Source organism: Monodelphis domestica, chromosome 2, assembly GCF_027887165.1.
Source record: "Monodelphis domestica isolate mMonDom1 chromosome 2, mMonDom1.pri, whole genome shotgun sequence".
Classification (NCBI taxonomy): domain Eukaryota; kingdom Metazoa; phylum Chordata; class Mammalia; order Didelphimorphia; family Didelphidae; genus Monodelphis; species Monodelphis domestica.
The window spans coordinates 113,044,240-113,116,328 of NC_077228.1; the positions used below are offsets into that span (position 1 = coordinate 113,044,240).

Genomic DNA, 72,089 nt, shown 5'->3' on the forward strand with positions numbered 1-72,089 from the left:
TGAATTAAATAGGGCCTGTTGTTATTCCCATTTTACATATGAAGAAACAGAGGTTTTGAAGGATTAAATTACCTGAGGCCAGATATGCTAACTCTTTTTTTTTTTAACCCTTAATTTTTGTCTTAATAAAAACTCTAAGACAGAAGAGTGGCAAAGGATAGGTGATTAGGGTTAAATGACTTGCCCAGAGCCACAAAGCTGGGAAGAATTTGAGACCCTGCTGCTAACTTTCAAGACTAATAGACTCTTTATTTGTTTTTAAACCCCTACCTTCTTTCTGAGAATTGGTTCTCTGTATTAGTTCCAAGGCAGAAGAGTGGTAAGGACTAGGCAATGGAAGTTAAGTGATTTGCCCAGAGTCACACAGCTAGGTAGTGTTTCAGATACTGCTGCTATGAGGACTAAGATACTTTTTTAAAAAATTTATTTATTTATTTACTTTTTAAGAGTCAATTAATTAATTAATTAAGAATATTTTTAGATGGTTGCATGATTCATGTTCTTTCCCTCCCCCATCCCAGAACTGACAAGCAATTCCATTGGGTTATACATGTATCATTGTTCAAAATCTATTTCCATGTTTTTAATATTTGCAACAGAGTGATCATTTAAAGTCAACATTCCCAATCATGTACCCATCAAACCACGTGATCAATCATGTGCTTTTCTTCTGCATTTCTGCTCCCATAGTTCTTTCTCTGGATGTGGATAGCATTCTTTCTCATAAGTCCCTCAGAATTGTCCTGGATCATTGCATTGCTGCTAGTAGAGAAGTCCATTACATTCAATTGTGCCACAGTGTATCTGTCTCTGTGTACAATGTTCTCCTGGTTCTTCTCCTTTCACTCTCCATCAATACCTGGAGGTCGTTCCAGTTCACATGGAATTCCTCCAGTTTATTATTCCTTTGAGCACAATAGTATTCCATAACCAACAGATACCACAACTTGTTCCGTCATTCTCCAATCAAGAGACACCCCCTCATTTTCCAATGTTTTGCCCCAACAAAGAGCACAGCTATAAATATTTTTGTACAAACATTTTCCCTAATTATCTCTTTGGGGTACAAACCCAGCAATGGTACGGCTAGGTCAAAGGGCAGACAGTCTTTTAAAGTCCTTTGGGCATAATTCCAAATTGTCCTCCAGAATGATTGGATCAATTCACAACTCCACCAGCAATGCATTAGTGTCCCAATTTTGCCACATCCTCTTCAACGGTTATCACTTTCCTTTGCTGCCATATTGGTCAATCTGCTCTAGTGTGAGGTGGTACCCCAGAGTTACTTTGATTTACATTTCTCTGATTATAAGAAATTCAGAACACTTTTTTCATGTGCTTATTGATAGTTTTGATTTCTTTATCTGAAAACTGCTTATTCATGTCCCTTGACCATTTAACAGTTGGGGAATGGCTTGATTTGTTGTACAATTGATTTAGCTCCTTAAAATTTTGAGAAATTAGCCCTTTGTCATAGTTTTTTTGCTATAAAACGTTTCCTCCAATTTGTTGCTTCCCTTTTAATTTTGGTTGACTGGTTTTGTTTGTACAAACTTTTTTAAATTAAATTCAATCAAAATTATTCATTTTACATTTTGTAATATTCTCTATCTCTTGCTTGGTCTTAAAATCTTGCCTTTCCCACAGACCTGACAGGTAAGCTATTCTATGTTTACTTAATTTATTTATAGTTTCCCTCTTTATATTTAAGTCATTCACCCATTCTGAGTTTATCTTGGTGTAGGGTATGAGATGTTGATCTAGATCTGTGTCAAGGAAGTTTATCCCCTCCCCCTCCTGAGAAGCTTTACTGTCTATCAAACATTCCTGATATACCACAGCTGTGCCAGGGTTACCTCTGTGTATGTTTCGTATGTCAATAAAAGTCAAGGTTGGGGGCTGCTTGGGGGAGAACCTCGGGAGAATTGAGAGGGAGAACCGAGAAGAAACAGAGCAGGCAGGTGAGAGAAGGAATGAGGAAGAGACTGGCAGGCTAGGCACCACATGGTCAGGTTACTTAGAGGAAATGTTGTCTACCCTTTCCAATAAACTTTATGAAATATACATATCTGGGTAGAAATATTATTTCAATTCTTACAGATCTAATCTCTCCCATGCTGTTTTCTAGTTTTCCCAGCAGTTATTGTCAAATAGTTCTTATCCCAAAAGCTGGGATCTTTGGGTTTATCAAACATTATCTTACTGAGGTCATTTACCCCAAGTCTATTCCATTGATCTATCCTTCTATCTCTTAGCCAACACCATATTGTTTTGATGACCACTGCTTTATAGTACAGTTTAAGATCTGGTAAAGCTAGGCCTCCATCCTTCACATTTTTTTCATTATTTCCCTTGATATTCTTTTTTTTTCAGATGAACTTTGTTATCATTTTTTTCAATTCTATAAAAAGGTTTCTTTGTAGTTTGAAAGGTATGACACCGAATAAGTAAATTAATTTGGGAAGGATTGTCATTTTTATTATGTTAGCTCGTCCTACCCATGAGAAATTAATGTTTTTCCAATTGTTTAGATCTAATTTTAATTGTGTGGAAAGTATTTTGTAGTTGTGTTCATATAATTCCTGTTCTTGTCTTGGCAAACAGATTCCTAAATATTTTATATTGTCTAGAGTGGAATTTCTCTTTCTAACTCTTGCCAATGGGATATGTTGGAAATATATAGAAATGCTGATGAGTTCTGTAGGTTTATTTTGTATCTTTGCTAAAGTTGTTGATTATTTCCATTAGCTTTTTGGTTGATTTTCTAGGATTCTTTAAGTAAACCATCATATCATCTGCATAGAGTGATAGATTGGTCTTCTCGTTGCCTACTTTGATCCCTTAAATTTAGTTTTCTTCTCTAATTGCTACAGCTAGTGTTTCTAGTACAGTGTTAAATAATAAAGGTGATAATGGGCCTCCTTGCTTCACTCCTGATCTTATTGGGAAGGCTTTTAACTTATTCCCATTGCAGATAATGCTTGCTTATGGTTTTAAACAAATACTATTTATTATTTTTCTAGGAAAGTCCTTTCTATTCCTATATTTTCTCGTGTTTTCAATATGAATGAATGTTATATTTTGTCGAAGGTTTCTTCTGCAATTATTGAGATAATCATGTGGTTTCTGTTGGTTTGGTCATTCATTGATATGGTCAATTATGTGGAGAGTTTTCCTAATATTAAATCATCCTTGCATTCATGGTATGAATCCTACCTGATCATAGTGGATAATCCTCATGATAACTTGCTGTAGTCTTTTTGCTAGTATTTTATTTAAGAGTTTTGCATCTATGTTCATTAAGGAGATTGGTCAGTACTTTTATTTCTCTGTTCTTGGTCATCCTGGCTATAGAATCAGTACCATATTTGTGTCATAAAAGGATTTTGGTAAAACTCCTTTTTTGCTTATTTTGTCAAAAAGTTTGTATAGTATTGGGGTTAGTTGTTCTTTAAATGTTTGATAGAATTCACTTGTGAGTCCATCTGTCCCTGGGGATTTTTTCTTAGGGAGTTCCTTGATTGCTTATTCAATTTCTTTTTCTGAGATGGGATTATTTAAGTATTCTATTTCATCTTTTGTTAATCTAGGCAGTTTATTTTTTGTAAATATTCACCCATTTCACCTAGATCGTCATATTTATTGCCCTATAAATGGGCAAAATAGCTCTTAATTTCTTCTTCATTAGAGGTGAGGTCACCCTTTTTCATCTTTGATATTGTTAATTTGACTTTCTTCTTTCTTTTTGATTAGATTAACCAGTACTTTTATTTGCTTAATTTACTTTTTATTTGTTTTTTAAACCCCTACTTTCCATCTTACAATCAGTTCTGTGTATTGATTCCAAGACAGAAGAACCACAAAGGCCAGGCAATGGAGGGTTAAGTGACTTGCTCACAGTCATCCAGCTGTGTTGGAGGGCAAATTTGAACCTAGGACCTCCTGTCACTAGATCTGGCTTTCAATCATCCACTGTGCCACCTACCTGCCCCTTAATGTGCTCTGCCCTTCCTCTAAGAAAAAGAATGGAAAGAAAAGAAAGCCCATAATTCATCTTCCTGTGATTGAAATCAAATAACTATCCAGAGGTCAACTTTCCCTCTCATTAGGAGGGCAGATACAATGAAATGTGTATGTGTATGTGTATTTCTGTGTGTGTGTGTGTAACATCTTCTATTTTTTCCCCACATGCTTTTCAGATCTTAATCTCCTATTGGGCTTTACTCCCAGTGCAATATCTCCCCAGGAAAATTTTATTTCGTGAGGGTAGGAAAAAGGGAGAAGAAAAATGCAGCCATATCAATCAATCAACATTTATTAAATGCCTTCTCTGTGCCAGGCACTATGCTAAGCAGCTGGGAATACAAAAAGAAGCAAAACCAGTCCCTGCCCTCAAGGAGCTTACAACCTAATGGACATGAATCAATTGATGGCCATATAAAGGTATTAAAAGAGAAATATAGAACCCTGTAAAGAGTGATAAGGAATAATAATAATAGCCAACCTTTATATAGTACTTGAAAGTTGAAGCTCTATAGATATTATCTCCTTTGATCATCACCATTCTGTGAGGGCGTTGCTTGTTGCTATCTCCATTTTACAGTAGAGAAAACTAAGACAGACAGAGGCTAAGTGACTTGTGCAGGGAGGGAATAAATAAGTATTTATATAGCACCTACCATCTCACATGCACTGTGCTAAGTGCTTTACAAATATTAATTCATTTGGTCCTTATAACAAGCAAGGTAGGTATGGTTATTATTCCCATTTTACAGTTGAGGAAACTGAGAAAAACAGGATAAATGTTTTATATTGCCTTATATTATATATATATATATATATGTGTGTGTGTGTGTGTGTACATATATATATATATATATAATGACACATTTTATAGAAAAATTGAGGCTATTCTCCATGAGCTCTCTTTCTCCCTCCCTTCTTCCTAATCTTCTAACACTCAGTTGCCTTCTGTCATTCTCTTCCTTCACGCCTGTTTGACTTGAAGAAGTGGCCTTACTCCTTACAAGCCTCACCCCTCTGCTTGTTCAAGCAATCCTATTCTATCCTGTCTCCTTCAATAGATCACCCCCTCTCTCACTTATTTACAACCTCTTCCTGTCTACTGGCTCATTTCCTACTGTCTACAGACATGCTACATGCTCATGTCTCTCCTATCCTGAAAAAAACCCTCACTTAGCCCTTCCGTTTCCACTATCATCCCATATTTCTCCTGCCCTTTGTAGCTAAACTCCTCAAAAAGGCCATCTACAGTAAGTGACTCTATTTCCCGCCTCTGACTCTCTTTGACTTCCAACATTATTAGTAACTCTCCAAAGTTACCAAAGGTCTCTCAGTGACCCAGATCCAATGGCCCTTTCTCTATCCCCATTCTCCTTGATCACTCCCTCCTCCTTCATACTCTCTTCTTCCCAGATTTTCAGGATACCACTCTATCCTGGTCCTCTTCTTCCCTATCTCCTTTGCTCCTCTGTTTCCTCTGATGGAGTCTCATCCAGATCAAGCCCTTAACCATAGATGTCCCTCAGGGTTCTGTCCTGGGTCCTCTGTTCTTACCCCCTCCCCACTTAAAAAAATAACCCTTACCTTCCAACCCAGAAATCAATATTGTCTATTGGTTCCAAGACAGAAAGTGGCAAGAGCCAGAAGATGGGGGTCAAATGATTTGCCCACGTAAGAAGTATCTGAGGCCAGATTTGAATGCAGGATCTCCATCTTTAGAACTGGCTCTCAATCCACTGAGCCACCTAGCCACCTGACTCAACCCCCTCTGAATTCTAGTGCCTTTCCTGTTGACTATTTCCTGCAGACCCTGTATATAGTTTGCTTTGTCTACATTTGTTTTGATATTGTCCCTTTCATTAGATTATAAACTCCCTGAGGGCAGGACTTCTTTCTGTATCCTCTGTGCTTACCATGATTCTGGGCTCATAAACAAGTACTTGATAGATATTGATTGATTGATTGGCATCAAGAACTCCCATTGAGGAAAATCTCTACCAAAGCAGATAGGAAACTATTCTGTTACTTCTAGTATTACAGAGCTATCTGGTGACATTAAAATGGCAAATATCTTAGTGAAGTTCACACAGGCATTATAGGACTTGAACTTGGGTCCTCCTGATCGTTAGACCAAATCTCTATCCACATTATGTTATCCTGCCCCCCCCATCAGAAGTACGTATACACCTGTATATTTCATATACACCTATACATAAATATTCATATACATCCAGAAGTCCTGCTAGCTCCTTATGTCTTAGTTGTTGCTTTTCAGCAATTTTTCAGTCATGTCTGACTCTTTGTGACCCCACTTAAGGTTTTCTTTACAGAAACACTGGAATGGTTTGCCATTTCCTTCTCCAGCTCATTTTACAGATGAGGAAACTGAGGCAAACAGGATGAAGCGACTTGCCTAGGGTCACAGCTAGTAAGTGTCTAAGGCCACATTTGAAATCAGGAAGAGGAGTCTCCCCACCTTCAGGCCTAGCTATGCTGGATCACCCAGCTGCCTGTTCTGTTTGGCTTAAGTCATCCTTCACTCTGCTCCTACTTCCCACCTGATTTTTGACTGATCTACTTGCCTGTCCCCAAACCCCTCCTCCAATCCAACACTGTCCATTCTAAAACCAAAATCAGATCAATATAGTCATTGTTACTAGAAAGGGTGTGTGTCAGCTCTTCCCCCCTTCCCTGTAATTTCCCAAACCCCAAAATGCCCATCCCTGGCCTCTACTCCCTTCTATGTCATCCCCCCCCCCATTAGGAATGTAAATTTATGCTGTATGCCCAGTGCTTAGCAAAATACTTGGCGCACTAGTAAATGCTTAGTAGTAATAACTACTATTTCATTAATAGGATGAGATAATATTATAAATCATTTTACAAACCTTAAAGCACAAATAAATGCTAGATGTTCTTTTTGTGCATTCATACAAATGTATTTGAATTTTTTTGGATATTGTTGAGATATTTCAGTCATATGTGACTTTGTGACCCTTTTTGGAGTTTTCATGGCAAAGAAACTGGAATGGTTTGTCATTTTCTTCTCCAGCTTATTTTACAGATGAGGACAGGTTGAAGTGACTAGCCCAGGGTCACACTGCTTGTAAGTGTTTGAGGCTGGATTTGCATTCAGGAAAATAAGACTTCCTGATTCCAAGCCAAGTGCTCTATTCACTGTGTCACCTAGTTATCCTCATGTATATGCATATACATACCCAAATATGTATATGTGTATGTATATATATATATGCAGCTATTTAAATGGAGCTGGGGGTACTCCCTGCTCTGCTGCGCATCAGAACCTCTTCCATGCCTTCTCTGTGGCAGAGCCCTGAGACTTGAGCCAGGAAATTTTGAGCTCAAATCCTGAATCAGATACTTCCTAGTTGTGTGACCTTGGGCAAGTTATTTAGCCACTGCCTGCCTCAGTTTCCTCCATTGTAAAAATAGGGATAATAATAGCACCTACCTCACAAGATCAGTTTGGAGAAAACGTGGATTAAGAATTCTATCCAATTCTTAATCATGCTTTCTCCAAACCCTTTATTAAGAATGCACCCAATATGCTAGAAATCTTTTTATTCTGGCTTCTTAATATCTCTTGGGGTGCCCATGAAGCACTCAAGCTGTTCACCTTTCGCCTCTCATTCCACCTCCTTTTTTGGTCCTCCATGTCCCCGATGATGCCTGCTTTGCAACCCTACGCATGTAAGTCGTCACTGGTAACGCACTTCAGCCTGCTGATGCCCACCGTGCGTCTTTTCAGTGCCCTCTGAGTTACTTGTGATTTCAATTCCTCTGAGATCAGACATTCCATGATTCATAGCACCCCCACACACATGCACGTACACACAATCTGACCCATGAGTAGGTGTTACTATTAATCATCGCTGGCTGATTACCCTGATTGCCTCATTTGTTAGCCTGCTGTGGCTGTCATATTTTCACTAACTACATTTTGTTTGTCCTCATTCTGGTACAACCTTCATCTGGAATGTCAGACAGCTTTGGGGAACACAGGAGCTGTCCGAATGCGTGGGACTTTTCTTTCACATCATTATTTTCTGGCATGTGAAGAGGGCTAACCTATCCTTTGCAAATAGCAGGTAATCAATAAATCATAAATGAAGGAATCAACTCTTCGCTGATTTATATATTTTTTTCTGCCCAAGGGTTTCGATTACAGCAGGAAAGGTTAGACAATAGGATGAACTGACTGACAGGCAGTGGGGATAAAGGGAATTGGAGACCTGTCAATCCAAAGGTCTCTTCTCAAGCCTTATCTTCCTTTATCTTTTGCTAGAATTTGACAGCATTTAAGGCAGCTGGGTTGCAAAGAGGAAATTGAATTGGACTAGAAGTCAGGGTTTGTATCCACTTACCCAAGGATGTACCCCTGGGCATGTCACTTAACCTCAGTGTTCTCATCTATAAAATGAGGATAACAATAACATCTACCTCACATGGTTGTTGTGTTAAGGGTCAAATGAGATAATTTATGCAAAGTATTTTGAAATTTTTTAAGCATCATGTTAACATTTTCCTTCTTTGGTTGTTTCAGCCATGGCTAACTCTTTGTGATCCTGTTTGGGAGTTTCTTGGCAAAAATATAGAAGTGGCTGGCCATTGCCTTCTCCAACTCATTTTACAGATGAGGAAACGGAGGCAAGCTAGGTTAGGTGACTTAACCAGGGTCACACAGCTAATAAGGGTCTGAGGCCAGATTTGAATTCCACGAGTTGAGTCTTCCTGATTTCAGGCCTGGCACTCTCACCACTGTGTCATCTGACTGTTATTTTTATTGTTATGATAAATTACCCTCCTCTTCTTGGGATTTTTTTCCTTCCTTGGCTTTGGGGCTCCTGCCCAGATTTATGTGATTATCTTCTGACCACTTTATTTCTGCTCTCTCTTCTTTGTTTTGCCTTTTCCTTTTGTTCTTTCTCTTCTTCCTCCCTTTGACCCTCTAAGGATGGACATCCTGCCATTGTTGAATCCCTAAAAATACCTTTTAGTGCTCTTTTATCTGTCCCCAACTATTATGGTCTTTCTGCATCTCTTTCCCTCTGTCCTGGAGAGCTCTTCCAAGGTCCACCCCCAAATTTCCACCTAGATGGCCCACCAACACCTCACATTCACTATATCTAGAACAGATTTTTTTTCCTAGAACATGTCTTGAATTTATTATCCTCCCAATCAAACATAAACAAAAACTCCTCCAAACAGTGGCAAATCTAGCCACAGAATCTGGGGGTCAGCATTGATTCTTGTTCTCTGCTCCAACATTCAATTGGTAATAATTACATGAATAATGTGAAGATTATTAGGTTTACAAAGTGACTTACATGGATTTAATCCATGTAAACAACTCTATGAGTAGGTGCCATTATCAACATTTGCAGATGAGGAAAATAAGGCTGAAGGAGGTCAAATGAAGTATGACCTATAGTTTGAACTCGGATCTTCCTGTATTCAAGACAAACACTTTCTCTTCTCTGCTAGTTGGCCACCTAGATGTCACTGTAGAACCCTGCCTGGCTTGGAAGGAAGATGTGCAAACAGTTGGTCAATTAGCATATTAAGGGCCTATATGTGCTGACCATGGTGCTAAGTGCCTGGGTGCAGGTGATTAGGTCAAGGGTCTTGGCTTTGAACAAGGAGCATGCTCATGGGGAGAGGAGTAGGACTTGAATTAGGATGGAAGCAAGTGGGAACCCGAGGCTGCTGGGGTTTCTTCAGAGTCCCCAAATAAAAGTGGTTGAGAAAGCAGGAAACCTATTTCAAGTGTAACAGCAGCAAGATGGTACCAGGCCTGAAAGCAGCAAGATGGTACCAGGCCTGAAATCAGGAAGACCGGAATTATTATCCAGGCTCAGAGTCCTACCCACTGTGCCCATCTAGCTGCCCCTCAAACAGAGTAGATACTCAATAAACCATTCCTTTCTCCATTTTCCTCTTAATGTAGCCTAACATCAAATTGGGCTTTTAATTTCCCATTGTGGTTCCACAGGGTGGGTCCCCCCATCCCTCTTCCCATGCCTGGGGCCCCTATTTGTTGCTTTGGCCAATGGGTAGGACTTTGCAAGGAGAGATTTCATAAGAGCACTGGGTTTGAATTCTGGCACCGGTCCCCTGCTACCTAGGTGACTTTGGATCATGTCTCCAGGCTTCATTTTCTTTGCCCATTAAATAAGGGGGTTGGGCTACAACCTCACTAGGATTCTTTCCAGCTCCAACAGTCTATGATCCTAGGGAGGCCTGGCTATAAATGAGCCAAGAACAAGGCTCTTGACCCGAATGTCCTAGAGGCAAAACCACGGAAGGTAATTCAATACCTCTCCTCCTCACCTTCCCATTTTCCCCCATAACCAGCCCTGCCACAAAGTCCACAGCATGCTGGGGCCACTAATTTTTGCTAAAAGGGAAATGGTGTGTGTGTGTACGTGGGGGTGGGGAAAGGGGTTGTTGACATGGAAGACCCCTTCCAGCTCTAAATCCATGGCCCTTTGAAGTCCTGTCCTGTTCCCTTCCTAAGGCTTTACAGAAAGCTTTGGACACGGCCAAGCCATCCAAGTTCTCCTACACCAGTAGGTGGGGCAATTGTCGCACTGCTGGTTGCCTAGCTCCTCCAAGGGGGGACCTCCCCAGGGGGATCACAAAAAAGGATCTGACTTCCTAGCTGTCACCAACATTGAACCTTTACACACCTTCACCACCTCAACACACATTGAGTCTCCAGTAGATCCAAACCTCCCGGAATCCTACATTGGGATGGGAATTTGACAGGTTCTTTGTAGGCCAGACACCTGGGGTCTTGCTCCCAGCATTTATTATGCACCTGCCATATGCATTGCACTGGGCTGGAGGGACAAAGACAAAACCAACAGTAGGGGTCCTCAAGAAACTGAGTCTACTAGTAACAAGGGGGAGGAGGTACCCCAAAGTCTGTTCCATAATCCCCCAACCATCACAGACTCAGGTAGGGTCAAAATCTAAAAGTAAGAGCTCCTTACAAAAAATGTCATCCTTTCTTTCCTGCCCCAACACAGCCACAGCCACAACACCTTCCTTTGGATTTTTCCAACCTCAAATCTTCTTTCCTCCAACTAGAGCCCCAGGGAATACCCAGTCTGAATGGGAGGCCAGGAAGATCCTGGGGATAAAAGGATTGGGAGGGGCAAGGACTGGGAACTCCAGGAGGGGAAGGCCTGGTCCAGGCCAGATAAGGATGCTAGGATCAGACCTTCCTTTGACCCCAGCAGCATCTGCCACCATTTACACGCCCTGCGAGTTTCCTGGAGTTATGGAGCTTTGCCACTGTTACTGGCAGTGCGCCCTCTAGGCTTCTTAAGGTCAGAGAGGGCTATAGAAAGTCTGGGAGGTGCAGAAGGGGATGCATGGGGTTTCATTTACACTTATTCTCCTAAATCAGTGGGTGAAAAGTATGTCTTAGTGGGTGGTAGGGTAGCAAGTGAATTAGCTGCCCAAATATTGTTTTGTTGTCCAGTCACTGAGAGAATCAGGTAGGGATTCTGGAAAGAGATCAAGAGCCAGGGATGATAATACTACTTCATTTCTTTAGTGCCTTTAGTAAGCATATCCTCTACCACCACTTTGAGGAAGGTAGTAGGTTTTAAAAATATTTCCATTTGCCTAGCTGTGTGACCCTGGGCAAGTCACTTGACCCCCATTGCCCAGCCCTTACCACTCTTCTGCCTTGGAGCCAATACGGAAGGTAAGGGTTTAAAAAAAAAAATATATATATATATATATATATTTCCATTTGGGGGCAGCTAGGTAGTACAGTGGATAGAGGACCAGGCCTGTAGTTGGGAGAATCTCCGTACAAATCTAGCCTCAGATACTTCCTAGTTGTGTGATTCTGGGCAAGTCATTTAACCCTGATGGCCTAGCCCTTGCCATTTTTCTATCTTAGAATTGATACTAAAAAAGGATTTTTTAAAAATTCTCATTTTACAGATAGTAGAAAAGGCACCAAGGCCTTGCTTCTTATCCCTTCCCTTTGTATTTTTTTCAGACACCAAAAAGTCTCCTGATTTAGGGATCTATATAGAAACTAGATCCAGAACTCACCAAACAGACCTCTGTAATAATATAGGGCTGATTAAATTCTCATGCCCCTCCAAAATCCTTGTTGTATTGGCCATCCTGGGGCTCACGGCCCATTACTCTGCCAAGCCCAATAGATTCTAGTTTTAACATTGAGACCTTTTTCCTTTGGAAGTAATTCTCACACAACTTGGTGCCTCCCTCCAGCTTGGCACCATACCTTCTGTCCTGAAGAAATAGCCCTCCTTAGATGCCCCTTGGAGTTAGATAGGCTCTTTTTGGTCTCTGAACGTTGACCAATGGAGGGGATCGTAGACTCCTTGGCCCTTGTGCCCCTTGGGCTGGTTACTCTAGAAATAATCTTCCCCAAACAGGATTTCCCACTTCCCATCAGCCAGGTGGGCAGGACCATTATCTCTGGTATAACTTTTTGCTTGGTATCTTTCCCTATTCAAATTGAAGGCAGGAATCCTATTTTTGCCTCTTTTTTTATTCCCATGGTCACCTAGTAAGAAGGCATTAATAAAATAAATAAATAATTAAAAAAATCAACATTAATAAATGTTTACTGAATAACAAGCCTAGGCAGGAGTGGTAGAAACATACCCGTTTTACTATCACTTTAATTACAGTATTTACAAACTTTTCAAGGTGGAAAAAAACAAACAAACAACACTACAACCCCCTTCCCTGCCTCTGGAAAGTGATGCTCCTAAGGGCTGCTGAACCCAGGGACTCCTGTTTCCTACCTCTCCAAAGCTATTCTACCTTTTTCTCCCAAGAGGCTGACTCTTGGAGGTGATGGAAGGAGGGCTGGATGTGAAAGGGGTGTCGAGGGATGGGAAATTGGGGGAATGAGGCTTATACGGAGATGGCACTAACAGAAACTGCTGAGAGCTAGAGACAAGGACCTTGGCAAGGATGGAGGAGCTAGGTTTTGGAGGTTGGGGTCAAGGCTGAGCCAGCCAGAAATAATGTCATCTTGCCTTCCTAGTTTGGGCACTTTCTCAGGGAAACCAGGCAAAAGGCCTGACCCTTTGACCCAACATCTTGTGCCCAGGAAGGAGAGATTTGTGGTCCCCACTCCTTCTGCCCTGACCCACTTTGCTCAGGAGGCCAAGATTGAGTACAATTTGATGTCATTGATGTGGCTCCACACATCAGAATATAGACATACAAATGCAGGAGGGTAGACAAAAAAATTTTTAAGAAGTTGGTTAGTTCTAGTTCCTCTCTCACAGAGAGCGGCCCAAGGGCCACACTTGCTTACAAAGGGACTGGCTGAGCTATGTTGGGCTTAAGAGGGAAGGCAGGGACAGCCAATTCTGTTTTGGGGAAAACACGATTTTTAGTCTTGATGCACAGGCAGGAAGGACAGCAAGTGGTTAATGTGACTTCCTTATGAGAAAGGAAGAAATAGCCCTTGAATAATGGGCATCTTACACAGAAGCACTGGCAGCCCCAACTTTTCCTCTCTTCCTAGGCAGTGAAGAGTGGGCAGGTGGATAGAGTGACCAATGTGTCAGAGATTAAGTAACTCTCTGGCCTAGTAGGGACAGAGATTTGTCCAGCGCCTGGCTCATGGCCCAGGAGCCCCTGGTCTCTATTTGGAGCCTCTACATGTGAGCTCTGACCCCAAATAGATCAAGGTAAGAGTTAGGGCTGCCAGGAGGCACTCTGCATGGAGCAGTAAAGAGAGGCACCATTGACCCAGGCATTTGTAATAAGCGAAATTCCTTCCCCCAACCCAACAGAGGGACACAAGAAAGGTATGTGTAATAAGAGAGAGGGACAATGACAAAGAAAAAGATCAGTTTGGGAGGTGGGTGCTACATGGACAGTGGGGAGGTGAGGGTGGGGAAGTCTCTTGGAGGAAGGTCTTTTCCTTGGCCCCATCATCTTTAAGCCCTTCGCTGTCTCATCACAGTTCCGTATCAGCCACCACAGGCTGTCTTGATGAGTGGCCATTGCTGGACGTGGCCTGATTGGTCCCATTCTCTTGGGCTCCTCGGCTCTGACTGGCCTTTTCCTGTGGATCAGGGCTGGCGCCAGGGCTTGCACTGTAGCCCTGGCCTCCACCGTTCTCCGTGTAATAGTGGTCTTCTCCCTGGGCAGTATATAAATAAGGGAATATTATCAAAACAGGAAGGGATGGTACGGAGTGGTGTAGATCCCAAAGAGCTAGAGGAAGGAATAAGAAGATGGGGAAGGAGAGGGCTGACATCTATATTTGAAGATTCTATTCTTGAAGAACAGGTCAGGGCTCCAGCTCCTGGGGACAGAGGAAAAAGGCACCAACTTGTGTCATTATGTGCTCAAGAGGTTGGCCTGGCAGGGAGATGTGGATGGTCCCCCTGGCCAGAGCAATATTCCCAGGCCAGGCTAGGCCTATGACAACACCAGGCCAGGAAATCATTTCCAAAGAGATGAGCCCAGAGCGTTCACTCCCCTTTAGCCCTCTCCCAGTCCCAAACCCTTTCTGGCCAGGGCTGGTGATTCCTACATCCACCAGGTACCAGAAGGGCCCTCCTAGCATCAGCTTCATAAATAAGCTTGGGTGATTTTAAAGGCTCTTACTCTTTTCCTGCTCCCACCTTAATGCTGTAGATTTCCCCACACGTAGAATGAATGCATGACCTTAGCCTTCCTTTCCATTTCCATTAAACAGAGGTTTCCTCTCACAAGCTGGACCCTAATGAGTACAGGACTCTCCTCTCCCACCACCCACCCCCTGCTCTTGTGGTAAAGCTGGATGCAGGCAGGCGGAGAAGGCTTGTTCTTTCCGGTGGGGAAGGGGAGGCTTTCCTCATGGCTCTTCTCATTTTGCCCTGTAGATCTGTTTAATTTATCGCCACAGTGACAGGGCTGGACTATGTGACTTTCAAAGGCTCCTTCCAGCTCTGACCCTATAGCTGTGATTATGAGTAAGGGATGGCTACCCACAAAACCTCCATCTTCTCTCTTACTGAACTCCGCTGTCCCCAGCAGCTCCCAGAACTGACCAGCCTCTCTCCTGCGGGGCTCCAGCTCCGACGGTTCATGAGGAAGTAGCCAGCCGTGCCCAGAGCTGCCAACAGGAGACCCGATGTGACCAGGGCAATCAGCGTTTTTCGGGAATAGTTTTGGTGATTCCGGATGTCTTCCTCCTGGAAGTCCTGGATCCCTAACTAAGAGCAATGGGGCATAGACAAAGGCGCGTCACTCATGGGATGGGAGGATAGATAGGATAAGGACTAGGGGAGAAACCAAAGCCTCCAGGTTTGGGGCCAGGACACGGTTGTGGACTGTATGTAACTGGTTATGTCCAGTGAAGGATAACCCTTGGGTTGTGTGTGGCGGGATAAATATAAAATTTATTACAGTCATATTTAAATGAAGAGCAACTTGAAATGTTCCTTTGTGTGTGTACAAGCACGTGTGTACACATGCATGCATGTGTGCTAGCGTGCGAGGGGAGCAGATCCAGGGGCAAAGTGTGATTTGAAGTATAATTGACATTCATTGATTAATAAATCAATATGTTTGGAAGCTTGAACCTTTTTTTTCTCAGTCATTTCATCTTTCACCTACTATAACAGGGGATTAATACTAGGGACAAAGGGATAAAAACATAAAGGACGTGAGCCATTCCACTTAGTATACTGGGAAGTTTTGGACTCTAGTGACCCAGGTTCAAATTCTACTTCTTCCATTTATTAGCAATGAGTCTTTTGACAAGGGACTATAAACCCCTCTGGCCTCAGTTTCCTCATCTATAAAATGGGGGGGGGGGTAATTATGCTTGAACTTAGGGGCATTGTGACAGAGTGGATAAGAACCTGGTCTCAAAATCAAAAGACCTTGTCTGAGTAACCTTGGACAAATCATTTGTGCTTCTCTAGTGCTGCCAGTCAACTCTTTCAGGCCACATTGTAGAACTACTGCTGGTGCCCTCTGATATTATCTTTGATTTACAAAGTATATATCTTTTTAAAAATTGTTTTTTGGGGGGCAGCTGGATAGCTCAGTGGATTGAGGGCCAAGACTAGAGTCAGGAGGTCCTGGGTTCAAAACTGAGCTCAGATACTTCCTAGCTGTGTGACCTTGGGCAAGTCACTTAACCCCCATTGCCTAGCCCTTCCTGCTCTTCTGCCTTGGAACCAATACAGAGTGCTGATTCAAAGAAAGAAGATAGGGGTTAAAAAATACCTTATTTTAAAGTCCAAATTCTCTTCCTTCCCCTATACCCATTGAGAAGGCAAGAGGTAAGACTTGAACCTTAGTCCTGTGACTCCAGAGCCAGGACTCTTCCCACTGCCCCACATTGCCTCCAAAGGAAGTAGGCTAAGAGGCTAACCCACTTTTCTGGGACTTACTTTACCCAATTATTAAATGAAAGGTGGGCCTAGATGAGCTCTGAGATCCCTTCTTGTGGACCCTCAATGCTCTCACCTCCATGATCTACTTACTCCATTGGAGAAGCCAATGAGAATATATGTAAGAGGACTTTATAGTCACATAAAATGTAGGTTATTATTGTTTATTAGACTTGCTTATGGGCTCTTCTTCTCTCTCCTGTTCCTGCTCCCTCTTAGGTTTTCCCCAAGTCCCTTAAGTCTGACCTTCTGGGTTTTGATTTCCAGATCCCTGTATAGATCCATCTTTTGGTGCCAGCCTTTAATTCCCCCCTTAATAGGGTAGCTGGGGTTTGGCTCAAATTCAGAGGGGTACCGGAACCTCTGATCAAAATATTTCAAGAAGAGAAGAGCAACTCAGGATTTCCCTGACTGGGAGAAGGTCAGGAGAAAGTAGGGAGAAGGGTCCGGAGAAGCCATTTCTTCTACCAACAATAGCCCAGGCTTCAAAGATCATGCTGACCGCCTTACCTTTTCCAGGTGAGATTTCTGCTTATTCATGGTTTGGAGCATGTAGGAAATGTCTGGAATTAGGAAGAGAAGTTAGTGAATTTGGGAGCCTGGCCTGGTTCATACTGTTCCATTCCTCCCCTGCCTTGTTCCACTTGAAGAGATGAGGTCATTTACTCACCACCTTTGGAATCCAGAACCAAGATCATGCAGCTTGGCTTGACTTCAGATTGAGCCAGGATCAGGGAGCAGCCTTGGGCCCCAGTGTCCGGCTCCGCCATCTTGGGATCACATACCACCTTGGTCAGGTTGGCTCCCTGAGCCCTTTTAAAATCCTCCTGGAGATAAGAAGCCATAAAGAGGACAATAAAATAGCTAAAAAGAATAGAAGGAAGTTGCAAGTAAAGTCATAACAATGACCAATATCTTGGTTATTATAAAAGAGATAACAAAACATATTTCCATATTCCAGATAGCAGGGGTGTATGCGTGTATGTGGGAGGGGGCGGCAGGTAATATATACTATCAGATAAGGTACAAGGTCGCTGTATTTGTTCTAGATGAACAGTTTTTGGGGGAGAGAGTCATAAAATTGATTATTATTTAAAAACAAAATGTACCCATTAAATATTTTTATATCTTCCTAGAAAAGCACAAGAAAGACATTTTATGAGTGTTTGTGTTTGTGTGTGTGCACTCTGAGCAGTGTCCAAGAATTACCCTAATTTAGTGCATCTGAGACAGTCTCCTGTGTAGATTGTACTCCTATTCTCAAGCAACCATTTCAGATAAAACCACATTACTGGGGCAGCTGGTAGCACAATGAATAGAGCACTAGGTCTGTAGTCAGGAGGGCCTGGGTCCAAATTTGACCTCTGATACTTCCTAGCTGTGTGACCTTGGACAGGTCACTTAACCCTGACTGTCTAGCCCTTGTCACTCTTCTGTCTTAGAAGATTCTAAAACAGATGGTGTGGGATTTAAAAACCCAAATCAAAATAAACAAACAAAACCCACCACATTATTATCCCTTCTATGAAGTGAAAAGTCTGTGCTAAACTTGCAGCTTGTGAAAAAGGCCATGACTCCCAGATGAGAAAATGCATCTGATGGCTTTGTGTTTTAAAAGAGAGGGAGGAGGTGTTGGGTTACCAGACACCAGAACCTCACCAGAAGGTCAGCAAGGGTGGCAATGGACAACAATGAAACCCTGTCCTCAGGAGATCACCCACATGTTCAAGTTTCTTCCATTGCAACATTTTAATACCAAGAAAGTCTGAAAAAAATTACCAACAGCAAAGAATGCTGCTGTAATGTCTTGGCACTTATAATAGATTGCCACATTCACCTACTATTTTAACGTTTATAGAGCTCTTTCCAAAAGAAATAATTTATTGTAATGCTGCGGTAATTGCAATGTTGGGGACAAAGGACATGGTCCCCAGAGGAAGAGAGAGGACTCAACTATTCAATGGCATTTACTGAGTAGCTACAGAGCCAGAACACTGCTCAGTACTGGAGGAATCAAGGCAGACATTGTGACAGTTCTTGCCCCCAAGGAGAGGATCTTTCTGCTAAGAGAAAATAGTTACAGATAGAACCAGAGATGTAGAACAAGAAGGAATCATATATCCAGAGCTGAAAGGGATCTCAGTGGTCATCAAGTTCTATTTGACAGAAAAGGAAACCGAGGCCCACATAAGTTAAGTGACTTGTCCAAGATCACACAGGTAACAATCATCAGAGGCAGGATTTGAAACCAGGTCTTCCTTGGTTCCCTGTGCAGTACCCTATCCTCTAAGGCTTATTCCTCTTACATAAGGTTCTCCTCTATGATATTTCTGGGGAGATGGGTCTGGGGGGAAGAATTGGTTTTAATCAATTGCCCAAGAAACACCATTTGAGAAAGTACTCCTCCACACTAGCTATGCTCATGTCAAATCCAGCTCAGCAAATGAAGCTTTCTTAGTGCTTTTCAACCTTGCCCCCATGAGCCAGTGGCTTCACCCCTTACTTTCACTGTGAAGTGCCCTTTATGTGTGGTCTTTCTCCATTAGAATGGAAGCTCCTTGAAGGCAGGGACTATCTTTTTTTCTGTATTTGAATTCCTGGTGCTTAGTACAATGCTTGGACAAATAGAAATGGATTAATAAATGCTCTATCTATCTACATATCTTTTCATCCATCTATGTATCTATGTATGTCCATCACTTTAGCTGTGTCTATCCACCCATGTATCTATCATCTATCTTTTAATCTATACATTTGTCTATCCATCCATGTATCTATGTCTATCCATCTGTTTATCTATCCATCTGTGTGCCTTTCTGTCTGTCCATGCCTTTATGTATGTATCTGTCTACCCATCCAAGCATCTATATCATTTGTCCACCTATCATCCATTGATCTATCCATATATCTATCTAGCCATTCATTCATTCATTCATCTATCCATCCCTTCACCCATCTATGCATCTATTTCTATCAACCATCTCTCTCTCTCTCTTCCTTCCTACCTACCTATCAATCTACCTATTGGTCTGTCTGTCCATCCATCCATCCATCCATCTCTCTCTCTCTCTGTCTATCTAATATATCTATCTATCTGTCTGCCTATCTGCATGCCTATCTATCTATCTGTCTGCCTATCTATCTATCTATCTATCTATCTATCTATCTATCTATCTATCTATCTATCTATCTATCTATCTATCTCTATCATCTATCTATCTATCTGTCTCCCTGTCTATTTGTCTGTCTGCCTGTCTAACTGCCTGCCTGCCTATCTATCTCTCTGTCTATTTGTCTGTTTGCCTATCTGTCTCTCTCTCTCTCTCTCCCTCTCTCTCTCTCTCTCTCTCTCTCTCTCTCTATCGTCTATATACCTGCCTACCCATCCATCATGCATCTTTCCATGTATCTATCTGTCCTCCTGTCCATCTCTCCATCCTTAACATACACATAAGCTCAGCCTGAGTTCCTTCAGTGGTGGCAACAGCTGCAGCCAGCCACGTTCCGTTCCCTTCCCCTCCACCTCCTGGAGTTGATTTAAAGCAGCCTGCATCCAGAATGAGCTCCTTGCCTCCCCTGCACAGGAAAGGAACTGAAACCGGGGCTCTCTCCTCTGTCCGGTCGGGGGAGGAGGAAATGCCAAAGCAGCTCTGGCTACTTTCCTGTTGGGACAGAGCTGGGGTGGAGGAGAGAGCTTCCCGTCTGGTCTGCTGTGGCGGCTGCTCCTCCTCCACCGAGCCAGAGGGGGTGGGGGCTGGGCACCGAGGGCTCCTCCCAGCTGGGAATTGGAGCCTGGGTATTTTCCTACTGCTTTTGCATAACACCAGAGGCCTTGGCTCCTGCACACAGCAAGGTCAAGGTCGGCCACAGCCTCTGTTCTCTCCTTTCGATTGGGTGTCAGGGGAGGCTGAGGGAAAACAAGCTCATGGTGGATTATGCCAGAAGAGTAAGGCTTGCCAACCTCAATAAAGCATCCTGGGAAGAACCTGCAGGAGGGTTCGTCATTGGGCAAAATGGGCTTGGAAACTTAGAGCTGGAAGGAAACCTTAGAGGGGGGTTAATCCACCCCCTGCCTCCCCACCTCAACTTCAGATAAACAAACTAATGCCCTCAGATGACTTGCCCAAGGTGGCAAAGGTTATGATTGGCAGAGTCAAATTTGAACCCAGGTCCTAGACTTTAGCTCCAACACTCTTTACCCTCCACCACTTATTTAACACATCCCAAATGATCAGATGCAAGAAGCAGGTCTCTGGCTCCCCTCCACCCCAATGAAATTTTTCACAAGATTAGACAATTCTCCCATAATTTAAAGAAAAGTTAAAGACAAAATCTAGAGAATTTGGTGACTTTAACTAAAGTCACACAGTCAAATATCTCACTCCTAGCCCTGGGCTAGAAGATAATAACAATAATGATAGCTAACATTTATATAGTGTCACTATGTGCCAGGCACTGTGCTAAGCACTTGGCAAATATCTCATTTGATCCTCACAACAACTCTAGAAGGTAGCCACCATTTTTATCCTTATTTTACAGATGGGGAAACCGAGGCAAACAGGGGTCAAGCAACCTGCCCAGTTTTACACTGGATTTGAACTCAGGTCTTCCTGACTCCAGGCCTGGGGCTCTCTATCCACTGACTGAATTCCCTAAGATCCCAGAAGCTTAAGGAGAGGGGAAGCCAAGGGCACAGTTTAAGCCCCTGCTACTAGGACCATCCTCCTGAAAAATGCCAGAGTGCAGTTCCCCACATAGGACACCCAGCAAAGGTCCAATGACCTCTGGGGAAGAGCCTCCCCGGGAAGAAATGCTGGCAAGAGTCAGTGAGTCAACAAAGCCTTCTTAAGTGCCAGGCACCCTGCTCAGGTTCCCGGCATCCCTCACCTGGACTTTGGCAATAGCTGATTTCCCTGTTCTCCAATCCATCTTGGATACAACTGTTCCCATAATCTCCCCAGAACAATTTATACAGTAACAAGGAGCCCACACAGACAAACAACTTTGAAACACTCGATGATCAGCCCCCACTGGAGAGAGCTCGTGCTTCTTTCTTCCTGACAGAGGTGCTGGACTCACTTGGAGTGCAAACTGAGACCTCCTTGGGGTGGGGTGGGGTGGGGGCTGAGGGGGATGTGGGCAACGGCAACCAGAGGATCTGTTTTGCTTGACTCTACACGTTTGCAACAGGAGTTTTATTTTTCTTGCTTTCTCAATGGAGGGCGTGGGAGGAGAGGGAGGAAGAAGCGGATATTCCTTTGAAAATAAAAATCAAATTTAATCATGGCAGTCTTCCTAATGCTTAGTTCTGATTATGCCACTCCCTAGCTCCATACCACCCAACACCTCCTCATTTCTCCTTGGATAAATATTATTCTCAGTTTCTTAAACTGAGCCCCTTACAATAGAACATCAATGTTTAGGTGTATTCAGTCCTGTCAGATTCTTTGTGACTGCATTTAAGGTTTTCTTGGGAGTGGTTTGCCTTTTCCTTCTCTTGTTCATTTTACAGATGAGGAAACTGAGGCAAACAGGGATAAAGGACTTGCCCAGGGTCACGTAGTTGGGAAGTAGCTGAGGCTGGATCTGAATTCAGGAAGATGAATCTTCCTTACTCCAAGCCCATAGCTCTATCAACTCCTCATCTAACTACCCAGTATCAACCTTACTCTTCAATTGAATTGAACCAGTATGTAATAGGCTCCTCTTGGGTCGAAGGAATTGTTGCTGTTTGTTTAAGGATTTATTTTTAATCTTATTTTTTACAAATTACATGTAATAACAAATTTTCACATCAGTTTTCCAAAGTTATATGTTACAAACTATCTCCCTTCTTCCTTCCTTCCAGCCTCCTGAAGCTGGAAAGCAATTTGATCTGGCTTATTCATGTCAAAGGCATTGTTCTAGGTTCTGGCCGTTAAAAAACAAGATGGAAACCAGTCTCTACTTCCATGGAACTCTAGAAGACAATCTTTACACAAATAAATGAATATCATCCAAGGTGTCGCAAAAAGCTTAGTGACATTTTAAGCTCATTAAAGCTAAATTTTAATTAAAATATTTTTAAATTTAAATAAGCTTGAGATAAAATTCAAAGCTAAGATTTAATAAAGTTTTGTAAATTTATTTATTTAATTAAATTAGAATATTTTTCCATGGTTATAAGATTCATGTTCTTTCCTTCCCCCTCCTCCCCCATAGCTGATGTACAATTCCACTGGGTTTTACTTATGTCATTGATCAAGACCTATTTCCATATTATTGATATTTGCACTAGGGTGATCATTGGAGTCTACATCCCCAGTCATATCTCCATTGAACCATGTGATCAAGCAGTTGTTTTTCTTGTGTTTCTACTCCCACAATTAAGATTTAATAGAGTTAAAACAACACTAAGACTTTAGGGATACCTTGTATTTTTTAAATAACCCTTACCTTTTGTCTTAGAATCACTACTGTGTATTGGCTCCAAGGCAGAAGAGTGGTAAGGGCTAAGCAATGGGGGTTAAGTGTCTTGCCCTGGGTCACACAGCTGGGAAGTATCTGAGGCCATATTTGAACCCAGGACCTCCCATCTCTAGGCCTGGCTGTCAATCCACTGAGCTACCCAGCTGCACCCCTAGTACCCTGTATTATTTAAAGTAAGAAATTGAACTAGCAGCTAAAGAGTTGAGGAAAAGACTTTCTTTGGGAGAGAAAAAAAGAGTGCCACGGACAGAACCTTTTAGGGGAACACCCAAAGGAATGAAGGGGAGGGGAGGGAAATAGACTATGACCCCGAAAATGAGATGGTTAGGTAGAAAGAGAACCAGGAGGGATAATCAAGGGCCCAAAGAGCATCATGGAGGCCAAGAGAGAAGACAGGAGGAGGAAGGATGGTAATAGCTTCAAAAGCTGAAGAGAGGCCCAGAAGGAGAAGGATTGAGAAGAGGCCATTACATCTATCAATCAAAAAAGCATTAGTAAAGAGAAGTCAGGAGTAGGGCCCCTCTTCTCTATTCCCACTGAAGTCATTTTAGTCCAGGCCCTCATCCCTCCTCATCGAGAAGACTGTAATCATTTCCCAACTGCTATTCCTGAATTCTGTCAATCCCCTCTTATGTACTGTTGTTCAAATAACATAGGCACCTCCTTCCTCTGCTCTCACTTTTTCCAAAACTCAGGGCAGATGCCACCTCCTTCAGGAAGCCTTCCTTGACATCTAGCTCTCCCCTCTTCAAATTTCTTCTCATTCTTTATATTTATTTCATTCTCGCTTCCCATGAGATGAAAAAAAAAATCATGGATTTAGATACACAAGGGATCTCAGAGGTCATCTAATCCAAACCCTTAATTTTAAAGGTCAGAACTCCCGAGAGAGAAGGGATTGGGTTGGAGTATAGATAACAAAAATATAGCTAGTCTTTATAGCGTGCTCTAAGGTTTACAAGGTGCTTTACAAATATTATCTCACCTTATCCTCACAACAACCTAACCCTTTATCTGCCCCAATGATATGGCCATTTGCCATGTCCTTTACCAGATTCCTGTTTATTTTTTTTTAACTCTTCTTTCCATCTTAGAATCAAGACTGTGTATTGGTTCCAAGGCAGGAGAGCAGTAAGGGCTAAGTGGTGTTCAGCTAGGAAGTGTCTGAGGTCACATTTGAACCCAGGACTTCCTGTCTCTGGGCCTGGATCTCAATTCATTGAGCCACCTTGTTGCCCTCTCCCGTTTACTTTTAATTTAGAATTTTTTTTCAGTTCTACATTCTCTCCCTCCCCTCACCCACTGAAAAGGCAAGAAATGATTTATATTATACTTATTTATATATATATGTATGTATGTATGCCCAAAACATATTTCCACATTATCATATGGGAAAAAAATCCAGGTTCTTTTCTGTTTTGTCTTCCTTCATTAGAATGTAGGCTACTTGAGGACATTTGCTGTCTTTCTTTCAGCATCTGATCCTAGCACTTCAAACAATTCCTGACACATAGCAAGAGGTTGATAAATGCTTGTTGACTGACTCAAAACAACTCTGGGAGGTAGGAGGTATTATTATCCTCATTTTACAGTTGAGGAAACTAAGTCAAAAAAGAGAGTAGATGATTTGCACCTGAGGTTGAATTTGGACTCAGGTCCCCTGGTCCAATGCGCCATCTAGACATATTTTTTGAACATGGAACATGTTTTTTAATGCAAAGGGATGGGGGTGGGAGGAAAAAAGATTAAGTTTTAATTTAAAAAAATTTTAAAAATAGGTTCTGATCAAGGACACATGTAATACCCAGTGGAATTGTGTGTCGGCTATGGGAAGGGCAGGGGGAGGGGGAGAGGAGGGATAGAATGTTTGAAATTGACCAAATAAAAAAAATTTAAAAAATAAAATTTTCCTCATGAGGATAAAAAGAATTTCAAAGCTAAAAGTATTTTTGAGACCCAATGAAATTATGTGATTTATCAAAGATCATAAATGTAATAGGGCAGCTAGGTGGCAGCAGTGGATGAAATCTTCCAGAGTTCAAATCTAGCCTCAGCTACTTACTGGCTGGACAAGTCCCTTAATCCCCATTTGCCTCAGTTTCCTCATCTGTAAAATGAGTTAGAGAAGGAACTCGCACACCACTCCAGTATCTTTGCCAAGAAAACCCAAATGGAGTTGTGAAGAATCAGACATGATTGACAAGCAACTCAACAGCGACGATACATGTATTAATAGGATCTGAATTATTTGTATGCTGGTCTTTACAACCTGCTTCCTCTCCATCTTAGACGGATCACTCCTTGAAAGTAGGGCCATGGCCAAGCACACAGAGGCTAAATATATATCTGTCATGTGGAACTGAAGGTCTGATTCAAACACTACCTTCTTTATTACGTCTTCCCTGATCCTCCTCACCACGATGAGTGGGCTGTAAAATATAATAACTAACTCTATGGGGGGAAGATGGACACACAACACACTGAAGTTTAATATGCATCAACATTTTCTCCATAACTTTCCAAAATCTAGATAACCAACAAAATAATAAGTCAAATCCTAATTTGTAGAATTGCTGATTTCCAAGGGGAAAATGCTTATCCAGAATATTTAACAATGAGCTCTCCTGATCAATCAGAGCTTGCTTCAGCATATACAACCTAAAGTTCTATCATATGATTTTTTATGGTACTTGGTACCATCTTATGAAGTCTTCATTCTTCTTAAAAAAAATCAATTAGTAGGGGGCAGCTGGGACAATGGATTTAGAGCCAGGCCTAGAGATGGGAGGTCCTGGGTTCAAATCTGACCTGAGACCCTTCCTAGCTGTGTGACCCTGGGCAAGTCACTTAACCCCCATTGCCTAGCTCTTACCACTCTCCTGCCTTGGAGCCAATACACAGTATTGATTCTAAGATGGAAGGTAAGGGTTTAAAAAAAATCAATTATTTCACTGGCAGAGTTTTGTAGCTTGGAAAAGCCTCTGGCATTTTAGTCCTATTCTTCCTCTATCCAATAAGCTACCAGTGGCCCGACCACCTCCTCCTACCTGGGCCCTCCTTCTATCTTGACCCTTCTCTAGAGCCCCTACTTGATTGGTGCCAGTGACCTTAGAGGTGGAAAACCACTTGAATCCACTTGAGTGGGACCTTTCCCTTCCCTAAAGAGTTTTTCTGTTCCAAGAAGTCGCCTTGATCTCAAGAGGGCTCTGAAGCATGAATACAGGAATCTCAGAAAGACTTCTCAGTATAAACACATGTCCCAGCTATGGTCTCCGGGCTTGAGCAGTCTCTTAGCAAGACCACTGTGGATTTCCTTTCCTGCAGCTGCCCAGAGAACATTGTGCCTGAGGTTCCCTGGAGACATTTTTGATTGCATTCCTTCACTGTTCAGAGGCAGAGTGCGAAAGTACCTTCTGAAAGACATGCATATAAATCCTGCCTTTGACACTTACTACATATTAAACAGGGCAAAATACTTCACTTTTAAGACTCAGTTTCCTTCTATAAAATAGCTTATTGAACTAGAGAGTCTTAGGAATTATTCCCAGCTCTGAATTTATGATCTTTCTCAGTTTTGCTTTGGAGGTATCAGTTCCAGTCACAGTTTGAAGTAGGGGTTAGTATGTCCCCGCTCTCTTCCCTTGTTGTCACCCCCACCCACTATTCTTTTGGGTTTCCCCAGTTTAGACTTTCCCTAAACATACAGAATAAAAGAGCTTAATTTTGACAGAGATTTAGCCTAGCAGAGAGGATAGAAAGCTTACTTTTGAGCAATGCAGGAATGTGCTGGAGCCAGCTCCAACCAGCTCCTGATTGTGAAATTTTCAGTGATAATTTTTCATTTATATCACAGAAATCCACAAAAACTACAATTCAGGAGTTGATTTATTGTTTTTTTATCATCTTTTAAGAAATTCTAGAGGGGGCAGCTAGGGGCTCAGTGAATAGAAAGACAGGCCTGGAGAAAGGAGGTCTTGGGTTCCAATCTGATCTCAGATACTTCCTAGCTGTGTGACACTGGACAAGCCATTTACCTAAGTTACCTAGCCCTTATCATTCTTCTGCTTTGGAACCAATACTTAATATCAATTCTAAGAGAGTAGGTAAGGGTTTAAAAAAATACTAGAGAAGAGGCCCCTAAGTGGAATAGTGGATAGAGTACTTGACATGGAATTGGGAAGACCTGGGTTCAAATCTGGTCTCAGACTCTTCCTAGCTATAAGACCCTGGGCAAGTGGCTTAATCCCATTTGCCTGCCTCTTGCCCTTCTGCCTTAGAGTTGTTGCTAGGACAGAAGGTTAAAAAAAAGAAATACTGGAGAAAATCTTAATAATGCAGATTTAAAAGGGTACTGAGGGTATAGTTTTTGGAAAGCTGGTTATTAACTATTTTACCAGCACATTCTTGTTTGTGACACCTGGATTTAAGACCTATCTCTGATGTAGTACTGAGGTGTTACCCTGGGCAAATCATTAGACTTCTTGATTTGCCACTCCTCCTTATCCCCAGCCTACTCTCAAAGTCTCTGAACTACACATATAGGTCTGATCCACATTGGTACAGGGAAATCCTTATGATGACTGGCCAAAGAAAAACAACAACAACTTGTTTTCAGCATTGACTGATTCATCTAATTCTCCTGGAAAGCCCTTTTAGTTCCAGAAATGGACTCTGATGTACAGGTATACAGATACAAAGCAGACAGCCCCTTCCCAATTGAAGTCTCCAGTTCTAAATCCATCATCTTGGGAATTACTGTGCTCAGAAATCATGAGAAGGAGGCTACCTTTGGAGAGCTGAGCCTCTAGGAGAGATGACCCATGGCTCAACGTCTTCCAACTTGCTCTTGAAACCTTCCCAGCTTGGCCATTCCCTCCAGAACTTTTACTCTGTAGTTTCAGGTCCATGATAAAGTATCTACTTTGGTCTGACACTTCCTAGCTGTGTGACCCTGGAGGAGGACTGGAGGTGAAGTTCCTTCTTCTTAGCTTTTATAACTCACAAATTCCAATTAAGTGTGTGAATGACTGTCTTATCTCTCTCTCTGCTGGACTGTGAGCTTCTGGAAAGTGGGGAACACCATCCAGCTGACTTTAATGTTCTCTTCAGGGTAGATAAGTAGTTGGTAGTAGGTTTTCTGGCTTGCTTTTTTGGGGTCCTACCTAGATCTTAACAGAGAGTACCTCAAAGGGCCAAACACTGCTATTTACAGAGAGTCGTTCTATTGTTGTCCTTTAGGTCCCCATCCAAAGGAGCAGCAGATTTAGCCTTTCAATTTTCAGTCCAGCAACAGTTATGACTTGGGCTCTCAGGGCAGGTACCTCTCAAACAAAAGCACAGTGATCCTCCGGAAACCTGGGATAAACATCCTCTCCTGAGTCCTGGACAAATATCATGGGAGAATGAGCAGGAGGAAAACACCCAAGCTGAGCCATTCCAGAGACACAGCAACCCAAACAGCTCTTGCCTACTGTGACCATTCTTTTCTCTCTTCCCTTGCCATGTAAATTCCTTGAGATCACCAACTGTTTTATTTTAGGCAGGGGACCTGGAATTCTATATGCTTGCTGACTGAAAGACTGATAATTGCCACTGAGGAAATTTGGCATGAGAAAGACTGTTGTTTTGTAGTTCACTCATTTCAGTCATGTTCAATGTCTTTGTGACCTCATTTGGGGTTTTGTTGGCAAGCATGCTGAAGTGGTTTGCCATTTCATTTTCCAGTTCATTTTACAGGTGAGGAAACAGAAGCACATAAGGTTAAGGACTCGCCCAGGGTCATGCAGTTGGCAGATTTTTGAGTCTGTATTTGATCTTAGGTCTTCCCAACTCCAGATCCAGTGCTCTACCCTCTGTACTACCTACCTGCTGAGAGAGGCAGCATGGTTTATTTGGAAGACTGCTGGCTCTGAGGTCAGAAGATTCATGGTCTACTTTTAACTCAGAGAATTAAGTAGATGGGGGCAAACCACTTAAACATCTTTTTTTTCAATTTTCTCAGCTAAATAAGGACAGGAATATGTATTCTACCTACACCCCAAAGGATTATTGTGGGAGAGAGTAATTTGCAAATATTAAGGCACAACTGAAATGTGATGACATCACAAGACTCTAGGGAAAATAATAATAGCTAGCTTTGGTATACAATACACTGTTCTTTTCCATTGGATGTCCATAACTATGATCTTATTTTAACCAGTTAACTGGTTAATGGAGCCAGCCAGAAAATCTATGATTGGTCAACTAGAAGGTGGCCCTGGCTGGGATTAGAAGGCAGATCCCTTGATTCCCAATCCATATAGTTTTCCATTTGACTTGTTATCTCCCTAAAATCTCTGATCATTAACTTACTTTTCTGGATGGATGGAAAGCTTTCCACCTTTGAGGTTTTAGGGAGCTGATTTGGTCAGGAATGGAAGGACAGAGCAAATGAATAAAAGTGGAAATTGTGTTTGGTGTTGTCTTCCCACCAGATGGCAACCCTACACAGCCTAATCTGATAGCCTCCGAAACTACTACTGTGGAATCAAGACAGACCAGTCAGACCTGGCCTCTAGTGCCTGAGCTCCCAAAGTAACCTTCTGCCTTGAGTATGTCCATGGGGACCCAGGACCCAGCCTTTGTATTTAGTGGGAACAGTGGAGGATTGAAGGGAGATGGGAAAGAGATAGACTTACACAATTGTAGGTCTCATTCAACTCCAAGCAGATACCCTTTGATGCTTGTACTTGTTTGATTTTTAAGCATTTGATGTGTTTCTAGGAAGCAAAATCAAAAAGAAAAAAAGTCAGCATGCCCCTGACTCTTTCCCTTCCTTCCCTGATCCAATTCTCTTCAACACTGACCTCCTCCTTTCCCCAACTTGGCTCCTCTTCCTTCAGAAATTTGACAGAATAAAATTTTTAAATTATCTATAAACTTGGATTATTCATCACTTTCTACTTCATTGTCTCCTGCCCCCAACCCCATCAGACAATGGTATCTCTACTGGTCCAGACTAGAAAGCAAGCAACTATATAGCAAACAAGTGTTATCTTTAGCCAAATGATATTCTTACATAATAGCGCTCCCCATGATTGGAAAGACCCCATGCCACAACTAAGAGGGATGGCAAGCTACCATACCCCCCCCCGAGGACTTTTTAGATCACTATTCTACTTCATAATCAATCCACCAATCAATAAGCATTTATTAAAATTTCTCTCACTATGCTAGGATTTTTAGCCCTTCAAGTTTTACCTCTTGGTATTGATAGACATAAGAGTTGGAAGCTGGAGATCAAACTGAGCTTATACCCCCAAATCATCAGCCTTGTTCTCATCATCACTTCCACCTCTACCACAACTTGGCTTAGTCCAAAAGGAATATCACTGGCTCTCACAGACGGTGGACCTGAGAAAACCTCTTTTAAAACCCCTTATGTTCTCTCTTAGAATCAATACTGTGTATTGGTTCCAACACAGAAGAGAGGTAATGGGGGTTCAGTGACTTGCCCAGAAGTGTCTGAGGTCAAATTTGAACTCAAGACCTCCCATTTCTAGGGCTGACTCTCAGTCCATTGAGTCATCTAGCTGCACCCCCCTGAGGAAACCTCTTAAGGGGCTTTCCAAACAAAAACAGAATAACTTGATAGCTGAATGAAGCCTTAGAGCTCATGCAGAAAGGGGTTGGGAGAGTGGGTCTCACACTTTGTTCTGCTATGAGATCTGAGGCAAATCACTTAACCCTGAGCCTCAAGTCTGTCTGTGTACACCAGGAAAGAGGTAGCTCCCAGCCTGGCAAGGGTATGAGGGTGAAAATTCCCATGATGACTTTGAGATCTATGAAGTGAAAAGGAGATGGTCAGGTTTATGCCAAGTCTTCTTGAGTCTTTGTTGTTATTCAGTCATTTCAGTTGTGTACAGTTCTTCAGTGATCCCATTTGGGGTTTTCTTGGCAGAGATACTAGAGTCATCTGCCATTTCCTTCTCCAGCTCATTTTACAGATGATTAAACTGAGGCAAACAGAGTTAAGTGACTTGCTCTGGGTCACATAGCTAGTAAATCTGGCTGGGAAGTAGGATTTGAACTCAAGAGGATGAGTCTTCTTCATTCCAGGCTCTATCCACTGAGTTTCCTGGCTGCCCTTCATTCTACTTCCACAATATCTTTCCTTCTCTTCTCTCACAGCACAATCAAACCTAACTCAGGCTCCTATCACATTTTTTTCTGGAATTATTACAGTCAACTCTGAATCATTTTCTCTCCATATAAACTCTCACCCTCAAAAACAAAAATGTCAAATTTATATTTCTAAAAACCAAGTCTGACTATGCCTGTCAAGCACCTCCAATGGCTCCCCATGCCCCCTAGGATCAAATATGAAGGAGGTTCCTTGGTTTGGGCATTTAAAGCCCTTCACTATGAGTCTGGCCTACCTGTCTTTGAGGGTAGGTGGTTAGTTTTTGTCTTTGAATTCCTATCACCTAGCACGGTACCTTGTATATAGAAGGTGCTCATGATTCTTGATTGCACACTAGGAATTCATTCCCTCCTCTCCTCCACCTCTGGGAAATCCTAATTTCTTTCAAGATTCAGCTCAAGTGCCATCTTCTTCATGAAGCCTTTCCCAATCCTGCCCCATCTGCACCCCTACTCAGGTGCTGGTGAACACCCTCTATAGCTACCTTGTATTGATTTTGTATATATAGGGTGTCCCTAGAATCTTAGTGCAGCTTTAAGCTATTAAAGCTTTTGTTGTTATTCAGTCATTTTTAATTGTGTTGGCAAATATAAAGGAATGGTTGCAACTTCCTTTTCTAGCTCATTTGATGAATGAGGAAACTGAGGCAAGAGGGGTTAAATGATTTGCCCAAGGTCACCAAGTTAGGAAGTGTTTGAAGCCAGATCTGAACTCAGGAACATGATCCTTCTGGACTGCAGGCCCAGTACTCTGTCCTCCACAATACCCTGCTTCCCTATTTTTTTAAAATCCCTTATTTTCTCTCTTAGAATCAATACTAAGTATTGGTTCCAAGGTAGAAGAGTGGTAAGGGGTAGACAATGAGGGTTAAAGTGACTTGCCCAGGGTCACAGAGCTAGGAAGTGTCCGAGGCTAGATTTGAACCCAACTTCAGGCTTGGCTCTCTATCCACTATCCCATCTTGCTGTACTATTAAAGCTTAAAGACCTTTGGGACACCTGGTATATTACATGCATATTTTCCCCACCATAATGTAAGTTTTTCCAGAGGGCTTAGTATTTCATTTTGTCTTTATATCCCCAGTGCTAGGCACATAGTAAGCACTTAAGAAATAAGAGCTTGGTTGATTGATGGATTGATGGATCGATGTTCAATTGATTTCACCTACCTCAATTATAACTGGGGCTACATCAGTCAGTAATGTTTCTGTAGGCAATGCTGAAATGTTGGTACTGTTGGGGGGACCTGATGTGGTTTCAGGCATGCTGGTCATTACAATCTCCTCTGGAGAAGATGCATTGGCTGTTGTCAAGTTTATTGGCACCGTGGTGGTGGCTGGAAGACTCTCACTTAGGGCAGAGGAGTTCACAGTTTCAGAGGTTGAGTTGACTCCAGAAGTAGTTATGGGATTCTGAGTTTCAGGTATTGAGGTTTCTTGTATGGAGGGAAACGGAGAGATAAACACACACACACACACACACACACACACACACACACACACACACACACACACACAAGATTATAATCCTGAATTCTAATGCTGATCAAAAGGGCAGGGAGTATAAGGGATGACATCTATAACAGAAAAGAGATCATCTCTTTTAATAATGACCTATTATTTCCTCCTTGTCCTCAAACCCTCTCTCTCCCTCTCCCTCTCCTCCCTCTCACTCTCCTTCTCCCTCTCCTCTCTCTGTCTCTTCCCCCTCTGTCTCTCTCTGTGTCTCTCTCTCTCTCCCTCTCCCCCCCCCCACCGTCTCTGTCTCTGTCTCTGTCTCTCTCTCTCCCCTCTCTGTCTCTGTCTCTCTTCCTTCCTTCCTTCCTACCCTTGCCTTCTGTCTTAGAATCAATACTAAGTATTGGTTCCAAAGTAGAAGAGTGGTATGGGCTTAGCAATTGGTATTAAGTGACTTGCTCAAGGTCACACAGCTAGGAAACGTTGGAGGCCAAATATGAGCCTAGAACCTCCCATCTCCAGGCCTGGCTCTCTGTCCACTGCACCACCTAGCCCCCCTTCTCATTTTTTCTTTTGAAGGGGCTATCCTGGCCCCAAACCTATTTGGGTACTTTTAGGTACAATCCAAAGGATTTCTAGACAGACTCCTGAACACCAAGGCCATTCCTGTACCAAGCCCGATCGCCCTTAGTCCAAGAATGACCACGTGCATTCAAACTGGTCCAGGTCAGACTCCAATTACAAACTAAACTGAATGCAGGTTGAGGCAGGAGGTCATCTATACTTATGTTCTCCACCTAGACTACAAATGTCCTGTCTGGGAAAAGGAGAGTTCAGGGATAGATGAGATAAATAATTCACTTTGGGGCATCCTAAATAGCTACTGTCTACATTATCTAAGGAAATGATGTCAAACTAAAATAAAGATGGGGGTCACCAAGCCATACTTGAGGTTCCTGCTGAACTCAGAAGGAATAAGAAAACAATATATTAAAACTACCTATATTTTACTGAGGCAGCTAAGTAGCATAGGGGACAGTGCTGGACCTGGAATCAGGAAAATATGAAAGCAAGTTTAGCCTCAGATGCTAGCTGTATGACCTTTGAAAAGTCACTTAATGTGTTTGCCTCCATCTCCTTAATTGTAAAACGGGTAGCTATCCATTTACCTTGTAAAGGAGCAGTGCCTACTCAGAACTGTTGGGAGGATCATAATAAAAATAGAACAATATTCTTAACTGTAGCTCAATAATTGCAATAGGTCATATAAATATTGATTCCCTCCCCTTCCTCCATTTATTGTATTTTTATTTATTTTGTAAAATATTTCCCCATTATATTTTGGTCCTTTCATTTGTAATCTCCCTGAGGGCAGAGATGATCTTTTGCCTTTTTTTTTTGAGGCAGAGAGAGGATATTCCCAGTATTTAGCCTAGTGCTTGGCATATAGCTGATGCTTAATAAATGTTTATTTTTTATCATTATATTATACAAGAATATTGCTATTATTTATTCATTGATTCATTAATCTTCTAAACATTCAGGAGTGTTGTGGGCATGAGGCCAGGACAGTGTTTGACACCCCTAATCTTAGGAACTATAATTTCCAAACCAGCATGGAAAGGGTTCTGATCTCCAAAAGGTCAGGATGACTCCATCTAGGCTAAAATGATACTTTCTTCTAAGAGATGTTGCAACTGCTCACGTTCACCTGTATGAGTCGTGACAATCTCTTCCTGACCCCATTTGGTACTTTCCTGGCAGAGATACTGGAGAGGTTCATACTTCCTTCTCCAATTTATTTTTACAGATGAAGAAACTGAGGCAAACAGAGTTAAGTGACTCCCCCAGCATCACACAACTAAATAAATGTCTGAGGCCAGATTTGAACATAGGTCTTCCTGACTCCAGGTCTGTCATTCTATCCACTGCCCCACCGAGCTGCCAAGGGAATTGTATAAGCATGAAAAGGGTTCCCAAAAGGCCAGGTGTTCCTTACCTGCGTTAGGTGTGGTTGAAGGCGTACTCTCTGGAGCGAGGCTGCTTTTCTGAGAAGTGAACCTGGGGCTGGGGCTGGGGCTGGGGCTGGTGCTGGGGCTGGGGCTGGGGCTGGGGCTGGTGCTGGGGCTGGGGCTGGGGCTGGGGCTGGGGCTGGTATCCTTCACGGTTTCTCCAGCTGTTGATCCTTTCCATAGAGGAGTAGAAGAAAGTAAAGGTTCTTGTCCCGTCATCAGTGTTGTGTCCTGGAGGTCACTGTTATCTGCCGCTTCTCCTTCTCCAGCTTTGGGGAGAATCAGAAATCAGAATTTCTATACTGGAAGAAAGCTGAGCAGAATCTGCCCACCTAATGCCCCAACCTCCATGCAGCAGTCTGGGCGTAATCCTCTCCATCCAACAGACAGGACTACCTTTTCCCAGGACTGTTCCTAATGCCTCTGGCTCATCTCACACCAAAGAATCCTAGAATGTTGGAAAGGAAAGGATAAGGGGAGGGCAGCTCATAGCGTCAGAGAGCTAAAGCTGGAAGGGAACACATAGGTGGGTCAACTAGTCAAAACCCTTATTTTACACATGAGAAAAGTGAGGCTGAGGGAGGATGACATGCCCAAGGTCACAGAGTAGTGAGGATTTCAATGCAAGTCCTCTGAATCTGGAGGTATTCCCAGGAGACCTGAGAGGGCATCTCATAATGTATTTCAAATAAGAAAAACATCCAAGTTGGTGAATTTCAACCCCTCAGAAAATGTACTTTTTTCTTTAAATAATTTTCATTTGATATCTTTTCTTTTTACAATACCCAAGTTTCCCCTCCTACCCTTTCCTTTCTTTTCTATTAAATATAATACTAAAAGGACAAAAGGCCTAGAGATAGGAGGTCCTGGGTTCAAATGTGACCTCAGATATTTCCTAGTTGTGTAACCCCAGGCAAGGCCCTTAACTCCCATTGCCTAACTCTTACTGTTCTTTTGCCTTAGAACCAATACACAGCATTTATTCTAAGATGGAAGGTAAGGGGTTTTTTAAAGGCTCATTTTTTTAAAAGAAAAAGAGGAATGAATGAAATAAATCAGCAAAACTAATCAATACACTGAAAAAATATTGAAAACATATGTAATAATCTATACCATGTACTTCTCCCACCTCTGCAAAGGAATTGTAGGGGGCGGGGGGTAGTCTTCTCATATCTCTTATTGAAGGCCAATCTGTTTTTTTTTCTAAGACTTTGGTAGTGATAACAGCTCCCTGAAGTCTTTCCCTGACTTTTCCCCACCTCTCCCCTCCCCTTTTTAAAAACCCTTACCTTCCATCTTAGAATTAATACCATGTTTTGGTTCCAAGGCAGAAGAATAGAAGGACTAGACAGTGGGGGTTAAGTGACTTGTCCAAGGTCACAAAGCCAGGATGTATCTGAAGCCACATTTGAACCCAAGATCTTCTGTTTCTAGGTTTGGCTCTCAATCCATTGAACCACCTAACTGTCCCATTTTCTTCCTTCTAAATTAATTTGTATTTCCTCATCTGTTTTATATTCTCTCAGTAGAATGTAAGCTCTTGTAGATCAAAGATTTCCCTCCCTTTTTGTCCTTGTACCTCCAGTGTCTAGTAAAGTGGTTTGCACCTAGCAGATGTTAAATTAAGGTTTGATGAACTGAAATGAATTCATATTATCTCAGGTCTCTACATTAAGTACAGTCTCTATAATCTTTAGCTCTTTATCTGTCTCTCCCCTCTTCTACCTTCATTTTCTGATATTCCTTTTTTTGGACTCCAAATCCATTATTTTTCTCTTCAGGACACATGACTCTAAAGATTTCCTCCTCTTATCCCCATGAGCCAGGAGGCCCCTAGGCAAACACTGATCTATGACCCAGGTTCTTATCTGGTATTTGTTCCTGTTCCAACTAATTAAAAAATATTTTATTTCCCCAATTACATGTAATAACAATTTTCCATATTCATTTTCTGAAGTTAAAAGACCCAAATTGTCTCCCTCGATTTCTTCCCTTCTCCCTTTCTCAAAGCTGATAAGTAATTTGATCTGGGTTATACATATTTCCATATTGGTCATCTTTCTAAGATAATACTCATATAAAACCAAAACCCCAAAATAAAACCATAAATAAACTAATGTGAAGGATGGTAGGCTTTGATCTGCAGCCAACTCCAACAATCCTTTCTCTAGAGGTGGACAGTATTCTTAGTCCTAAGTCCTTCAGAATTGTCCTGGATTGTTGGATTGCTGAGAGTAGAGAAGTATTTCATAGAGTTGATCATCATTGAATATTGATGTTACTATGTACAAAGTTCTCTTGGTTCTGCTTATTTCACTCTGCATCAGTTCCTGTAGATCTTTCCAGCTTTTTCTGAAATCATCCTGCTTGTCATTTTTAGAGCACAATAGTATTCTATTACCAACTTGCACCACAATTTGTTCAGACATTTGGACATCCCCTCAATTTCCAATTCTTTGCCATCACTAAAAGAGCTGTTTTTGTACAAGTAGGTCCTTTCCCCTTTTTGGCCAATTATTTAATAACTTTTCTGGGTCTTGGTTATTTTCTAAGAATATTCCATCTTCCTACCCTTGGAAGTGAGGATGGAATCATGATGGTAAGGAACTCTCAGGACCCTAGAGGCCAATGTAAGAGAAACCTGAGGAAGGATTCAGGGCAAAAGGGGAACCCCAGTGTAACATACCAGGCATGGAAGTATGGTTGATGTATTAAATACTTGATCAGAGCAGTTAATGATCAATGTATAGGCAGTTCTAAGGGCAAGAGAATTACTGGGCCTAAGCCACAAAGGCTTAGCCTTCACCTTGTCAAACCTCATTCCTCTGAAAAGCACATGTCAGGTGAATCCCCACCTACTCTGATCTTGTCATTGTCTATGCAACCAATGTGAATCAACTATGCTTTGTTACCTATTCATTGATCCCTGCAATCCACAATAAAGCCTGGGGGTGAAGCTCTAGGTTCTTCCTCTTGTTTCCTACAACCTTGGAACCTTCCCTGATCCATCTCTCTTTATCATTCCTAGCACCATTCTTGGCCACGTGCTATCTTGGAATTCTTACTTCCAACATGTTCTATTATTTCTCACATTTTCCTTTTCCAGAGTTCCAGATCACCTCTTTGAACCAGACTCTCTGTGTTGTCCTAGCCAATGAAGACAGAACACTTGCTGAGATCTGGGACCATCTCAACAGGGATCTCATGATCATTCCAAGATCAGAATTAAGCTTTAACATCTGCCTAGAAAGAAAGAATGACATCTTTGTTTACAGATGATAAAAAAGAAGAGCTTAATTTCTTCCCTACCCCAGAAGCATCCAGACACAGTTAAGAGAAATAGACCTTTCTACTTCTGCTCTGAGTTCTCCCTGCATAAATCTGAGAATCAGAGCATGTTAGAGCCAGCTGGCATGTTAGAGGATATCGAATTCAATCCCTTTATTTTACAGATGATGAAATTGCAGTCCAGAACAACTAAATTATTTCCTAATCCTTGAAACTCTTCTCTTACCTTGACTGGTCCCAACTCTCTCCTCATGATGACAGCCTCTATCTACAACATGCCCCTCTTTCACCTTCCCTCAAATGGACTTGCTAATAATACCAGCCAGAAATCAGTAACATCTCATTCCTAGACAATGATGGATTTGAATACATAACCCAAAGAACCGAGACTGTTTCCTATGACCAGCCTACTATTTTCATCTTGGATACTTTTCTTATGATGTTATATCAGAACTTGGTAACATATTAACCAACCATCACAGATATTGCAACCTATTAATTATATAATAACAATTATTAGGACAGAAATAATATTTACCAATATTAGGGGAAATTATCCTCTAAAGTCTTCCTTTTTTTGCCTCATTTGAGCAGGAAGAAGGTCCAGGATTCTTAGGAGCTGTGCTAACAGACCAAGAGTTCAGCGGAGTTCTACCAAGATGGAAAAGCCTCAAATATGGGCTAGACAATGGGTTACATGTCATCTGTTATCTAGAAAACCAACTTAAAATTATGTCAAAGAGGCTTACCATCTGATGGTGAACCACCAATCTGTGTGTTTAAACTAAAGTTGATGAATACCATCTAATAAAGAGAACAGAACAACAGTAGCCTATTTTAGATTAAAGGATCCAAAGCTGGAAAGGACAAGTCCAAAACTTCATTTTACAGATGAGGACACCAATAGCAGGTTACTTCATTTGTCTGGGCAGAAAGAACCCTGGACTTGGAATGATAGAATCTCGGTTCTAATCTTATATCTGTTACTTGCTTTCTGTGTGACCCCTTTTCCTACACTGTGTTGAGAGAAGGGTCCATGCTGTTTAAATCATAGCTTTTCTGAAGTATTAAAAGACATCCCCAAAGGACCATTTGCGATACATCCATATTCCTCAGTACATGAGGTAGCTGAGACTGGTAGATTACTTGAGCTCAGGAGTTCTGATCTGCAGTGGGCTCAATCTAGTGTACGCATTAAGTATGATGTCAATATAGTGAACCCCAAAGGGCAGGAAGCCAGCAAGCTGCCTAAGGAGGGGTCGGTATGCTTACATCAGAAACAGAGCAGGTCACTGGGATCAGGTTTATAAACTTTCAGTCCACTCAAGATAGGGAGACTCATTCTCAAAAGGAAAAAAAAAAGTATAATTTAAAACACCTATTTTCATTTAGTTGGTGTTTTGTTTTGTTTTGACTTTTTAAAAAGCTTTAGTATTTTAAAATTTATCCTTGTAGCAAACCTGGAATGAACTTGGAAAATTAATATCCTCGTTTTATTGAAGAAATTGAGGCATATGACGGAAAGGACTTAGCTCACTGAAAGGGTGTGGGGTTTGTTTGTTAAATGATGTTGTTGAGTTATTCCATTTCCTTGGAATAAGTGGTAATGAGACTGGTGATAACCACTTTGCTCCCTGGAGAGTTGGTGGCAAGGGGTCCAGGTTGAAATTAAAACCTTTGGAATCTGGGTATTTTTCTGTTATTTTTTGCCGGTCTAGAGTCAAGGTCAGAAAGTATATAAAAAATAAAACATTGCTTTCAGATTATAGGAAGCAGGTGGTAAATGTTCACAAGTTCCCCAGTCTCTTCCTTTCCTAGATGCATCAAACCAATATGGTCTAGAAAGTATGAATTTAAAAGGGCAGGGCGTCCCTCCTCCACTTCTCCCCCTCCCTCTCCATTCCAGTCCCTTCCTGGTTCCTGGGAATCTCTTTTGGCTCAATCTAGCCCTTTTCTCTTTCTGTAAAGGAAGCTGGACCGTGCTGTAATGATGTCATATTTTGAACCCCTTCCCCCAAGGGGCCTCTTTCACTCAGACAAACAGTTCTGAACTTTTCCAGATGTTGAGAGAGATGGACAGAAAGACAGAGACAGAGAAATAGAGACAGGGAGGAGGAAGAGCGAGGGAGAGAGAGAGAGAGAGAGAGAGAGAGAGAGAGAGAGAGACAGAGAGAGAGAGAGAGACAGAGAGAGAGAGAAGGAGGGAGGGGGAGGGAGGAAGAAAAATGAGAGAGAGGGAGGAAGAGAGAGAATGAGAATAGAGACTATTGTTGAATCCAGATGTGAAGCATCTTTTGGATTCTACCCAGCCCAAGCCACCCCCATCCACTGGAATAATCTACTCTGGGTTTATAGAAGCTGTTTCCTTCAGTGTCCTCAGCCTAATATTGAAACAGGTAGTAGGAACAAGTTTTGACTGAGGATCTCCTCCCAACCTCAGGGTTCCCACTCTGACTCTTGGGTGAGCAAGATAAGACAAAATGGCTGTCTTTAGGTCAAGCTTGACAAAGGAACAGAGAAGGGAGGGAGGAATGAGGGATGGAACACTCGCTGGTTAACTACAAGGAAAGAGCAGGTAGTTTAGGAGAACTTGGAATAAGAAAACATCCTGAGTTCTAATCCCAACATTGATTTCTATAATGCTCTTTTTTAAACCCTCACCTTCTGCCTCAGAATCAGTACTGTGTATTGGTTCTAAGGCAGAAGAGTGGTAAGGGCTAGGCAATAGGGTAAAGTGACTTGTCCAGGGTCACCCAGCTAGGAAGTATCTGAGGCCAGATTTAAACCCAGGACCTCCCATCTCTAGGCCTGGCTCTCAATCCCCTCAACCACCCAGCTGCCCCCTCAATGCCTTTCAATAAGTCTCCAGACCTTTAAACCTCCAATGTCTTTATGGACTGGAGAGAAATGGCCTCTGTCCTGAGAGAATGACTGTCACAGTAGTCATGGCTGACAGGTGTCATAAAATTACTCCTTTGATTCTGTCTCCTATCCCCCTACCCATGAGCCCCCCTGAAAATCTGTGTATAGTGATATATGAACAGGTAGATGGTGCGGTGGATAGAGTGCCAGGCCTAGAACAGGAAGACTCATCTTCCTAGGTTCAAATCCAGCCTCAGACACCAGCTGTGTGACCCTGGAGAATCCACTTAATCATGTTTGCCTCAATTTCCTTATCTGTAAAATGAGCTGGGAGAAGGAAATGTCAAGCCTCTCCAGTATCTTTGCCAAGAAAACTTCAAATGTGCTGTGAAGAGTTAGACATGACCTAAAACAACGAAAATAACGGAAAGAAGGCTGGAGGTAGAGTTAAAAGACCCAACTTCAGATCAGATCCTTTGTGAGATATGTCAAGAAAGGGGTGAAAAGGACAGAGAACTGGGATTGAAGCCTGGGTTCAAGACCTGCCTCTGATGCCTATCATGTGAGGCCCTGGACAAGCCACAGACTTGTCAGAGAAGGTGTTGACCTGTATTGGTAGAGGGAGTTTTCTCATCTGGAGTTCTTCTACATCAATGAAATCAGTTCCAGTACCAGAATCCTTCTGAGCTTTAGCTCCTCTTCTATAAAACTAGAACTAATAATGCTTGCACAACTTACCTCACTGGGGTCTAGTAGTGAGAAAAACTATTTGTCAATTCTAAACACCATAAAAATGAGGATAATTATGTAGGTGCTACATAGGGTAAGGCTTGGAGTTAGGAAGATGTGCGTTCAAATTCCCCCACAGATGCTGAGGTGATCATAATTGAGCAAATCTTTCACCTCTTTGCATTTCACATTTTCCATCTGTAAATTCGGGAGAATAATTCCCACAGACCTTCTCCCAAGGTTGTGAGGTTCCAAAGAAGTAAAATATATACAGAACTTAGTAAACTTTTAAGTGGCTATAAAATGTCAGTTATTATTATCTTCCTTTCTTTTTTTCTAGGGCAAAATGTCCTCAACTCCAGAGTGGCTTGGAAAGATTGCGAGGTACTTGAACAGGGCAAGGTGGAATCTTTCTTCCTCACAACTTTTTTTGTCAGGTTCTTCCTACCATGATGTTTACACTTTGAGTTCAAACCAAGTCATTAAGTAGTCTACTGAGAATGTTCTTCTATTGTTTGTTTCATGGATGTCTCCCCAACTAGAATGCAAACTCCTTGAAGACAGGGAATATAACTACACTTGTGCAGAACTCAACCATCTAGAACTTCACCTCTGATCCAAAGAAGGGCATGTGGGCAGCCAAAAGAGGTATCAAAAACTCACTGCACTTTCCTTATAGAAGTTCTCATTTTTTACAGCCTGCTGACTTTTAGTTTACAAACATTTCTAACAAGTCTGGCCATGTTGTTTTCAAGCCTATATCATATTAGAAGCAACAAAGTCCTAGGAACATAATAGATCCTTGAATATTTAGTGACTATTTGGATATCTACAGCACTGGATGTCCCATTTCAAAGAGGGCCATTGTCAAACTTCTGCATCCTTTTTGGAAGCGAGTAAGCCCGGTATCTGAGGAGTCTGGGAAACATACATCAGAGGAATGTTTGGAAGATTTGAGGATATCTGACCTGGAAAAGAGAAGACTTTTTTCAAGACATGATAGTGGTCTTCTAAGACTAGAAGAGCACTCCATCCCTCATTCCTCCTCCCTTCTCTGTTCCTTTGACAAATGTGGCCTAAATGCTGCCATTTTATCTTGTCTTGCTCACCCAGGGCACAGGGTGGGAGGTTTGAGATTGAAAAATATATCCTGAGTCAAAACTAATATATCTTTTAGGAATAGGCTGAGGAGGTCAAAGGAAGCAGTTGCTATAATTGAGACAATATCTGAAATTTGATATTGTCTTTGTGTTAGGAGGCAGAAGTAGTAGCAATGGGCAGAGAACAGGGTGAGGGGGCAGCTAGGTGGCTCAGTGGATTGAGAATCAGACCTTGAGATGGGAGGCCCTGTGGTCAAATCTGGCCTCAGATGCTTTCTAGTTATGTGACCCTGGGCAAGTCACTTAAAAGACAGGCAGAGAGGAGAGAGATAAGGAGAGACAGACAGAGAGATAGAGAGAAGGGGGGAGAGACAGACAGACAGACAGACAGGCAGACAGATAGACAGAGAGACACAGAGAGAGAGACAGAGAGAGGGAGTCTGGCAAGGCAGATTTAAACGAGATATGAAAGGACTTTTGTAACAATTGGAACTGTCCAGCAATAGAACCTGCTGCCTTGGGCAACTGTGAGCTTTACATCACTGGAGATAATCAGAGCAAGGCTCCGGGACCACCAGTCCAGTATTGTAGAAGGAATTCCTTTATTGAATGAATGTTGCATCAAATTGCAAGGCTACGTTCTAATCATTGAATGAATATAAGACCTCAAACTTACAGCTGAAGAGGACTTTAGAGGGCATCCAGTTGGTGTAATGAGTTCCTAGAATGTCAGACTTGGATTCAGTAAGAAATGAGTTCAAATCCCATCCTAGAAACTTATTATCTGTGTGCCCCTGGCACATTTGATCTCTCCCAGGCTCAGTTTTTTTCATCTATAAAATGGGGATAATAAAAGCACCTACCACATAGGGTTATTGTGAGGACCAAAGAAAAGAATATATGTAAAATGCTTTGCAAACCTTAAAATGTAATCTATATTAGTAAAAAAAATTAAATTTTAAAGTGTAATTTAAATGATAACATTATTATTATCATCTAGTTTATCTATTCTCATCTTTAGATCAGGAAACTGAAACTCAAAAAGGTTAGGTAATTTATTCAAGGTAACAGAGCTAGGAAGAAGCAGAGTCTGGATTTGAACCCAGGTCCTCTGGCTCCAGAATCACAACTCTATACTACATAACTCAGATTATCTATTTTAGGGTTGCTAGAAGCTCAGTTGTTATTCATCCTTCATTTTTTGAAGAGGATCAATGACATCACAAGACTTGTTTTTTAAACTAGATTTTGGAGGCAAAAGTCAAGATAACTGGCAAAGGCCCCGAAGTGCAATGGAGAATCTCAATAGTTATCCTCGGTTGAATAACTGCATACACCCATTTCATATAGAAGCAGGAGAATGGCCAGGATGACCTCCAGTTGACTGCCTGGAGAAGGCCACTGCTACAGAATTTTTTTTAAATCTCTGGATAGGGCAGCCTTTTGCTCTCTTCTATTAAGCCAAAATGCTATTTCCTCTGCATCTATGGCCAGCCAACAGATAAAGGTAGGAGGTACGAATTTGAAAGGCTAATGCCCCAGTCCCAATTTGACACAGGCACCTCCTATGGCAAGCAGATTACAATTCCTCTCTAGAAGGGGAGACTGCCTGAGAACCAATAGTGCAAATGGCTTGGCATGAGGGAGAATACGCCTATGGCGCCACCCCTATTTGTCTCTCATTGTGCTCCTACCCACTTAAAGAATTTCAGATGCCAGTTCTTGACCTCTCTGTCACCTAGCTACCCCCTGGACCAAGACATCCCTGCTTCCAGACAATTCCTTCTGTTTCCCCATAGCTATACAAGAGCCCAAACTAAAAAATCTGTTGGGCAAGTCAAAGAGAAAACAGTAGCATTTCTCACCTTCAGGGATGGTGATCCTTATGGGAAGAATCCATTGCAGCTTGGGAGGAGTGCATTTAGTAGACCAAAGAAGGAAATAGTTATTTGGTAACTAATCATTCTTTTTTTTAAACCCTTACCTTCTGTCTTAGAATCAATACTGTGTACTGGCTCCAAGGTAGAAGAGTGTTAAGAGTTAGGGAAATAGGGGTTAAATGACTTGCTCAGGGTCACACAGCTAGAATAAATTTCTGAGGTCACATTTGAACCAGGTCTCTAGACCTGGCTTTCTAGCCACTGTGCCACCTAGCTGCCCCTTTAAATAATCACTCTTATTCATAAGATGCTAAGAAGTTCAATTAATAAGGTCCTGGGTTCAAAATTTACCTCAGACACTTCCTAGCTGTGTGACCCTGGGCAAGTCACTTTAACTCCCATTGCCTAGCATTTAGCACTCTTCTACCTTGGAGCCAGTACACAGTATTGATTCTAAGACAGAAGGTAAGGGTTTAAAAAAGAATTGATTCTAAGATGGAAGATAAGGATTTTTAAAAACAAACAAGGTACTAAACTTTTAGGCAGCCAAGTGGCAAAGTGGATAGAAGGACCCAAGTTCAAATCTAGTCTCAAATACTAGCTGGATGTCTCTGGACTAATCGCTTGACCTGTATGCCTCAGTTTCCCCATCTTTAAAATGAGGATAATGATAGCACCCACCTCCCAGGCTTATTGTGAGGATCAAATGAGATAATATTTGTAAAGTACTTTACCAATCTTAAAGTCCTATAGAAATGCTGGCTATTATTATTTTCTGCTAAAGGCATTTAAGTGCTATCAGGGCCATCTAAATTGTTATATCTCTGTCTACATAGTACCAGTGAGAATGAGGGCTCCTGGCATGGCAGAAAGTAGCCCAGTGGATAAGGGACATGAATAGGCAGTTTTCAGATAAAGAAATCAAAACTATTAATAAGCACATGAAAAAATGCTCTACATCTCTTATAATTAGAGAGATGCAAATCAAAACAACTCCGAGGTATCACCTCACACATAGCAGATTGGCTAACATGACAGCAGAGGAAAGTAGTGAATGCTGGAGGGGGTGTGACAAAGTAGGGACATTAATGCATTGTTGGTGGAGTTGTGAATTGATCCAACCATTCTGGAGGGCAATTTGGAACTTTGCCCAAAGGGCGATAAAAGATTGTCTGCCCTTTGATCCAGCCAAAGCACTGCTGGGTTTGTACCCCAAAGAGATAATAAGGAAAAAGACTTGTACAAAAATATTCATAGCTGCACTCTTTATGGTGGCCAAAAATTGGAAAATGAGGGGATGCCCTTCAATTGGGGAATGGCTGAACAAATTGTGGTATCTGTTGGTGATGGTATACTATTGTGCTCAAAGGAATAATAAAGTGGAGGAATTCCATGGAGACTGGAACAACCTCCAGGAAGTGATGCAGAGCGAAAGGAGCAGAACCAGGAAAACATTGTACACAGAGACTGATACACTGTGGTATAATCGAACGTAATGGACGTCTCCATTAGTGGCGGTGTAATGTCCCTGAACAATCTGCAGGGATCTAGGAGAAAAACACTATCCACAAGCAGAGGACAAACTGTGGGAGTAAAAACAACAAGGAAAAGCAACTGCTTGACTACAGGGGTTGAGGGGACATGTCTGAGGAGAGACTCTAAATGAACACTCTAGAGCAAATACCAACAACATGGAAATGGGTTTGAATCAAGAACACATGTGATACCCAGTGGAATCCCGCATCAGCTATGGGAGAGGTGGGGAGAGGAGAGGAAAAGAAAATGATCTTTGTCTCCAATGAATAATGCTTGGAAATGATCAAATAAAAAAAAAGCAAAGTAGCCCAGTGGGTTCTGCCCTCCAACTTCCGACTCTCATGTGCTCTAGCTGGCAAGGGCAACATGTGTCCTCATCAATCACAATAATAATAACAACAAAAATAACAATAGCTAACATTTTATTTAGCACTGAAGGCAAGGCATTATGCTACATGCTCTACACTTATCTCATTTCCTCACAAGCACTAGTGATATATATAAGAAGTGGAGGTGGAGACCAAGAAAGGAGACCTGGGATAAGTTAGGGAATCTTACCCCCTCCCCATCCCCAAGGAAACTTTTTCTATTTTGGAAATGGTTCAGGAAAAACAACAAGAAGACTTTTTTCTTCTGGCCTTCATCTCTCCAGTCCCCAAACAAGGGTCCAGAGCATCATAAGGGTGGGGTCAGTTAAAAATCTAACTTGGAAAACAAGCATTGGTCCATATGATCAGGGTCCAAAAAAAATCACTGCCTCTCCTTTCTCATTGGTTTTCATAGAACTCTGCCTAAGCATGTCTAGACAGACTAAAATTTGTGGATTTGATTTAGAAGATTTGGGTGGCCTCAATACATGCACTGACCAAATGGGAAACTTCAGAAAACCACTTGTGAATTTTTGACAGCCTGATTAACTGATGTGCCCTGAGCTTTAGGATAAAGGAATTATGGGTAGGAGGGAGGCAAGGGACTGGTGGGGATTACATGTCAAAAAGCCTATCCATCACAGTCTAACTTAAATTGCTTCCTCCTCCAAGAAGCCTTCCTTGAAGCTCTTTTTGTTGTTCCATCACATCCAACTCTTGGTAACCTCATCTGGGGTTTTCTTATCAAGGATACTGGAATGGTTTGTCATTTCCGGCTCCAGCTCATTGTACAGAGGAGGAAACTGAGGTAAACAGAATTAAGTGACTTGTTCAAGGTCACACAGCTCCTGTCTGAGGCTATATTTGAACTCAAGTCTTCCTGAATTCAGGGCTGGGGCCCTATCCACTGGGCCAATAGTATTTTGTAAACTCTTCAAGATTAGAGACTTAAAAAAAGACTAGCATTTGCAAGGTACTTTAAAGATTTTTAAAAGCACTTTATAAATATATTTTATTCTCACAACCATTTTGATAAGTAGGTGCTATTAATATCCTCATTTGAAAAATAAAGAAATTGAGGCAGGGAGAAGTCAAGTGATTGATCTGAGATCACATAGCTAATAGGTATGTGAGGCCACATTTGAACTCAGGTCTTTCTGATTCCAGGCTCAGCACTCTGTATTCTGTTCTGCTCCACTTTTATATCCTCAATTCTAAAACAGTGCCTGGCACATATAAGTACTTATTAATTGATGCAGAAGGTACCACAGGAATCACCACTGGACAGCTAGGTGGTATAGCTGTTAGAGTACTAGATCTGAAGTCATGCAGATCTGGGTTCAAATCCAGAATCAGAAACTTACTAGCTGTGCATACTTGGGCAAATCACTTGATTTCTCCTAGTCTCAGTTTCCTTATCTGTAATAGCATTTACTTCACAAGGTTGTGAGGACAAAATGAAAAAACATATGAGGGCAAGTAGGTAACACAGTGGACAGAGCACCAGGTCTGGAGTCAGGAGGACCTGGGTTCAAATTTGGCTTCAGATACATTCTAGCTTGTGACCCTAGGCAAGCCACTTAACCCAGATTGCCTAGCCTTTTCTGCTCTTCTATCTTAGAATTGGTAGGAAGGTAGGTAGGTAGGTAGGTAGGTAGGTAGGTAGGATGGAAGGAAGGAAGGAAGGAAGGAAGGAAGGAAGGAAGGAAGGAAGGAAGGAAGGAAGGAAGGAAGGAAGGAAGGAAGGAAGGAAGGAAGGAAGAAAAAGAAAAAATGAAAGGAGAGAGGAAGGAAGGAAGGAAGGAAGGAAGGAAGGAAAGAGAAAGGGAGGAAATATATGTAAAGCACTCTGTAAACCTTGAACTGCTATATAAATGCCAGCTATTATCAACATCATCATCATCATCATCATCTAGTTCAATCCCTTCATTTTACAAAGGATGAAACTATCCCCAGAAAGGTTAAAGATCATTCCTTCAGTCACACAGGTAGTAAGCACTGAAAAGATCTGAACCCAGATCCTCTAAGTCCAGAGTCATGGCTCTTTCCACTATAACCACAAATTCATTGCCCCTTCCCCAGTCCCACCCATAGTAGGTACTAGCTGACATTCATTAAATGGAATTTAGGTAATGAGGCGTTGGGCTACATCTTGCTCAATAAGTGGGAACTGCACTAAGGAGAATCTATAAATTCTGTCCAGGCAGATCTGGCCCTGTCACTGACTTTGTCAGGCAGCAGCCCCTTAGTCTGCTCCTCTCCAACTGCCATGTGGCTGGGATTCAAAGGGTGGAGCCCTCTCCCCTCTGGAAATATCCCATACAATTCTTTTCCCTTTTCTTTTTTTCCCCTCTTACACATAGCCCCAGACAGGATATGGGTGTGGGGTTGATAGGCACGAAGGACCCAAAGGAAGAGGAGGAATGTGAGGGGAGGTGTTAGAGGAAGCTGATAACCTGAGCATGTGTAGTTCTGTACCTCCACCCTCCCCCTTCTCCTTTCCAATATCCCTTTTCTTCTGGGGCTGAAAATATAGCCTGGGTCAAGATTTCTGCCTCTGTCATGCCAAGGCTTCCAGACCACAAAAAGGAACAGGCCACTCAAAATGGGGGTTATTGCCTCTCTGACACTCTCCCACACATATACCTTTCCCCAGCAGCAAAGGAGCAGCTTTTCCCGAGAAAGAGAAAGAGAGAGAGAGAGAGAGAGAGAGAGAGAGAGAGAGAGAGAGAGAGAGAGAGAGAGAGAGAGAGATTGAGACAGACAAACAGACAGTGTGTGTAAAGGGGGCCAGTGCCTGAAGATCTTTGATTACCTTCACTCTTGAAAAAAACTATATATTTTCCTGGGTTTCACTATAACCCTGGCTCCTGATTCTTTCCCCTGCAAGCCTCTCATCTTTTTGGTTTTTATACAGGATTTCTAGAATACCCCTTCTTGGATAGGATATCAAAGCAGCACCTAACTCAATCAATTCTTTCATTCTTTTCTTAAACAACTTTAAAAAAATAAAGACACTACTGATGCTATTTGTGTCTGTATTATAATCATTCCCTGCCCCCTTAATAGCTAACATTTATACTTCTGCTTTACAAATGTCATTTTATATTATATATTTATCTGAATGGGTCTTCATATTATCATTACCATTTTGCAGATGAGTATACAGAGGCAAACAGGTTAGGTGACTTGTCCAGAGTCACATAACTAGTGAAGATCTGGGAATAAATTTGAACTCAGATCTTTTAGAATTTAGGTACAGAGGGTCTACCAATGTGCCATATAGCTGCCCCAAAGTATTCCTTTATAACCAAGAAGCAATTAAGCAAGATCAGGGGGAATATAAAATGCCTCACAGCATCTTTTATATTCCCCCACCCACAGTCCCACCTATCTCCAAGGAACTGAGGAAAGTACATTATCTCCTCTCTGCTCTGGGGCCGGTTCTCATCAGTTCCTGAGAACTCCTTGTACAGCAAAGATGACGATATTGGTCTGTATCTGGGAAATTCTATTGATCATCAGAGAAGAGATGAGGTGGGAGTAAGGGAACTGGGCTTGGACTTGGAGGCCCTGGGTATGGATCCTGCCCTAGCTTCTTATCCCTTTGGCCATCTTGGTTAAGTCCTTTAGCCTGTCTAAGCCTCAGTTTCCCTTACCTGTAAAATGAAGGTCAAATTAGGTTTCTAATTTCTTGCCAGCACTGATTCCTAAAGTTTGCCCATGGTGACACCCAGCAGCAAGGTATTGCAACCACTAGAATTTAAGACACTGAGTTTCCAGGCTGGGGAGACTCAATTATTCTGCCTATCTCTCTCCCTCTCCCCTCCCCCTTTCCCTCTTAATTCTATCTCTCTCTGCAACAGGTGGTAGAGCCCAGCTCACCTACCCGAGGTTGCCGCTTCTTCCCTTCTCCCCTTACCCACAACGAGATAGGGATAAACTAAATGAAAACAAGGCCGCAGTGGAACTAAAGCACCAGGATCACATCATTTAAAGCGGCGATGCCAAAGAAGAACGGAGCATCCGATTGGAATCTTAACTCCCAGCCAACTCCATCCCTTCTCCGTGACTGGGCCTTAACACCTAGGGGAGAGCTACTCCGTTCCAAGGCTTCAGACACACCCCCTCCGTGTCGCTGCCACGGGGGTAGGGGAGGCGGGATAAACCACGGGCTGGGGGTCTGAGGCAACCACACCCTGGAGCACTCAACACCTCCTCCTTCGCCCCCCCCCTCCCCCGGCCCAAAGCGGCTTTCTCTCCAACTGGGTGGGACCCTATGAGCAGAGCCAATGAGGCTGTCTGTGTTCAAGGGGCCTAGGAGCTGCGAGTTTCAGAGCATTCGCTGTGGAGTTCATAGCCCGGGCCTCGAGGAAAGGGCAGAAGGGAGGGAATATCGGGGCACCCTTAAGTGAAACCCCCGGCAGGGGTGGAAGGAACTTCACACAGCGTTAACCCTTTGAATACTCGAGGGACACTGGAGAATGGGGCGGTCTGACCAGAAACAAATATTTCACACCTACTAGGCGCAAGGCCCAGTTGTAAGAAAGGGTGACCTTTGAGGGTGGTATTTTAAAGCAGTACTAAAAGTACCTGTTCTTGATTCCAATCTCTTCATTGGGCACCTAATTCTGCCACCCATTACGAAAGGATGTGGGCATCTCCCACGCACCACAATCACGGCCTCCCCCCTTTCCTCCTAGGTCTCCAATCTCGGTTCAGACAGTCCTTGGGAGGCGGAGGTCAATCATCGCAAGCAACCCCTGGCGCCAGGCAGGTAGCTCCGCTGTCCCCTTTCATTTGGCCAGCATTTCCAAAGCACCATCCCATGGGAACCCGGACTCCACACCTACACACACACACACACACACACACACACACTCTCTCTCTCTCTCTCTAATATTTGGTCATTTCCCATCCTTCAAACCCCCTCTCCCAAATAACTCCAAAAAGTAGTTTCGCTCTATTCGGCGTCCCGACTGCGTCCCGCTCCAATAATTCCCCTTAGAATTTCCTAGAACCCTTCGAGGCACTGCCTGAGTCCAAGCCAGCGGCCGCCTCTCCCAAGGAAGAGATGTACCTTGATTAGGAGGGTCGAGATCTCCCGGTAACCCCGCCTGCAACACCTTCCCCCACCCCAACATCTTAGCAAGCTCCCTCCTCTTAGCCGCACGCCTGGGTGCCCTGGGCCCTGCGCCCGGGTCCCTCGTACTCACACAGCAAACTCAGCAAACAGAGGAGGGTCGCCCAAAGCTGCGGTCGCCGCCCCGCGCTCCCGCTTCTCGGCAGCAGCATCCTTGCAGCTCCGCTCTCCCAGGCAGCTGCACAAAGTCCAGCAAGCTGCCCCGCGCCCGCAGCTCGCTTCCCGCCCCCTCCGCCGGGGGTGGGGGATACTGGCTTTCCCCCTTCCCCCTCCTCCTTTTGACTCTGGGCAGGGCCTGCCCGGGCTCCTTCGCGGTTTCCGTGGGCTTTTCTAGTCAGCCTAAGAGTGGGAGGGGGTGCGGGCGGAGGGCGGGGGTGGCAGCTGTATTCACAGCAGTGGGAGAGTGGCTGTTCGGACCCTGGGAGGTAGTTTGTTTGACCCAGGGGCGCTTCTTCCAGCTTTATATAGATTCAATGACCCTTCTTCCTTGGGCTCTGAAGGTTTGGTTTCCACGTTCCTTTTAACCCCTTTGTGCCTCCCCAGACCCAACGCCCACTCGACATCATTCTTCAGTGTGTCTCAAAGAGCTCTCTCTCTCTCTCTCTCTCTCTCTCTCTCTCTCTCTCTCTCTCTCTCTCTCTCTCTCTCTCTCTCTCTCTCTCTCTCTCTCTCTCTCTCTCTCTCTCTCTCTCTCTCTCTCTCTCTCTCTCTCTCTCTCTCTCTCTCTCTCTCTCTCTCTCTCTCTCTCTCTCTCTCTCTCTCTCTCTCTCTCTCTCTCTCTCTCTCTCTCCCTCCCCCCCCTAGGCAGGTAGCCTCAGAGCCTAAGCTTTGTCTAAAAATTTTTAAAGATCACATAGCACGAGCAACCGATCGACATGTTTATTAGAGACTGCAAGGGCATGTGAGGGTAACAAGCCTGAAGAAATCAGTGACTTCCTGTCTTCAAGGAGTTTTCTATACAGTAGGGGACCGAGATATGTAGTACTACTCACATTGCCACAAAGGAGCTTCAGTATATTAGGCGAAATCTGGTCGTCTGGGAGAAACCATTTCCAATCCCCCTTCCTACTGGTGCCTTCCCTCTGACTGTCCCCAGTTTGTCCTGTATATATCTAGTTTACACAGAATTGTTTTCACGTTTTCTACCTCATCATACTTTGAGCTCCTCAAAAGAAGAGCCTTTTTTATGCCTCCCCTTGTACCTGATTCATGAATATGAATTCCCTAATATTCCTAACATTCTATGGAACTTTACAATTTGCAAAGCACCTTACAAATATTATCTCACTGGATCCTCACAACAATCCTGTGAGGTAGGTGCTATTATTTATTATTATCCCCATTTTACAGATGAGGAAACTGAGGCTTTCTCCAAATCACACAGCTAGTAATCTTCTGAATATAAAACATCCTTACCACATAAGATATGTCAATAGGTATAGTTTGAGCAATATAAAGTTGACAGCATTTTTCTTGAATTCTATAAACATTATTTTAAAGCAGTTACTCTGTGCAAAGCACAAAGAAAGCATAGATATGACATGTGAGAGTAAGGATTGTTTCATTCTTTGTATTGTATCCCTAGTGCCTGGCACAGAGCCTGGAAGATGGTAGGAATTTAATAAATATTGGTTGATCAATTGATGTCTATTGGTTACCCTGTACTAGGCAAGATCAAAGTTTATAAAGACTGTAGATGGGGGCAACTGGGTAGCTTAGTGGATTGAGAGCCAGGTCTACAGATGGGAGGTCCTAGGTTCAAATGTGACCTCAGTCACTTCCCAGCTGTGTGACCCTGGGCAAGTCACTTAACCCCCATTGCTTAGCCCTTATCCCTCCTGCCTTGGAACCAATACATAGTACTGATTCTAAGGTGGGAGGAAAGGGTTTTATTCTCTTTTGTTTTATCTTTAAGAGGGAGCCCCTAGGCAGAGTCCCAAGAGTACTTTTTTTGTTTTGGAAAATTTTATTTAATTAATTTAGAATATTTTTCCATGGTTACAAGATTCATGTTCTTTCCCTCCCCTCTCCCCACCCCCTCCCATAGCTGGCACACAATTCCACTGGGGTTTACATGTATCGTTGATCAAGACCTGTTTTTATATTGTTGATATTTGCTACAATCAAGGAGTTGTTTTTCTTCTGTGTTTCTACTCCCACAGTTTTCTCTGAATATGGATAACGTTCTTTCTCATAAGTCCCTCAGAATTGTCCTGGATCATTGCATTGCTGCTAGTAGAGAAGTCCATTACATTTGATTGTACCACAATGTATCAGTCTCTGTGTACAATGTTCTCCTGGTTCTGTTCCTTTAGCTCTGCATCAATTCCTGGAGGTTGTTCCAGTTTGCATGGAATTCCTCCAGTTCATTAGAGGAAAGGGTTTTAAAAAATAGAAAGACCATAGGGCTTAAGAATTGCAAGAGACCTTAGGGCCCAACCCCCTCATTTTACAGATGGCAAAACTGAGAACCAGAGAGAGACTATGTTAGTTTCCCCAGAGTATTTTATATTACCTTGGGCTGTCCTCATGGGCTTTACAATCTAGGAGGGAAATAAAACACAAATTATATTGCATATTCAGAAAACTACATTGCCACTTTATAAGTACTGGAGGGAAAGTCATGCTTATACAACAGTTTGTCTGAAAAAGATATATTTGAAAGAAACAAGACAATGAGCAGGTAGATCATTATCCACTTGAAATCAAACAAGAAAAGTTATATGGAAGAAGTGACATTTAAGTTGGACTTTAAAGGATGAACAGGAATTCAGAAGATGAAATAAGAGATCATTTCATGCCTGGGAAATACATGGAAAAAACACAGGGAACTGGGAGAAAGTATGGCACATATTAGGAGAGGGCAGAGAGTTGTCAAGTTTCACATAAGGATATAATATGAAATAAAGTTGGAAAAGATAGTGTGGTACTGCTTTGTAGATGGTTTTGGATATCTGGCAAAAGAGTCCAATCTTTACTTGATAGGAGGTAGGGAGTCATTGAGAATTTTTTTTAAATTGGAGTGGTGACATGATTATATCTATGCATAGGAAAGAATATTCTTACAGTGTAAAAAATAGATTGAAAGGGTAGATAGTACTGGGGCAGCTGCATGGCTCAGTGGATTGAGAGCCAGGGCTAGGGACTGTAGGTCCTAGGTTCAAATCTGGTCTCAGGCATGTCCTAATTGTGTGATGCTGAGCAAATCACTTAACCCCCATTGGCTAGCCCATACCACGCTTCTTCCTTTGAACTAATACATAGTAGTGATTCTAAGATGGAAGGTAAGGGTTTAAAAAAAGAAAGGGTAGATAGTGGAGGCAAAGAAATCTAAGAGAAGGTCGTTTTAATACCCAGAAGATTAGCAGTGACTATTAATATATGTACACATACATATATTCTGCATATTAACATATATACAAAAATATTAAAGCAAAGGTTCATTTGATGCAGAACTATTACAGCAGAGGTTCATTTAAAAGAATCTAAGAGCTGAATGGATATAAAAGCAAAAGGGGAAGGAACAAGTAAAGATAGCCATGAAGTTTTGAACATAGAAAACTGTGTTAATGGTGGTGCTAGAGACGATAATAAAGTGGTAATTTTGGAATAAGGAATAGGCTTACAGGGAAATATAGTAAATTTGGTTTGGGACACATTGAGGATCACTTGCCTGGTAGGATATCAAGATGGAGCTGCCCTGTAAGCACTTAGAGATGTGAATCTGGAGCTCAGAAGAGAGAAAGATTTATCTATCAGTTTTTTTAGCTTTTCCTGTAGAAACTAGGGAAAATGTGAGCTAAATGATAGTACAAGTAGGTAAAATTGGAAATGGAATCTAAAAGAATAGCCATTTGTATGACTCAATTCCAACATGGACAGAGCTCTCAAGGAGTGGCTCCAGTGTCTCTGGCCTGTGCAGTTTAATATTTTTATCAATGATTCGGATAAAGGCAAAGACTGCCTGCTTAAGTCTGTAGAAGTCACAGGCTGGGAGAGAGAACTATCTCATGAGATGACAAGATTCAAAAAGAGTTTGACAGATTAGAACATTGGACTGAATGTAATAAGATGAAATGTAGTGGGGTGAAAGGTGAAAATTAATTTTACAAGTACAATATATCTATATAATAATATGTCTAAAAATGTAGAGATTTTAGTAAATGACGAGGTCATTATGAATTAACAAGGTGCCATGGCAGGTACAAAACCTATAGGAGTAGTGGTCTTCATTAAGAGATGGAGAATATCCAGGAATAGAAAGATGTTAGGGATATCAGTATTGTACTCACGTCAGACAGTAGCCTACATATTATGTTTGGATCTGGATACCACATTTTAGGATAGAAATTGATAAGATGGGTAACTTTCATGGAAGGGCAACAATGATGGTGAAGAGTCATGCAGTTGAGGGTAAAATGAAGAAATTGGAGATATTTAGATTAGAAAAGAGATTGACGTAGGGGAAAATGATAGCCATGTTCATGTATATGAAAAATTGTTATGTGGAAAGAGTTTTAGATTGGTTCTTCATGATTCCAGAAAGCAGAGGTGGAACAATGGATGGAAATTACAAAGAGGTGAGTTTAGATATGATAGCAGAAGAAAAAGCAACTGCCTAACAATGTGTTAGAAAATAGAATAAGACTTTTTCTCTATGCCTATCACTTAATAACCTCTCCTCCTTGGAAGTTTATCCAATCTATATCTACTACTCAATTAAAATTCTGGTATTATTATGTGCTGATTGCCAGGGCACTGTCCTTCTTTCTTCAATGACTGCAGTGCCTGACTCACAATTTTTTCTCTTTCTCAACTCCTGCCCTCATATATTTGCCAAATATTCTCTATTATTCTTCTTAACTGCTCTAAAGGCTTTGGTACTATCAATCACCTTCTCCTTGATAATCTTTTTTCTTCAGATTTTCATCAAAATACATTATCTGGGTTCTTTTCCTGTCTCCTTCTCCTTTACTGGATTTTTATCTAGGTCACAACTACTAATGAAGAGTATCTTATTTGATCCTTGCAATAATGCTCTGAGGTAGTTGCTATTATTATCCCCATTTTGCAGTTGGGAAAACTGAGGTAGACAGAAGTTAAATGAATTGTTCAAGGATGTACAATCAGTGAATATCTGAGGTCTGATTTGAACTTGGCTCTTTCTGATTCCAGATCTTTTGCACTATCTTCAAAAAAATTGAATTATATTTTTCTTTTCCAGAGTACATGTAGATGTTCTCTCCTTTCTTCCTTCTCCTCCCTTCTCCCTAAAACAGCAGGTAATAGAACATAGGTTTTACATTTGCTATTCAATACATATTCCCATGTTCATTTTGCTATGAAAGAAGACACATGTTGCTTATACAAGGAAAAACTCATGAATGAAATTCTTTTGTGGCAATGAATAGTAATTTTTTGTCATGTGCCTCTTGGAGTTAGTTATCCTGGATCCTTGAACTGCTGAGAATAGTAAAGTCATTCAGAGTTGATCATCAGACATTATTGCCGATTCTGGATATAATAGTCTGGTTCTATTCACTTCATTTTATGTCACTTCATATAAGTATTTCCAGGTTTTTATTTTTTATTATTATCTTATTTATAATTTCTGATGGTACAATAGTATTCCATTTCAATCATATGCCACAGCTTGTTCAGCCATCCCAATTGATGAACATCCCTTCAATCTCCAGTTCTTTGTCACCACAAAAGAATGGCTACAAATATCTTTGTACAAGTAGGTCCTTTCCCCCTATATGTGATCTCTAATGTAGTAGTGGTATTGCTGAGTTAAAATCTTCATGCACTATCTGTTTCAATATCATTAAGTATATATATGAAGAGGAAAGAAGGTTAGGGTGAGAGAGTTTTAACATATTCCCAAAATATGAAAAGACTTAGACTAGAAGAAAGCTCTAGAGCACTGAGCGGATATGATATAAAGGATTTATGGGAGAACATGAGGAGGAGGATTTTCTGTGATCTGCATATGTGGAGGAAGTGTTCTTATTAATCAGATCCCAGATTGATTAAAGGATAGTAGTCATCCAGTATCTATAATTAGTGTCCCTATGGACCTTTCCTCCCCCATCCTTGCTCCCATCCAAGTCATGTACCTTTTAATTGCTATCATCTCCTCTAGCCTACATGTGCACTGGTATATACAAGTAAATGACAAAGGTTGGGGATCTTCCTAGGAGTTGGGGGCTACGATCTGCCTCTAAGGGAAGCTAGGTGGCAGAGTGGGTAGAGGATGGGTCTTGAAGTCAGGATGTCCTGAATTCAAATCTAGCCTCAGACACTTATTAGCTATGTGACTCTGGGCAAGTCACTTCACCCTGTTCACCTCAGTTTCCTTAACTACAAAATGAGCTGGAGAAGAATATGGCCAACCACTCCAGTATCATTGCCAAGAAAACCCCAAATGTGGTCACGAAGAGTTATGACTACACAGTGACATGTGCCTTTTAACCTCTTTCTCTATTTATATATACTGTTTCTGGGAACTCCCATCATTGGAGTCTTCTCCCTTGCCATTCTCTCTCATAGAAGGGCCCCTTGTTTCCCCACTATAAGCGAGGAAGAACTGGAAACAGCAGAAAGTCTGGCCATCAAGGCTTGGCTTACCCACTGGGATGCCACATGGTCATCATGTTTTGATAGAAGAATCCCCAACTTAAGAATGGAGTCATAGCTCAATTCATCAGGTATTTATTAAATGTGGTATAGCAGATAGAGTATTGGACTTGAAGCCAGGAAAACTAGGGTTCTAATCTTAATTCAGACACTTGCTAGTTTTATGACCTTGGACAAATCTCTTAACTTTTCTGTAACCTTTTTTTTTCCAAATGAGAATTGGAACTCAATGATTTCTAAGATTCCTTTCAACTCCAAATCTATTATTCTAGGTGCCAGAAAGGTCACAGTTCATTTTATTTATTTATTAAAACCCTAACCTTCTGTCTAAGTATCAATTCTTAGACAGAAGAGGAGCAAGAAGTAGGCAAATGAGTAAATGACTTGCCCAGTAACAGAGCTAAGAAATATCTGAGGTCATATTTGAACACAGTTCCTCTTGACTCCAGGCCTAGCACTCTCTCCACTATGCCACTTAGCTGCCCAAGCTCATTCAATTTAACATTATGTTTATAATTGTGCACTGTGCTAGAGAGAGGAAAAAAGGCATCATGAAATAGGCTCTGCATGGCTCATTATATCTGGAGAAGAGGAGAAAAGTATTAGAGGAATGAGGAGAGAAAGCAGGGCTAGAAACTTGGATTTCCTTATAACCCAGAGCTTCCTCAGCACTTAAAAAAATGACTAAAATGGTTTGGATTAGGGGTCAATCTTAGTTTGAATGAATTTTCAGGTCAATGGAGGCCCCCCTCCTCCGGTTTTGTTTGCTGTTTAGTGAAACTAACATGGGTTGGGGTGCCTTTCATTCTCATATTTAGATACAAGTCTTAAGAAACAAAATCAATATATTTTTATGTATGAACTTCAGGCCCTTTAAAAGGTGGTATCAGAGCAAGATGATGCCAGAAAAAGCTGGAAAGATCTGCAGGAACTGATGCAGAGCAAAATTAGCAGAACTAGGAAGAACATTATACACAATATTGTATAACCAACTATGAAAAGTTGGCTACTCTCAGCCTCACAATGATCTGGGACAATCCTGACAGATGTATGACGAGGAATGTTATTTACCTCCAGAGAATGAATTTTGGAGTCTGATGGATGTGAATCAAAGCATGCTATCTTTCACATCAGCATATTTACAAAATTTTATTTGGGGATTTTGGATATGTATAAGTGTGCTCTTATAACAATGACCAATATGGAGATTTGTTTTGTATTATAATAAAAATAATTTTAAATATAAGTAAATTTTTACATTTTAATAGACATTTATTTATACCTTATATATTATTTTTATATATTTGTATTAAATATATTAGTGTATTTTATATATAATAATTATACATAAAAATAAATATAAAATAAAATTTAAAAATAAAAGGTGTTATCAGGGACCTGGTGCTTTTCCTAAGAGAGTAGGCGGGAAAAGAATGTGTGTTTAGAAAGCGTATCTAAGCAGTTGCTAAATCTTGAGGTTTCTACCCTCGGAACATCTTTTACACCTGTCTTTTTCTCTCTCCACCTGCAGCCTCTCCCTTGAATGGATGAGTCACCACTCATGTATTTTCGGTCTCTAACCCATGAACTATTGCACTGATCTCTTAGCTGGCCTTCTGCCCCAGATCCCATCACTCTATCTTAACTTACACATTGTTACCAAAGTGATCTTCCTCAAAGATAGATTTGACCCCATCACTCTTCTACTAAAAAAATTCCAGTGAATATTATTTCTAGCACAAAATATAAACTATGTTTGGATTTTGAATCCCTTCATAACCTGGTTCCACCCTATCTTTGCAGCCTTATTGTAGTTTGCTCAACTCTCTACATGCTGTACAATTTGGCTAAACCGGCCTTATCTCTTAACTCTCACATGTGACAGTGTGTTTCCTGTCTATGTGTCTTTGTATTTTATGCCTGGAATGCACTCTATCCTTTCCTCATAGAAGCCCTAACTTCCTTCAAGAAGGAATTCAAGTACTACCTTCTATAAGAGGTAGTCTGTTTCTGATCTCCCTACCAGCCCCAGTTTTCTTCCTAGACAGTTTTCTTCCTATTTAACTGCCTTGTATTTTTTTTTAGATATATAGGTACATGTTGTTTTCTCCAGTAGAATATAAATTCTTTCAGGGTAGGGATTGCTTCATTTTTTTTGTCATTGTATCATATCTAGCACATGGCCTGGTATATATTTAGAGCTTAACACAGCTTTTTTTCCCCAACAACAAAAGAGATGCATATAAAAAACTATGTTTCTTTTTATCAGTTCTTTGTAGGTTACACATAGTTTATTGGTTAATTGAAAGCACAGGAAGTCTGGAAGGAACAGAAAGGAAATCTAACTTCAGGGTAAACGGGGGACAGGCAGGAGGAGGGCTGAAAATACCAGAATTTCATACCTTTTAGATTCCCTTGAGCCTTGACATCTTTTTACCTGTACTTGCATAAAGAAGAGTTCCTTGTAAAAAGATATATCATGTTTTGTGTATGTATTTTAAGGGAAACTATAGGGGCAGGTGTGGTGGGTTGGGACAATGGGTGCAATATATCTTTCTTGTCTTGGCACTCCCAAGATGCGGATAGGATAAGACTTTCTAACAAGAGAGGAGAAAATAACAAATTGACACTCCCAAGTGAATTATCTGGGGTCATTGTGGTCTGTGATCCATGGGGCCTGCCTGGTCTTTCCTGGGTGAGGTCAAAAACTTCCAGTGGGGGATTTTGATTCCATGGATTTCCCTAGTACACTAAGGAAAAACTGTGAAGTTTCTAGAAGTGAAACTGCTTAGCCAACTGCAGAGATGGAGACAGAGGTTCAACAGAGTGGACCCTGTGGAAGAGAGTTGATTAGATTTGCTGAGTCAGTCAATCAACCAACATTTCTTTAGTCCTGGCACTGTGTGCCTAGTTCTGTGTTAAATGTTGGGGGTACAAAGGAAAAAAAAAGACAATCTGTTCTCTCAATGAGTTCACAGTCTTTTGGGGGAAATAACTTGCAAATAATTACATGCAAACAAACTCTATATAGGATAAATTAAAGATAGTCAGCTTAGAGAGAGAGCTTGGAAGACTTGCCAATGGAGCCAGGAAGCAGAGGTGAAGAGGACAAGAATTTTAGGCATGGGAGACAACCAGTGAAAATGCCCAGACTTGAGAGATGGAGTGATTTGTTCAAAGAATAATGAGGAGTGTCACTGGATCACAGAGTATATATATATATGGGAGTGAGGGAGGAGTAAGAAGACTGTAAAGGTGTGAGGGGGATGGAAAGATGAGGCAGATTATTAAGGGCTTTGAATGCCAAATAGAGAATTAACTTTGTGATCTTGGAGGTTATAGAAAGTCATTGGAGTTTGTTGAGCCCTTTAGGAAGATAACTCTGACAGCTGAGTGGAGGATAGGCTTGTGGCAGGCAGATCAACTAAAAACTATTGTAATAATCAGGTGATGGGATAACAAAGACCTTTACTAGGATGGGATCAGTGTCAGAAGAGAGAAGGGGCATATATGAAAGATGTTATGAAGGCAGATTCAAAAGGACTGGACAACAGATTGGATCTGGAAAGTGTGGAAAAGTAAGTTGAGGACAACACCTCAGTTTCAGGTCTGGGTGACTAGAAATATGGTAGTGCCCCTGACAGTAATAGGAAAATAGGAAAGAGAGTAATGTTTAGGGGGAAATATAGTGAGTTCAGTTTTGAAAAAGTTTAAGTCAATTATGGAATATCCAGTCAGAGATGTGCAAAAGGCAGTTGGATATGTAAGACAAAGTTAGGAGAGAGGTTAGGGCTGGATAAGTAGGAATATAGTTCTCAGCATAGACATGATATTGAATCCATGGGAGCCAATGAAATCACCAAGTAAAATAGTATGAAGGAGAAGGAAGAGAGCACCAAGTCAGAGCCTTGTGAAACACCCAGGGCTTGACCCAGAGGAAGATCCAACAAAGGATACTGAGAAGGAGCAGTTAGATAGTAGGAGGAGAACCAGGAGAGACTTATTTTTTCAAAAACCTAGATGGAAGAGGGTATCAAGAAGAAGAGGTTGACCCACAGTGTCAAGGTCTTCAGAGAAGTAAAGAAGCATGAGAATTGAGAAAAGGCCATTAGATTTTTCAATTAAGAGATTGTTTGTGCCTTTGAGGAAAATAATTGTGATTGAATAATTAGGTTGGAAGTCAAACTAGAGAATTAAGAAGAGTGGGAGGAAAGGAAGAAGAGGTACCTCTTGTAAACAACCTTCTTAAAGAACAGAAGGAGAGCTGTGGGATGAGAGCTAGTGTGGATCAAGTGAAAGGTTTTTCTTTTTTTTTTTTTTGATGGATGAAACATGAGTATGTTGTTAGAAGAAGGGAAGCAGCTACAAGACATGCAGAAATTGAAGACAAGTGAGAGTGGGGATCACAGAGCTGGCAATCTGCTTGAGAGTAGGATGGACCACTTGTGCATATAGAAGGGTTATTCTTGGCAAGAAGGGCCATTTCTTCATGTAAGAAAGAGTTGAAAGAGATGATAGTCCCAGAAAGTGTTTAAAGGATGTGAGAAAAGGAGAGAAGAAGGAACTCTCAGTGAATGACCTCCATTTTTTCAGTGAACTATGAGGCAAGATTCTCAGCTAAGCAGGTGGAGAAGAGGAAGCCCTGGAAACTTAGAGCAGGGATGAAAAGGTTTAGAAAAACACCTGGGTTAGGGTTACAATGAATATATTAATGAGGTGTAAATTAGTTTTAAAATATTTTTGTAGTGAACCCTTTCAGAATGGTTTTGTGATTTTCTACAATTTTGTCAACAGCACATAGTAAGGAGCAAAAGTAGTGGAAGATGGGGAGGAGAAGGTGATAATGTAAGACTGAGTCTTGGCAGGACAAGATTGTTCAGAAGATAAGGGGCAAAGGACTTAAGAGGAGAAGATAGTGCAAGGCTGAGATGGTTCACCAAGGGGTCAAAATGTAGAGGGAGGAGAATGCAGCCAGTACAGAGATGATGGCTTGGGAAAGAACTGAAGGGTTGAAGCATGGGAGGTCATGGTGAGTATGAACAGCAGGGTTTGGAGCGGCAAGGCAGAAGGAGAGGTGGAATGACAACAGATTGTAATGACATAAGGAAAATATCAGAGTTCCTGATCATGGAAGTGGAGCATTTGGGAGTGATGGCAAGACCAAGGATATGACCATTTCTGCATACAAATGAGGTGGAATGGAGAAGTAGGTCACAGGAAATGTGTATATTAAACTGAGAGATTAGTGGGGTTGAGGGAACATCAATGTAGAAGTCCCCTAGTATGACATGGACAAGGGTTGAGGCGGAGAGAAAGGCTGTGAATTACGCATTGAACTTATTGAAGAAAGAAACCAAGTGTCCTAGAGGTCAAGCATATTAGGGTTAGGAAATGGGTGTTGGATTTCTTTCCATCTGAGCCCACTTTCTGCCTCTTTTGCCTATTAATATTTTATTTTGAGTTATATTCTGGAGCCACAATCACTGCCTCTGTTGTAGATTAAAGGAGAGGTAAAAAGGTTTGAAAAACCCATTTTAAGATCCTTTTTAAGTTTGGAAGAGTTTGGGAAATTGAAAGTCCTGGGCCTTGTACTTTTGTTCTGCTTCCCCCCTACTGCTCCCAACCCTATCTTCTTCCCTTTGGAGAGTGGGAACTCAGAGAGGCTGAAGCATAGTTTCCCCACAAACATTTTATATCTCCACTTTCTTTTATTTATTTTTATATTTTGTAAAGGCAGAATCTTCTGGTCTGATTTCCTATGGATGAAACACAATGACTATTAAGGAAGCTTCTTGACGTCAGCAGTTCATTAAGTTTTCCAGGAATATAACCCAGTGATGTACTAACCCTGATCTATCACTATAATTCCTCACCAGAAATGGTGGGCATAGAATATTGGCCATGTATGCTATCATCATCTTTTTAGGGGGTAGATGGAATTGAAATGTCAAAACCTTTCAACAGAGACCTTTATCATTCAACTCATCTTCTTTCCTCCTCCATCATACATCATAAATGACCAGAAAACAAAGAGCAGAACCCAGAGAGGAGAATATGACGGTCGTCCTTCGAGGGGCTGGGAACAGTCTTTTCACGTTAGCATTTCTACTTTATTTAAGTGGTATGGTAGAATCCTTAGGGTACTGGATCTAGAGTAAGGAAAATCTGGCTTCCAATTCCACCTCAGATACTTACTTGCTGCTGTGTGATTCTGAACAAATCTTTCCACCTCTCCCCACTTAAGTTTCTACCTGTCCAAAATAAGGAGGTTGGTCCCTTCCACCTTTCAATCCATGATCCAATGATTTGGGAGGCCATCACCAGAACCAAGGGTCCATGGAGCCTTGCCTCAGACAGCCAGATCCCAAGCTATGAGCTCAAGTGTCTTACAACAGCCAAGTGCTGAGGTAAAGAGGGTGACTATTTTTAATTTGGGGCAGGAAAGTGTCAGTGGAAAGGAAACATCTGTTCAGGGCTATTGACTCCTGAGCTTTATATAGAGGCCCCTTTCATGGTGGGACTGTTGAAACACACACACACACACACACACACACACACACACACACACACACACACAAAGGACCACTTTACCAATAACTAGGTGACTTGGCCCAGGAAAAAAGACAAAGCAATTCCCACTCTGTGCTTCTCTCACTTCCCACCTGAAAGGAGGAAAAAAGACACTTCAAGCCAAGGCTGTTTGGGAAATTCTCTGGCACTATAAATCTAGAATGATAATATCTCTTCCCCCACTCTTCCTCCCCTATAATAGTCTGTGTCCAAAGAAGCTTCACCCCTTTGAAATTAAGATTTTCAGAGCCTTCTATCCCTTACTAATAAGTATGTCCAGTAGAATGACTTTATCTGGAAAAGCAAGACCATTTGAACATGTTTAGGTATCTCCAATTCAGAATGTTACTTTCCCTCTAAAAAACACTCTTCAGATACCACCATCTTACTAGTCATCTAGATTCCTAACCTTGAAGTCATCTCTGACTTTTCCATCTGGATCCCTCTGCTACCCTCTCTGAACCCTCAATACCTATCCAGTTTCCTTCTACTTCCACAATAATGCCTGACATTTATGTAACTTAATGTTTCCAAGGTGTTTTACATACATCATCTCATCTGAGCCTCATTACAACCCTGTGCAGTAGGCATTAAAGTCTAATAGTACCCCTATTTAAAAAAAATTGAAGCTGAGTGACTCAAATTTGTTGAATCCCAAAGTCCTACCTCTATTCAACAGCAATTCCCTGAGTAGGATTACTCATGGAGCAGGATCCAAGATACAGAGCAGAAAAGGACCTCAGAGTTCATCTAGACCAAATCCCTCGTGGGTACACAGTTCATAAATGTCAGAAGTAGATAAGAATTTAAACCTGGATCTTCCTGACTACAAAGCCAGATTCCTACTCTTTTCTTTACTCTAGTGTGCCTTTGCATCTTCCATTTCCACTGCCTTCTCAATAACATAGCCATTGAGAGTTCAGGCTCTCCCTCTCTCTCTCTCTCTTGGACTACTAACATACTTCCTAACAGGCTCCCAGATGCCACTTTCTCTCCTCTTCAATACATCCTCTATTAAGCTGCCAAAACAGTCTTCCTAAGGTATAAGTCCAACCTTGTTAATTCCCTGCTCAAAAACCATTAGTGGATCCCTATTACTATTATTATACAAATACTCTTAGCCTAGGACCCCTACAGTCAGTCATCAGTCTAGCTTTCTAACATTAACATCAATAATAATGATAACATTATCAACCCCCTTGATTTTAGAACCAGAAGTTAAAAATTAATTATATTGAGAAGAAAAAATAATAAGATAGGGGCCTAGATGACATAGGGATTAGAAAATCAGATCTAGAGATAGAAAGTCTTGAGTTCAAATGTGGCTTCAGACATTTCCTAGCTGTGTGACTCTAGGCAAGTCACTTAACCCCAATTGCCTATCCCTTACCAGTCTTCTGCCTTGGAAACGATATTGAGAATTGATTCTAAAACAGAACATAAGGGTTTTAAAACAACAACAACAACAATATGTACACATTGGGACAAACAAATAATATATAATAAATTATAATCCACATCTATTTTTGGTTTTCCTTTGAATATCGAAATGTCTCTGATGATTATTTATTAAAAGTTCATAATAACATTAAAATTTTTAAAATGAAAAATATTTTCCTCATTGAAACTTATAATCTAATTAAACTTAATTCCTAGTTGCTTAAAGAATTTAAGAAATGTTTTGGGTCTCTGAGACCTTGCACAAGCCAACCTCTGTCTGTCATGTGTTCCCTACCTCTTGCAATCTTTAGTTATATTCTTTGAAGACTTAACTCAGATGCTATTTCCTTCCTGAAGCTTCCTCTAATACTACCAGGTGTTAGTGGTCTCTTCTTCCTTAGATTCCTTTGTATGCATTTGTTTATGTCTACATTCTATCTTCCAGTAGAATGTAAGCTTCTTGAGAGTAAGGATGGTTTCACCTTTTCTACATAGTTGGTTGCATAGTGTTGTGTCTTGCACATTTTGTTTCTTTTCTGGACTTTGGATTCCATTAGTGTGGGATGTTTCTCCTCCAGATATTATTCCCATTGATATAGATAGCAGCCAACTCATATGAAATTGAAATTGTCAAGAAGGCTTGCAAGGTTAAGAGGTTCTTAGTATCCCCAATGTTTAACACAGTGCTTGGAACATAGAAATTACTAAATGGACATTTACTGACTGATTGACTTGACCATAGCAATATAGCTATAATTAGTATGTGTCAAAAGCAGAACTTGAATCCAAGGTCTAACCTCAAGGATGAGACCTAGTGCCCAAACTGCAATCCTCACATCTAATGTAAGCCCTCCTCAACTCCACAAACTTTACCCCAGACAGGGGAGGGAGGAAGTGCTCCCATTGGACTGCTGGGCAAAGGGTCAGGTGATGAGAGAAATGTCCTCAGCTGTGTATGGAGAGGGGGATGGAAGCAGCTCTCTTCCACACACACATGTCATAGGTTTGCCAACATGGCACTACACTATCCTGCCTCCTGCATTATATATAGTGGGCACTTTTGATTGATTTTGTTGAATCCCAAAGTCCTGCCTGCTTCTCTGAAAAGGATCACAGATCTAAAGCTGAAAAGGGTCTCCATCTAGTAAAAATCCTTCATTTTCTTTTTTCCCCTCACTTTTTATTGTCATGCAAAACACAATTCTATATTGGTCATTGTTGTAAGAGCACACTCAGACATAACCAAAACCCCCAAATAAAACCATAAATACACTGATGTGAAAGATGACTCCAACAATTCTTTCTCTGTAGGTGGATAGCATTCCCCATCATAAGTCTTTCAGGATTATCCCAGATCAGTGAATTGCCAAGTTTTCACAGATAATCATAGTCAGATATTGTTGTTGTGTACAATGTTCTCCCAGTTCTGTTTATTTCACTCTGCATCAGTTCCCGCAGATATTTTGAGTTTTTTGTAAAATCATCTTGCTTATCATTTCTTAAAGCATAATAGTATTCCATTATCAAGATGTACCATAATTTGTTCAGCCATTCCCCAATTGAGGGACATCCCCTCACTTTCCAATTCTTTGCCACCACAAAAAGAACATCTATAAATATTTTTGTTCAAGCAGGTCCTTCCCCCTTTTTTATAATCTCTTTGGAATACAGATCCAGTAGTGTTATTACCAGATCAAAGGGTACCCATAGTTTTATAGCCCTTTGAATATAGTTCCGAATTGCCCTCCAGAATGGTTGGATTAGTTCACAACTCCACCAACGATGCATTAATGTCCCAATTTTGCCACATCCCCTCCAACATTTACCACTTTCCTTTACTGCCATATTGGCCAATCTGGTAGGTATACTTCAGAGTTGAAAATCCCTCATTTTACAGGAGTGGAAACTGAGGTCCAAAGTCACATAGCAAGTAAGTGCCAGGGAGAGGATTTGAACCCAGGTCCTCAGACTCCAAAATCACTCTTCTCTGTGTAGCAAGAAGCCCTTTGCTCTGGGAGCAGTAGGAAAGCTTGTCCCACTCACCAGCACTGCCAGTCTCCCATTAAGCTGATTCTAAGTGTCCCTGGGAAGGAATAGTGACAGCTTTTGAAGGTGCTGCTTGTAAAAGAGAACCATTTAAACTGTTTGCTGCCCTCAAGAACCAGAGCTTACTCCATTGGTAGAAAGGCTCCATGTCTTGGAAAGGGAAGGTATCCTTAACTGCTTAACAGTTTCTTCTTTCTGTTCTTCTTCCTTCTTCCTCTGCCCAGCTGTGGCCTCCCCGTCGTCCCTTCTCTTCTTCTCCTCTCTCGGTGGGATGGGGAGGTACATTTTGTTTTCCAGACTGAGGCTGAAAGCTGCCAGAAGAAAATAAGAATGAAGGACAGGAATAACAAAAGGGCCAAATCCATGGGCCCTCTCATTCTCCCCACTTCTCTCTGTGGAGCAGAGCTCAGAGTTGGAGGGTGTGAAACTGGGTTGCCAAATTGCACAATACTCTAAAAAGATCCATATGTCTGGGCCGAATAGAGTCATTGAGCTCAGAGAGGTGGGAGGGAGGAAAGGGAGGAAAACATCACTTACTGTACTGGGACTGTGCACACACTCTTCTGTGGAGGGGAAGGGGGACTGGATTTCAACTTTGAACAAATGCCACTGGACTTGTGCTGACCTCAGCTGGGACATCTAGCGTGCCAGGTAAGGAAGAGAGGGGAAGAGGTTTGTAAGTCTGAATCTGTGTAAAGCTCACAACTCCAGGACTTTGATTTTTTTTTTTCTGATTTGCCTTCCACATCTCCAGCCAGGATTGTAGTTGAGATGCCATCAGTGCATGTGAATGTGAAACCATTTCCCCTGCCTTGGCGAGGGAGGTGATTATCCAAGATCAGCCCTCCACAACTAAGAGAACACTGTTCCTCCTCATCTTTGAACCTCCACAATTCAGCATTCTCAGGGGTTGAGTATAAACAGCTGGTGTACAGCTGTACAATGCATCTGGCTGGCAGGGATTGGAGGAAGACACCATGGCCAATGGAAACCCCATTGGCCATCCCGGAGGGTCATGAGGTTTCTCTCCAAAGATGTGGGGTGGTACCCCTGATACTCTGCCCAGATCTCAGCTTGGGCAAATGCATCTTATCTTCTCTTTGAATCCCTGTGGTCCTCTTCTTCAGTTTCAATTGAAGAAGCCAAGACTGATTTTGTGTAGAGAGACCTGGCCAAATATACATCTGTTTACCAGATGTAAGTTTTCCCTAGGGGTTGAAAATAGCCCAGCTGCAGGGAAAGGGGGTATCCAATTCACGCTTGAAGACAAAATAGATAGGGTGACCATAGCTGGGGTGGGAGAGAGAGTAGTAAGGAGTAATGAGGACTTAGAAAGCCCTTATCTATTCTTTCTGCCAGCATACATTTATCCATCTTTAGAATATAAATCCCTTGAAAGTAGGGACTGTTTCATTTTTTTCATTTGTATATCTAACTGACACACAGTAGCACTTAAATGATTTTTCATCAATTGAACCCTCTATCTCTTCCAAGAAGTCTTCCCTGACTCAGTTTCCTCCAAATAACTTTTCATTTTCTAACTCAAAATCAAGTGTCAAACACTTTACCAGAAGGAATACAACTGGCAACATTACCAAGTGCTGCATGAAAAAAAAGAAATATAATAAAAAAGTTTAACAAAACAAATACAATGGAATATAGACAATGTTAATATGTGGTTTTTTAAAGGCAATGTATAGCCTGCAGGGGGGATGCTTATTTTGAAAAGGTTCCCTGTTTCTATTTATCTGACACCACTGCTATAAACTTATGTAACCTAGAACCTAACCAAGTTGAGGAGGGAAAGAGAAACCTTGTGTTGCATGCTGCCTACAGAATGTGATTTCAGACTGGTGGAAAGGATAATGGTCCAACTTTTCATAACCAACTGAGGGGGTAAATTGGTATGACAGATATGGAGAGGAAAGACACTTCTGATTCTTTCTTTTTATTAAAAAAAATGCCCTTATTTTCCATCTTAGAATCAATACTGTGTATTTGTTCTAAGGCAGAAGAGTTGTAAGGAGTAGGCAACAGGGATTGAATGACGTGAGGGTCACACAGCTAGGAAGTGTCTGAAGTTAGATTTGAACCCAGGATCTCCCACCTGTAGATCTGACTCTCAATCTACTGAACCACCCTTTCATTCTTTCATAAAGAGAAGGCATGTATGGCTCCATCTTGTCTTGGAGATTGACTCCAAGCCCCTGGAGAGGAAGACAACGTCAGATTTTAGAAGGTGGCATGTAAGCTGGAGCTTCAATAGGTCCCTCTGTTTACTTCCTTGTATAGTTTAAGTGATATAACTTCTCCATTTCTGTGTACTATTTGCTTGGCTAAATGGATTTATTCGATATTCACTATTTGTGATGGTTTTTGTGTATTGGTATTTGATGAAAAAGGACCAAGGCAGTGGGTATAAGTTTGGGATATTCTTCCCCTTTAAGAAGTAGCTTCTGAATAAAGCCAGAAGTGTTTTTGCTTTTGACTTTGAAAGCCATCTCTCTAGACCAGCAATATTTAGGGGGCAGATGGATATAATTCTAGAGCAGCACCCCTCTCTTTAAGATCTCAAAGCCCATCTCTTACTCCTCTCACAGCAGGATTCGAACTCTCTTGAAAAAGAATGCAGAACATTTTCAGAGATATCTATTAATGCTTCCCCAGGACTAATCGTCTATAGATTTAGACAACCTACATAGACACACATAACTTAAATGGCCAACACACACTTTAATGTCTTTGTATTCGTTTGTCAGATTTGTGTCTGTGATTTTATTAGTATGGGGAAAACTGATTGCAGCCTAATCTAGCCCCTCCTACCTTTCCAGTCTCCTTACAATCTTTCTCCCCAACACATATTCTTTGATCCAGTGATACAAGCCTCCTGGTGGTTCCACCATCCAGACGTTCCATCTTTGATTTCTCTGTGGAATGCCTTCCTTCCCCCGCTCTGACTACTGACCTTCCTGACTCCCTTTAAGCCCCAACTAAAATCCCACCTTCTACAGGAAGCCTTCCTTCACCGCCCTTAATTCCAGGCTTTCCCTCTGTTAATTATTTCCTCTTTATCCTGCATATAGCTTGCTTTGTCTATTTTTGTATGTATGTTGTCTTCCCCATTAGAACACAAACTCTCTGAGGGCAGGGACTGTCTTGTGTCTCTTTTATCTCCTCTCCAGCCCTTAACACAGGGCCTGGCATGTAGAAAGGGCTTAATACACATTTACTGATCTGATCAGTTTCTTTGTCTAGTATTAAGGGGCCCTCAGATCACAATTTGATTCCTCCGAGGCCTACCTTCTATCTACAATTATCCCAACTGACCTCTTACTTTCAGTTTATAATATATTCTTTTGTGGGTTTGCCTCTTAAAACGTCTTGAGCCTTTGTCTATATTTTGTCTCCTCAACCAGGTTAAAAAGCTTTCTGGGGGGCAGCAAGTGGGTCTTGGTCTTCCCTAGGGTTTTCTTTTTTTTCCCCCTCACCTGGCTGGTGGCAGAAAACTCTGGGCCCCTTGATGGATTACGAACTGGCTGCTTGAATTTCAATCTTCAGAGTCCAGCATGTGTGTGTGTGGGGAGGTTGGGAGAGAGCCAGGGCGACTAGCTGTGGGGGTGAGCTTGGGGGGGGGGCGCTCCCAGCTCCGTGTGAAAGCAGTCCAAGGCCGACAGGGGAAGCAGCCAGAGTGGGTGGTCAGTTCCTGTCTTTGACCCTCAGGGCAGCGCCCACAGCTCCTGCTGGGCTCCCACACCTTGGCTAAGAATAGCTCTGTTCTTTCCTTCCAGCCTCCATGGGCCCTCCTCTGGGAGGCCTGAGGGGAGAGAACTGGAGTGTCCAGGCTGTCCCCTTCCTGTCATTCTCTCCTCTGACCTCAGAGATCCAAGTCCCTCTCTGCATCTGGATCAGGCTGCTCCGT

At 41.8% G+C, this 72,089-nt stretch overlaps 1 protein-coding gene and 1 non-coding gene across 2 annotated transcripts; one reads left to right on the forward strand and one right to left on the reverse strand.

The window, feature by feature from the left end:
* Positions 1-12,688: 12,688 nt before the first annotated feature.
* CD34 (CD34 molecule) lies at positions 12,689-52,102 on the reverse strand. Its single transcript, XM_007481323.3, has 8 exons — positions 51,549-52,102; positions 34,557-34,838; positions 32,270-32,535; positions 29,597-29,677; positions 17,122-17,278; positions 16,962-17,014; positions 15,099-15,263; positions 12,689-14,203 (listed from the first exon to the last, which is right to left on the reverse strand). Exons 1-8 carry the CDS (start codon positions 51,625-51,627, stop codon positions 14,018-14,020), a joined length of 1,269 nt encoding a protein of 422 aa, XP_007481385.2. The 5' UTR covers positions 51,628-52,102; the 3' UTR covers positions 12,689-14,017.
* A 5,589-nt stretch (positions 52,103-57,691) lies between these two features.
* On the forward strand, positions 57,692-57,779 carry LOC130457798 (small nucleolar RNA SNORA17). Its single transcript, XR_008917072.1, has one exon. It is a non-coding gene; the product is annotated as a small nucleolar RNA SNORA17 (small nucleolar RNA).
* The last annotated feature ends 14,310 nt before the right edge of the window (positions 57,780-72,089 follow it).

Coding starts and splice junctions, on each gene's coding strand:
- CD34 (XM_007481323.3), bottom strand. CDS start 51,627: ATGCTGCTGCCGAGAAGCGGGAGCGCGGGGCGGCGACCGCAGCTTTGG. Junction 34,839..51,548: donor CTGTTTGCTGAGTTTGCTGT/GTGAGTACGAGG, acceptor TTCTCCCCAAAG/CTGGAGAAGGAGAAGCGGCA. Junction 17,279..29,596: donor TGAATGAGACCTACAATTGT/GTAAGTCTATCT, acceptor TCTTATCTCCAG/GAGGATTTTAAAAGGGCTCA.